At 41.3% G+C, this 71,746-nt stretch overlaps 5 protein-coding genes across 6 annotated transcripts in view; 2 read left to right on the plus strand and 3 right to left on the minus strand.

Annotated features, from left to right (window-relative positions):
* Positions 1-3,831: 3,831 nt before the first annotated feature.
* On the minus strand, positions 3,832-48,322 carry LOC106095467 (probable chitinase 10). Its single transcript, XM_059369872.1, has 19 exons — positions 48,195-48,322; positions 47,960-48,136; positions 47,634-47,901; positions 44,897-45,117; positions 44,200-44,610; positions 40,887-40,923; positions 37,034-37,254; positions 36,803-36,957; positions 20,838-20,871; positions 20,598-20,792; positions 20,291-20,534; positions 18,012-18,140; positions 16,194-16,429; positions 15,811-16,121; positions 9,116-9,209; positions 8,879-9,052; positions 8,551-8,803; positions 4,396-4,613; positions 3,832-4,319 (listed from the first exon to the last, which is right to left on the minus strand). Exons 1-19 carry the CDS (start codon positions 48,256-48,258, stop codon positions 3,871-3,873), a joined length of 3,891 nt encoding a protein of 1,296 aa, XP_059225855.1. The 5' UTR covers positions 48,259-48,322; the 3' UTR covers positions 3,832-3,870.
* Positions 15,679-20,947, minus strand: LOC106089504 (acidic mammalian chitinase). 2 transcript variants are annotated; one of them, XM_013255351.2, is made up of 5 exons: positions 20,842-20,947; positions 20,598-20,771; positions 20,291-20,534; positions 16,194-16,429; positions 15,679-16,121 (listed from the first exon to the last, which is right to left on the minus strand). In XM_013255351.2, exons 1-5 carry the CDS (start codon positions 20,930-20,932, stop codon positions 15,682-15,684), a joined length of 1,185 nt encoding a protein of 394 aa, XP_013110805.2. In that variant the 5' UTR covers positions 20,933-20,947; the 3' UTR covers positions 15,679-15,681. The 2 variants fall into 2 exon arrangements, with proteins under 2 accessions (XP_013110805.2, XP_013110812.2); XM_013255358.2 differs by having other exon boundaries at positions 20,838-20,947.
* Positions 36,500-41,260, minus strand: LOC131998030 (chitotriosidase-1-like). The gene is made up of 3 exons (XM_059369994.1): positions 41,161-41,260; positions 37,034-37,254; positions 36,500-36,957 (listed from the first exon to the last, which is right to left on the minus strand). The coding sequence occupies exons 2-3, from the start codon at positions 37,215-37,217 to the stop codon at positions 36,608-36,610; spliced, it is 534 nt and encodes a 177-aa protein (XP_059225977.1). The 5' UTR covers positions 37,218-37,254; positions 41,161-41,260; the 3' UTR covers positions 36,500-36,607.
* A 12,735-nt stretch (positions 48,323-61,057) lies between the features above and the next one.
* LOC106089301 (lipase 3) lies at positions 61,058-62,436 on the plus strand. Its single transcript, XM_013255124.2, has 3 exons — positions 61,058-61,164; positions 61,218-61,946; positions 62,002-62,436. Exons 1-3 carry the CDS (start codon positions 61,072-61,074, stop codon positions 62,434-62,436), a joined length of 1,257 nt encoding a protein of 418 aa, XP_013110578.2. The 5' UTR covers positions 61,058-61,071.
* Positions 62,437-68,148: 5,712 nt separating this feature from the next.
* LOC106089312 (lipase 3) overlaps positions 68,149-71,746 on the plus strand; it is a 3,684-nt gene continuing 86 nt past the window's right edge. Inside the window, exons 1-3 of the mRNA XM_059369990.1 lie at positions 68,149-68,466; positions 68,535-69,272; positions 71,410-71,746. The exon at positions 71,410-71,746 is cut by the window's right edge and continues 86 nt beyond it. Coding sequence (XP_059225973.1) covers positions 68,353-68,466; positions 68,535-69,272; positions 71,410-71,746 — 1,189 coding nt within the window. The 5' untranslated portion in view covers positions 68,149-68,352. The remainder of the gene's footprint in view (positions 68,467-68,534; positions 69,273-71,409) is intronic.

Raw genomic sequence — 71,746 nt, forward strand, 5'->3', positions numbered from 1 at the left:
CAGCTCACTTTTAAGAACCCAACTACTAGCGAATGTTCACATTCACTAAATCAGACAAGTTCTCGAAGAAATGAGAACCTAAAGTGGACTTTTGTTCTAGCCAGCAACAGCATAGCGGTAGACCTCTTCAAGTCTAGATACTTTTGAAGTGTTCAACCCCCTCTTTGTGACCATCTGTCATTCGCTGACCTTCGAACCTGATCGTGAAGACCTAACTTACATGTCGCCAGAGGCATACCCACAAATTCTAGTTCCTCTGGGATGTGCAACCTCATCTGCTCTAAAATTCCCAGGCATATATCTGTGGCCCGGCATCCAGAACACGTGAATTTTGTATTTTGCAGACATTTCGTTGAGAGATTTGCGACGTCCAAGAGTGGTTTTTGAATTCAGAAATATGTTATCCAGAGATTTAATGGCTGTCTGAGAAGATATTTATACCAATCTTTGTTATGACATTGTATCAAAACCATTCCATCTCTTCTTTAATTACAAGGATCTCCACTTTATACCCACCACAATGGTCGGGTAATCCTCTCGATATGATCTGTCATAGTCCTTCAAAGTACACCCGAAAGTCCACCGGCTGTTATGCGCAAACAAGCCAACCTTTGGATCAGGCTGAGTATTAAACAGTAGATGGACTTTTGAAGCGCCGTCCACCAGACCACAACACCATATAGCATTATAGATTTGAGAACTTCGGCATACAGTGCATACTATAGAGCCAGAGCATGGCACGCTGTCTAAACCCCCAACTTTTGACAATGGCTCTTTTGCAGAGGTATAGTGTAAGAGTTGCCATTCTTTCCATTTCCAAAATGTGGATTTGAAGTTCAATTTTCCGTTCAGCAAAACACCCAGGTATTTTCCGCTTTCGGTAAACGGAATATTCGCTCCTTCTAAGGAGATAGGTGCCACTGTAGGTAACTTTTATCTCACGGTGAAAAAAACTACTTCTGCCTTACACGGATTTACGACTAGACCACTTTCGGTAGCCCACTTCGCTATCGCACATAAAGCTTCCTGAAGTATATAAATCTCTAAGAGTGCTGGGAAACTTTCCCCTTATCGCAACAGCCACGTCATCAACATACACAATCTTTGCCTTAAGATCTTTAACATTCCACCTCTTCTTTAATTGCAAGGATCTCCGCTTGATACACACTACAATGGTCGAGTAATTCTCTAGATATGATTGGTCATAGTTCTTCAGAGTACACCCGAAAGCCCACCGGCTGTTATGCACAAACAAGCCATCTTTTTCATCCGGCTGAGTATTAAAGAGTAGGTGGACTTTAAAAACGCCGTCCACCAAACCGCAACACTATATAGCGTTATAGGTCTGACAACTGAGGTATTCAGTGTATAGTGTTGATGCCTAGAAACTCCAGCTCGTTTATGATTGACGTCGGCTTTACATTATTGAAATCAACTTCAATGTCATATTGAAATCAACTTCAATGTCATTAAATGCTACCTTTGTATATTTCTCTATGTAGGCAACCAATTCGAGAAGGATTGTTTTATTGAACTTGCCCTTACTATATGCATGGTGTTGCCGAGACAGGCATACTCCTGGAATCTTTGCCTTAAGACAAGTTTCTATCAACCTTTCTGAATCTTCAGCAGAAAGGATGACAGACTAATAGGACGAAAATCTTTCGCTTTCGTTTGGTATCCGGTTATCCTGCTTACAAAGTGAAAATGAACTTTGTGTCCCTCCATCCGGCAAGTATATACGACATGCTGATACAAGTAGAGTATATCTCGCTAAGCCAAGGAGCCAGTCTATAGCACATAGCTTGTAATTCAACCAGTGACAAATCATCATGGCCTGGCGATTTAAGAGAGTCAAAACTTTTGATCTCTCAAAAGATTTTCAACTCAGATGCAATTTCCCAATAACCTCCGACAAATGCATATCAATGACCTCTTCTACCGCCTCGTTGTCCGTTGAAGAGTTTCCCCGCGAAAAGTGTATCCAGAAATGCTTCTAGTGTTTCCTCACTTGACATTGTTTATATTTTCTCGGAATTCTGAATGTACCCAGCCCAAATAGGTTTGGAGGCTAGGATCTTTTGTAGCCTAGAGGCCTCAGATGCATCCTTCATGGAGTTCCGAATTTTTACCAGGATTTCTTTAGGTAATGTTTGGTTGAAAAGGGGGTGCGAATATAAATTCGCTCCATTACACTATAAAAATACACCTGTGTTGTTGTTTAGCCACTTTCTCAGGTGGCGATCCTCGTCAAGTTCATGTAGTTAAGCAAGTTCGGTCCGGTCCAAAATACCGATCGCCGCGGAAACAGGGTGGCCTTTGGTTTTTTGAAGACGCCAAAAACTCGCATTGTCATATCGAGCATCATTCGCACTCAGTATTTGTACAAGAGCCGGTGCCACCCGATTTCTCACTGGGACTCTCCGCTTGATACCGCTGATTGTCAGCGACTGCGGTTATAGCTACACCGTATGGAGCATTCCACTGTAGACGCGCCCAATAGCTCGCAGCTAAGCTTCTCGTGACAGCGATGAACACCGCATAGATCGGACCTCACGATTCCAGTCTGTATGATGCTGACTGCTCCCCCGTGCCTATGGCAGTGATGGGTTCATCATCTTTCCCACCTGCCCAACCCATCCTATCACTTGCCGCAGCTCTTTTATAGCTGCGTAGTCATTTGAGTCCTGTAGAGATACCAAAAGCTTTACAGAAGTCCTTCGTACTTCCTTTCAGTATTAGCCTCGTCTTCTCATGACTAAAATCTCCCCATAGGATTTTAGTCGTTATGCCGACTATTTCACATGATACTAAAGCCTTCGTCGCCCAAGCCCTTAACACGCACTGCGTCGCCCGGCAGGCGTTGAATTCACCATGTTTACAAATGACAGTCCGTAGCGCAGAGGTTAACATGTCCACCTATGACGCAGAACACCTGGGTTCGAATTCTGGCGAGAACATCATAAAAAATTTTCAGCGGGGTTATCCTTATTTTGGCGATATTTGTGAGGTACTTTGCCAGGTAAAGACTTCTCCCAAAAAAGGTCTCGCACTGCGGCACGCCGTTCGGACTCGGAGGAGTCCTCATCATTGAGCTTAAACTTAAATCGGTCAGCACTGATTGATATGTGAGAAGTTAGCCCCTTCACAATCAAATATCAAGCTCAATGATAAGTGGCCTCCTTTTTTGGAGAGAAGTTTTTCAAGGAATAGTACCTCACAAATGTTGCCAGCATTAGGAGGGGAACACCCCCTATGAAAATTTTTTCTGATGGTCTCGCCAGGATTCGAACCCAGGCGTTCAGCATCCTAGGCGGACATGCTAACCTCTGCGCTACGGGGACCTCCAATTTGCCCCTGTTCCTTAATGAAATTCTTATGGGCAAATTTGCATTGCACTAATGGCAGTCCTCTGGCCTTCACGGTCAAATCGCCTGCTCTCCAGTATTTGTTCTGAACCTTTTCCACCGAGAATTGTCCTTTGAAGCTGTTTCAACTCGCTGTTGTATTTTCGTAACTCAGCTTTATAGACGTCTCAATCGTGTGGTGGCCTTATGGCTTTCGCCCCATTCAAATGTTCTCTGCAACTCTTCCTTAGACCCACCAGTTCTGGGGTCCACCATGGAGTTAACTGATTGCCCCTTGATTTGGCTCTACAAAATGCAGACTTAAGCGATTCATTCAGAGGGTTTGTGATCCGCTTAACCATTTTACTAATGTTCACCTGTTTTTTCATTTCCTTTTCAGGTCTAGAGGGGTTAGCCAAGAATCTTACCAGAATCCCAAGAATAAAGTGGATATAAACCAACGAAAGGATTAATTCTTAAGATGTCACTTCAAGTTTTTGAATTTTATTGCATTCTATAGAAACTAATATTCCCTATAACAAGAGGCTCGTTTTTCACCATAGGTTTTGCATGAAAGACTTCCAGCTCTATAATACCATCTGTTAAAGTATCGCCGGATGAATTGCAGCAAGTGGAACTGCTCACCACATTGGGCCCTATAGTCATCGTTTTCCAAAGACCACACTGTAATGCCATTCAGCTGCTTCTCCATAATTAAATCCAATTTGAGGGCCAGACTTTGGGCATTCTCATAGGTCACCCAATTATCCTCCGAATAGGCATATGCAGCTCCAGCTGCCAAATCGAATTTTGTACTATAGGGCTGTACTTTCTTACAAATTTCATAATAGGGTGAATATCTATTGTCAGCACCTTTGCGTATGGCAGATCCAGGCTCTGTGGTTCTTTGGTCTGCCAATTTGAAACTGCGTCCAAGTAGGCCAACACCTAAATTCAATTTATAGTAATTGCCTAAATCATAATGAAATGGATGGATTAGTAAGGACATCATCCTTTAGTTACTTCTGAAAATGGGGGTGTTTTTTACCAGATTTCAGCCAGTAGTGTATATCAGTTTCAACATTATTGCCATCAGTTCCACTAAAGGGAGCCGTATGAGCTGCCTTTGTGCCATCTGTATAATTGTAGACCAAAACATTGACATAATTGACATATTTGAAAAGTCTGGGCACATCATGCCAAGCATTCGCTGTATTTACAGAACCACTTACAGAGACGCTAAGTTCCAGATTCTTTTGCTGCATTCTAAAGAGAAAAGTCGTCGTAGTCATTAGAATAGTCCACAACATTATAGATATGAGAATAACAAGTAGGCAAAAGTAGGGATGTGCCGACTATACAATACCCTACACTTTCCCTGTAAGTGATTTACATATCTTAATTTGAATTGTTTATGATAAAGTTCGCCTGTAATTTCGAGAGTCATAAGAGTGGCATTCATGCCAAATTTGATGAGAATCGGTTATCTAATGAATATATTATTGAAAAACAGTCCAAATCGGACGAGTATACTTATCGGAGCTATATCCACATCTGAACCAATTTTTTCCAATTTAAATAGGCATGGTCTCTAGGCAAAGAAAAATTTATGTGCCAAATTCGAAGGTGATCGCAAGAAAATTGCGGCCTGTACTATGTACACAAATTTACATGGACAGACAGACAGATGAACAGAGAGGCAGACATATAGACAGAAATAAAGACTGGCTTACAGACGAATCAGAAAGTGATTTCGAGCCGTATACCTATTTATGGATCCAATGTTTTTTCCTTCTGGGTGTTAAAAATTGAGCTTAAACTTGAATCGGACAGCACTCATTGATATGTGAGAAGTTTGCCACTGTTCATTTGCATTTGTATTTTGCTATTACACATTTCTACTCATAGCAGCAAGTAAAATGCACCAAACGGACATATAGACCGGTCAGGACAATATGGGACTCTAATTAAACGTACTTGGGAAGAAAATTAAAATTTGACATCAAAATTCGGGGTCGCTTCATCCCTCACATCGAACAAAGTAGTCCGAAAAGAAAGAATAGATAGAACAAGTAAAAATAGGGTAAGTTCAATAGAGTACTTAATTTTTTGATATCTGAAAGAGGGGGAAGGACGCTCCCCCTTTCCCTTAATTTTGCAAAAAGCCAGACCTCAGAGATGGCTTGGACAATTCAAGCGAAATTTTGTTTGCAATCTAGGAGTAATCTAAACTCATAAAAATGTTAACCAAATTTGGGTTGGGGTTCCTAGAGTGGCCGCCCCACCCTAATGCCCGCCAATTGTAGATTACTATAGGTTTCAAATGAAAGGTATTTGAGCATAGGAAAAGAATCCTATTGTATATCTGCTTTAAGGGCCAAGCGTCTGAGTGGCCATCCCACCCCCAAACCAAACACATTTACATTGGCAGCTATGTGGGTGTGAGCAACGAATGCCGCATTCACATTTAAGGCCGTGCCATCACCGATATTCCCCTAAACAAGACTAAATTGGTGACCATGCAATCCCATGGTAGCCGGATTGACCCGATGGAGTCCCTGCACGGGATAGCTGTGAGCGCAACACAGGCTGAAACATTGAGGTCCGATCTGTTTGGTGTTCATTGCTGTCACAAGAAGCTTAAAATTGCTGTCACAGTTGCAAATTGTAGAATGCTCCATACGGAGTGACTGCAACGGCAGTAGCGAACAATCAGCGCTATCTAGCGGAGAGCCTCAGTGGGACGCTGGGCGGCACCGGCTCTTGCATAAAAACTGAGTGCCTATGATGCTCGATATGACAAGGCGAGTTATTGGTGCCTTTAAATCCAATGGCCACCATGTTCCCGCGGTGATCGGTCCTTGTACCGGAGCGAGCTATAAGCTCACCTATAAGAGCTTGACGAGGTTCGCTGCCTCCACTTACAAATGTGGCTACAACAGCAACCCGATGGAGTCCTTCATCGGGAAGAGCTGCGGCCTCAAAGTACAACGCACTGATACAACAACAATAAACGACAATGTCAATATAGGCTTAAATAAAACGTTTTAGGGAGGGACAGAATTAGGAGGAGGGGATTACCACCGCCAGGATCCGAACGCAGGTTTTCAGGTTCGTTGAAACACATTTCCCGGGAAACTCTCCGACGGACAACATGGCACCAGAAGAGGTTGTCATTGATATGCATTAGGCGGAGGTTTTGTTGGGGAAAATGTGTCTGAATTAAAAAATCCTTTTGGTGATAAAGATTCGACCCCTTTAATTAGCCAAGCCTTTACAATGTATCACCGCTTAAATTGCAGGCAGTAGCCAGAAGACCGGATCCTTGGTTTAGGGAGATATGCTCTTCTTGCATCAGCGTGTCGTATACTCATCTAACTGTGGGATGGAGAGACAAAAAGGACATTTTCATTCCAAAACGAGTGTGTTTACGATTTGGGATCTGTATTGCCACTAGGTGACCAGTCCGGAACTGTTTGGAGTTCATCTGGAAGTAGTTGGACTACGTGCTCTGACCAGAGTCCTCAATCTGGTAACACGGGAGTCAGGAAACGGCACGGGATAGCTGTGTGCACCACACAAACTGGAACTTTGAGGTCCGATCTGTATGGTGTTCTTTGCTGTCACGAGAAGCTTAGCTGGAGCTACCGGAAGCATCCGCAGGTTGCGGATAGTGGAATGCTCCATACGGAATAGCAGCAACAGCCGTCGCGGACAATCAGCGGTATAGAGCGGAGAGTCTCAGTGAGAGGTCGAGTAGCATCAGCTCTTGCACAAATACGTAGTGCCTATGATGCTCGATATGATAAGGCGAATTATTGGCGCCTTTAAATAACCAATGGCCACTCTGTTCCCGTGGCGATCGGTCCTTTGGAACATAACGAGCTTGCTCACCTAGAGGAGCTTGACAAGGATCGCCACCTCCACATGAAAATGTGATTACACCAGCCTGAATAACCAATGGCCACACTGTTCCCGCGGCGATCGGTCCTTTGGACCGGAACGAGCTTGCTCACCTACTGGAGCTTGACGAGGATCGTCACCTCTACATGAATATGTGGCTACAACAACAACAATATCCCTGGTAAAAGAAGTTACATAGACTTCTTTACGGATGGGGTGTACTCCGAAGAACTAGGACTAGTCATATCGAGAAGGATATAGTAGAATGGCTAGCCATATAATGTCATAACGACGATTAACATTAATATCTTCTCATACAGCCAGCCATCAAATCGCTGAGAAACATATTTCTGAATTCAAAAACCGCCTTCGACTGTTACAGATCTCTAAACAAGATGGCTGAAGAGTTCAAAATTCGCCAATTCTGGGTGCCGGTTCACAGAGATATCCCAGGGAATTGCAGAGCAGATGATCTAACGAAACTAGGAACTATCCTACACATTCCAAGTGAGCTGGAATTTGTGGTTATGCTTTAGCGACATGTAAGCAAAGTCTATAGGTTGAGTTCCGAAGGGCAACAAATGACAGATGGTCACAAAGTGCGGGTTATGAACGCTCTAAAATTATGTGGCCAAATCTAGACTTGAAGAGATCTATCTCTTTGTTGTCGTTGGCTTGAACAGTGGTCTCAGTCATAGCATACGTGATAACAGGTTGCTGCCTGATTGGAAAAATCTCTAAAGGTAGGTAACGACTTCTGCAGAAACTGTGAGGACGTCTTGTTTCTGTGAAGACTTGTCTTAATTGGCAAATACAAACATTCCCCACCGAATGCAGAGGTTAGCATGTCCGCCTCTGACGTTGAACGCATGGGTTCGAATCCTGGCGAGAACATCAGAGAAAAAAAATGCTGACAACACTTTCTAAGTAATATGTCATGTAAAAGGTTCTTTCCAAAGAGGTATAGCACTACGACAGGCCGTTCGGACTCAGCTTAAACTTGAATCTGACATCATTCATTGATATGTGAGAAGTTTGCCCCAGTTCCTTAATGAAATGATTATGGGCTGATTTGCATTTGCAAGCATTCGAAAATTGTTAAGGGGGTTCATTTGTTTCCACAGTAAGAACTAGCAGACATATTTCTTTTCGTGTACCTGTGGTATCACAATGGACGAAAACGTCGAAGTAAACCCACTTGGCTTATATAGAAGTCTTATCTAACGTGTCCTTCGTCGACGGCCACTTTCTAATAGGAAAACATGATGCTAGAAAAAAGATTTGTCCAGACATAACTTACTGTTCCTGCAAATCCCTTAGTAAAACTACAAAATTGCGCTTCTCCACATGTGAGCTCTCGGTATCCGCATCTGGGTACACCCAATACAAATTTATGCCATCGAAGTTATGTTGGCTCATAAAAGACAAGACTGACTGCTTGAAATTGTTATGCTTTTGTGTATCAGCAAAAATTGTGGCATCACCTTGGATAACGGCAATGACCTTCATTTTGGGTTTAAGCTTCTTGAAGTCAACGGTTTGTTTTATCCAAGCTAAGTAATGAAGAGAATTTAGTTATACAAATAAACCATGACACGTTGGGATATTCGAGTGCGAGATATGCTTACCAAGCTCTTTGTCAGCTCTGTAGTTTTGAACATCTAAAACTCCTGCATCGGTTAGACCTATGAAGGCATAACTCAAATGAGTGCACAAACCCAATTTAATGGCTTCGGCATTTAAATTCTCATGAACAGGACGTTCAAATGACCATGAACCCAGGTAGCAGTTAACCATTTTCGCTATAGAACGAAATTTTTACGATTATTATTTTTATCATTTTAAAGCTATAAAAGCCATTTTACTATGTTCCACTGCTTGTGCTGAAATACAAAACAGCATAACTATTGGCAGCCAAGAATAATTTAACTTTTTCATTGTTAAGAAACTTATTACCACCTACGTGGTGGTTTGCAATGTATTCAAAGTTTGTGGAAAACTATCTCTTGCAGATTTGTTGTGCAAAGCTGGATAATTTATTTTCATTTTTCTCTGCCTTAAGTGATGTTTGGTTGGGAAATTAGCCAAGGCATTTCTAAATGCCATTAACATAAGCACGCACGCTTGAATGTGAATTTCGATAAATTTTACATTCCTTATTTCTTCATCACGTAAAAGTTCATGGAGAAGCATAAAAAATTTGTTAAGTATTGGCCTTCTTGGCAGATGGGCTCACAGTGGTACCAAATTGGTTAGAATTCAGACAAAAGTTTTATAATGAAGCGAAATGAACTAAATTTTTGATGTACTCATAAAACAGGACAACACCCAAAACGGTGGGATGGGAAATTCCAAGTAAGTGTTGTTGTTGTTAATGTTACAGCAGTGTGTTGTGTTCTTGTCGTCTCCCTGGTTCTGTTGAATACCCAGATCCAAGAACTCTGCGTCTAAGGTGGGGTGTCTCCGGAACTTGATCTGAGGCGAATGCGTCTGGCTGGAAAGTTAAACAGGTGATGTATGTCATGTGGTCCCAGGTCACAATAGGGACACACATCCTGCACATTGACAGGATGTGTGTCCCTATTGCTCTGTAGAAGTTGAGGCGACTGAATCTGCCGCATCGTAATTGAATCAGAACTACTCTGGTTCGCGGGGGGAGGCCAATTTCTTCAGGTGCAATGGGAGGCGGTCATATTCCAAGAACCACATTCACTATGCAGCTATTCATCGCATCTGCTACCGTGTCTGAAGGAATGTTGTCTAGACCTGCTTTATCTAGAGGTTCTCTCATGTAGTGCTGAATCTATCGCTCATGCAAATTTTGCCCATGAACATTCCACTTAGGAAGAGGGGCAAACTTCTCACATATCAATGAGTGCAGTCCGATTCAAGTTTAAGCTCAATAATAAGGGACCTCCTTTTTATAGCCGAGTCCGAACGGTGCGCCGCAGTGCGACACCTCTTTGGAGAGAAGTTTTACACGGCATAGTACCTCGCAAATGTGTGCCAGCATTAGGAGGGGAAAACCACCGCTGAAAATTTTCTCTCGCTCTAGATAATGAAATCCACCTTGAGGCTTCTGGGCGGTGGTTACTTATCCACAAGATGATGATATGGATGGTTTCTCGCTCTAGATGATGAAATCCACCTTGAGGCTTCGGTGGTTACTTATCCACAAGATGATGATATGGATGATTTCTGCGATAACAGCCCAGAATATACTGCTTGGACAGCATGCGTGTACATGTTTGTCCAAGTTAGGGTAATGGCGTTGGGTCAGTAGAGCGAACCCCCAAAAAGGGTTTGGAATTTTCATATCAAACTTCTTTACAGAAGGCTAAACGTATGAGGAAAGGATCCTCAAAGGCGAAAGGATCCTCAAAATTCTGCAATATATCCGAAATATATCAGCTGAAATCATAAAAATCAGATATTTACATTTGAGGGGGAGCGCCCCACCAAAAAACCTCTGAAACGGGCATATAGACCAATCGGTACAACATGGGCCTTAAATGAAAGGTATTTGGAAGTAGTATACGAATTTGAAATAAAAATTAGAGATTATGTGCCTGGTGGTCGGTCGAACTCCCAAAATCCCTCAAACGGTTATATACGCGGATAGCAGCAATATGCGTCTTTAAAGGTGTTTGCGGACCAAGTGCTAAGCTAGCCGCCCCAATCCCCCAAGGTAAAAAGTATTTTAGTGTAGAATACGAATCTGATATATATTTTCAGCTTCAAGTCACTGAATGGCCGCCCCATGAGTGGAGAGAGGAGCTCGATGATGATGGTTTCCCACTGACCCACTGAAAATTTCATTAAGAGCAAATACAAGATATTTGAGATTAAAAAACGAATTTGATATTCTATTTTGGGGTCAAGCGTTTAGGGGACGCCTCATCCCATAAACTCCTCTTCAACCAATGGCAATATGAGGTTTAAATATATGGTACTTAAGGTGCTGATATTTATTAAGCGCTTAGTGTTTGAGGACAACCCCACTCCCCAAAACACCTCTAAATCGTACATATTTACCTAAGAAGGCAATGTGGGGCTCAAATGAAACGTATTAGAGAGAAGAGCACGAAATTGATACCCACTTTCGGGACCAAGTCCATGGGGGTCTACCTCTTCCCCAAAACACACCAAGCTGATATTTATTCAGCGCTAAGTGTTTGAGGACTATCCCACTCCCCAAAACACCCCTAAATCGGACACATTTTCCTAAAATGGCAATGTGGGGCTCCAATGAAACGTATTAGAGAGAAGAGCACGAAATTGATATCCACTTTCGGGACCAAGTTTCTGGGGGTCTACCTCTCCCCCAAATACCCCACCAACAGGAATTATTTAGCATAAATCATTTATGCCATTCCAATATAGGGCTCAAATAAACGATATTTAGGAGAAGAATATGAGTCTGATAACTAAATGTCGAACCAAGTATTTGGTCAGTGCCCCAAATACTTGGGGCACCGAAGAGGACAATTTTACCGACCATGCTCATATTTGGCTCAAATTAAAGGTATTTGAGATTAGACAACAAATTAGATATCCAATTTTTGGACATCAAAGCATAATTTTTTTCATTATAATGTAAAAGAAGGCGCAGCGGAACGTGCCCGGTTCATCTAGTCTGATATAAAAACAGGAGCCAAGTGTCAGAGGGCTGTCCCAACTCCAAGAAACCGCCGAACGGGCAAACACCCAGAGAAAAATTGATACCAAACGTGATCATTTCAGTACCATACATACACCATATGGTACAAAAACAATACCGGATGGTATGGATGAAACATAAAATGATTAGTACCTTTTGGTACTAACCTTATTACTGCACTGATATTGGTTTTAATACCAATCTGTTATTGGTTTTAGCACCAGACCAATTTACGCCCACAACGCCTACGTTGTGGCGCTGAGTGAGTCATTCTCGGAATGTATGGGGGACGCATTCAAGTATGAAACAGCTGAAATAGAGCTTTAAAACGGGTTAAACCGCTTGGTAATAACCATATGAAATACTTTAACTTATTATCTACTCCTAAGTAACTCCATAACCACGGTAGGAAGGATGAAACAACCTGAAACACTTTTGGAGACGTAACAGTAATATCCAGCGAAATGCTCAAATACAAACGGCATGGCTATGTCGGGGAAAGGTCGATGGAGACAGCCCTGCACGAGGTTGTGCATAAAATAGAAGAATCCTTCGGTGCTAAGACGTACACATTGGCGGTATGCATTGACACGAAGAGGCTTTTAAGAATATGCGGACCGACACACTGATCCAATCCTTAGACCAGTACCAGGTAGACAGCGTCCTGGGATAAACCATATGCTAAGGAACAGGTGGATAAATTGTGTGTCCCATGGCATAATGGCGCTATGTAGCAGGGCGAAAAGGATCTTGCAAATGGCATACGACTGGCATAGACCGAGGGGTCCCAATGTCAACCAAGAAAATACTGAAATCTGCCTGCCCACGAGGAGGTCGAAGATGGGCCAATTTGATAGACCATGTTTCCGCAATCAAACGATTTCGATATTTGATAAGATTGAATTACTTAGCAGTGATCTTGGGCAGGAAACCGGAAGTTTCACATTCTTGCAAGTGTCACATTCAGGAGCGTACCGAGAAGGCTCACAGATGTTTGGCACTACGTAGACGGGCAGTGGGCTCGAAATGGGGCCTGAATCCAAGTATAGTCCACTAGCTCTACACGAGTGTTTTACTTGCGCCTCAGTAGTTTTGTGGACTGCGATGGAGAAAAAGTGCAACATAAGGACCATTAAACAGGTTCAGAGAACATGTTGTCTTGGCATAGGCGGAGCGATGAGGACCACGCTCTCTAGGGCACTGGAGACTATCTGACCCAAAGACATGCAGAGTAAGAGTAAGACAGCTACTGCGGCTATGAGACTTAACACGATAAGAGAATGGATAGAGGTTGGGAGCAGATATCATTGCGGTATAATCGAGGCAACGATAGAAAGCCTAGAAGAAATAGAAGTGGTTTCCGATCGGATTCCTGAAACGACACTTGAGGTCGAGTGTTAGACACTACCGCCAGAGGCACAGTCTTGGATTGCCATCTGGGAGATTACGCTATACAGATGGATCAAAGCAAGAGGACAGAGTGGACCTGGGGGTCAACAATGAGTACCCAGGGACTGTCTGAAAACAGATAGATCGATATGCGAAGGGTGGTGTTATGTGCTCGCGACCACGTCGAGTGTGAACATTTTTATGGACAGTAAACTGGCCATCAGGGCAATAACAACCAGCATGGTAAGGTCATAAACAGTCTTGGACTGTAAGAAGGAGATTAACGCCTTCTCGGAGGATGGCATGATCCTCATTGTTTGGTTGCCAGGTCATAGCGGAGTAAGGGGGAAAGAAAGAGCTGACGATTTGGCAGTAAAGGCCAGAGGACTGCCGTCAATAAACTTGGTTAACCCGAAAACTTCATACCAGACATGAACCAACTTAGGGGCGTGGCATGGACAACAGTTCAGGATTTTGTAAGTAGCACGGAATTCCTAACTTAGATTTTCTTTTTCGAGGTTACTTTTTTAGTATTCAGAACGCACAACAAGCCAATTACTGGTTTAGGTGTATGTCCTACACCTAAGGGGGCGGATTGATATTCGCATCCTCTTTTCAACCTAACCTTACCCGAAACCTTTCGGATCAACGCTGTTTGAGTTAATGTTGTGGTCGACGAAAGCGCATGTTACACTCTGGAACAGCGAAAGGGTCTGTTGGATGGCGAAAATTCTATGGGGTAATCCAGATTGTGAGAAGACGAGGCGTTTACTGAAATGAAGTAAGAAGGAAGTCAGTATAGCTTTCGGTATCATAACGGAACACTACGGGAACTACGAGCTCATGTATGCAAAATTGGTGCGGCATATGTGCAGCATGTGGGTAAGATGATGAGATGTTAGAGCATTTCCTATGTCATTGCCCGGCTTTCGCGGCTAACAGACACCGGCACTTAGGTAGCGACACAATGCCAGACTTGAATCGACTTAGGGGCATGGTATGGAAAACAATTAGGGATTTTGCAAGTAGCTCGGAATTCCTTACTTAGATTTTCTTTTTCGAGGTTACTTTTTAGTATTTAAAGCGCACAACAAGCCGATTACTGGCTTAGGTGTATGTCCATAGTGGCATGGGCGGATCAATAACCGCATCCTCTTTCCAACTTAACTGAATTACGCAATCCCATGACATCCGGTTGTACATACCGGATTGACCCGATGGAGTTCTTCATCGACAAGGACTGCCGCCTCAGTGTATAACATACTGCTACAACAACAACAACGCTACTTGGGAAAGATGTATGATTTTGATAGATTTTTAAAGTAAAGAAGAATCGTACAGATCGATCTTCCTTCGGTCGCCTTTGAAGAGGACATTTGAGATAGTACTCCCCATGAACTTTGTTGAAGAATTTTCAATTGATGAGATTTAGCATGAATAGCATAGAGCAACGACTGCTTTACAAGCCATTACCGCAAATACAGGGATTTTTTCAGGGACAATGCCAGAGTAGATCGATAGGGAATGCAAACGACGCCATATGACATTGACATTTCTCTTCAGTAAGGTTTGCCATTTCATGATGGAAAGATATACGAGCCAATAACGAGTTGAAATTATTACCGAAATTCGGAGTCAGTGGCCTCAATGCGCCCAATTTAGCGAAGACGCTCATTTCTGGCCAAATCGCTTCGTCAATAAGCAAAATATGCGTTATTGGTCAGACAGCAATCCACACGTATTCCATGAGTCACCATTGCATCCCGAACAAATTACGGTTACGGTTTCTAGGCTGGCGGTGTCATTGGGCCGTACTTCTTCTGTGCTGATTAAGAGCGGCACATTGCTGTGAATGGAAATCGCTAACGTTCAATGATAACAGAATATTTTTGGCCCCAATTGGGCTTGGAGGACATGTGGTTCCGACAGGACGGCGCCACAAGCCACACAGCGAATGCCACAATCAATTTATTGGATACCAAGTTTGAAGAAGGTGTTATCTTCCGAAATGGTCAAGTCAATTGGTCGCCTCGGTCGTGCGATTTGACGCCAATATACTTTTCCTGTGAGGCTGTGTCAAGTCTATGGTCTATGCCAACAAGCCAGCGACGCTTGAAGAACTTCGCAGGAATATGGAAATTGCAGCTAAATCGGCCGATTTAGCTTGAAAATTGGTTTCAACGTCTGTATTTCCAAAAGGGGGCCCGCGATGGCTATGCAAAACAAATCGAGTTCCATACATAATAATTTGAGGACTTCGACAATGGATCCCTCAAACCGAACCTTAAACCTTGAATCGAGAAAAATAATTTTTATTAACACATATTACATCTTTGATATCAAAATTTTTGTTAGCTACAAAAAATCTGTGATTGCCTATTTCTAAAATTCTCTGTAACAGCGATTTTCAAATGTTTTTCCCTTAGGACAGGATATTCCATTGATGGTCTCGTATTTGCCTAGAATTTTTCGCCTGGCGAATTGCAACAGATGATAACGTTCACCACAAACGCCATGGAAATCATCATCGCCTATGTCTCTTATCATAATGCCATTTAAATCGTACTGAGTGACTAAATTCAGCTTCAAATCCAGGCTTTGGGCATTCTCATACGAAATCCAATGTGTTACATTTCTCATGTATGGTACACCTTGAACACTGTCGAATGCCTCTTCGAAATTCTTTCTAATTGCACAGATTTCATTGTACAGCAATACCTTGACAAGTTTACCTGGTTTTCGAAGCTCTTTGGGTGTGACATACGTTAGGTAGGCCATACCGCGAATACTTAAACCCAAGTTCAATTTGTAGGCTGGAGCACCTAAAGAAAGAGAAAGGGAACATCATGGCATAAAGAAAGTATCTTTCTCGAACTTCATATTTGTTAACATACCAAGCTTCAACCAATAGCTGATGCAAGATTCAACATCAAATATACCATCGGCACCACCGACCATACCATTCGATGATTGCAAAGGAGCATCATAGTCTAATACTGACTCGCTGCCATATCCATATGCCATAATGTTAATGAAAATAACATATGCGGAAATATGGGGGACAAATGCTCGAGGATATTCCACAAGACCACTCACGGTTATACCAAACTCTAAATTACGGACACTTAATCTAAATACAATAAAAAAAACTTGAGTGTAAATATCATCATGGGGTAAACTAAAAATACAAATCTCATAATTAAAATGGGGTCAAGTATCCAAATCTCCTAATCGGCTCTAGAACGTAATGTTCGTAGGCACTGCGCATTGTGGCCCAGCTTTTCTGTCCTCAGACCAGCTGTGATATAGAGACAAGCCAATCCGGATTCGGCCATGCATTCAACAATAAGAGGATTTTTGATGGGTTGTCCACCTGATCACAACACCGTATAGGATAATGAGTCTGAAAACTGCTGAATACAGTCAGTGCAATAAGTTCGACTGCTTAATGTCGCTTTTCGCCCTATCCAAAATGCTGCATTTGGAGTTCATTTTCCAGTCTATTAATACCTCTCTCCTCCCACGGAAACTGGTGCCATCGTGGGTGCCTTGTATCTCCTGCTGAAAAGAATAATTTCTGTTTTAGACAGATGTACACCTAGACCACTTTCTGAGTTCGCCTCGTTGTCGTACGTAGAGCTTTCTGAAGAATGCTTCTAAAAATGCCGGAAGTTGTGCGTTTTCAGGGCACCTATTCTGGATACCAAGTAACAGGAAACTGAAGTGGAGGAGAAACGTCCAGAAGAAGAGTCTGAGTGAGCATTGTTCCTGTCGCAACACGGTAGGTAGGAGTTGAGAGCCCGGGACGTTGCATTGGATGTTTACGGCGGTGGTTTAGCCGATTTTCACCCATGGTATCGAGCTCTGAGCAGTTGTCTCTCTGCAGAAGGGAGAAGATATGTGGTACCGTAGCAATTTTGAACCCTGGAGCAAAGAGTAGTGCTAGGAGAAAGGCAAGGAGGGAGAAGAGAAGATACAGGGTACTAAGACAAAATTGATTCCTGGAGGAGTGCCACGAGAGACGCGCTGAAAGGCATAATTGATTGTATGCTTTAGCACCTTAAGTTGGGTGAACGGCAATGAAGATCGCCTTCAGACTGAAGGAGTCATGAACATGGCGATTCTCAAAGCATGGACAATCTTGTGCTATGCAGGAGGCTGGTGATGCCGCTTTGCGGGAGTAAATCCTTTTTATACGGACTGTAACTGATTTCCCGGAAAGGAATCATCGCTGGGAGTATCCCGCCATTCCCAGAAACCACAGATAGGTTTTACTGAAAGAGGGGGATTGGGTTCCCAGGCAAAAAGGGGTTATATGGCTTCGATACGGGCTGGAAACGATTTCTCAAAATGATGTGTCCGGGCTGGCGTACCCCACCTGTCCCAAGAACTTTTTTAATTCACGGATAGGTCTAAACTGTATGGGGGAGATTGCGTTCCCTGGAAAAAAGGGGTTATATAGGCTTTGAGAAGGAAAAAAAAGCTTTCAGGAAGAGGACTTTGCGGACTCCTGCAGCTCCAAAAGAACGAATTGTGATCTAAGTGCGGCAGAGGCTCATTATGGATGTCTCTTCGGGCATCAGTAGGATGAACAAGATTATACAGGGTGCCATGGAGGAAAGAGGAGTACTTCGAGAGAAGCGCTGAATGCCAAGATTGATGCTTTGAAGATCGCCCTTCAACTAAGGAGTAAGAATTCTGAAGTTCCTCACACTTTGGATATTCTACTGCTATGCTTAAGGCTGGCAATGCCTTTCTTTTTGACGGGCTGGACGTTGTTTTCCCTAAGCTGACGGTAACTCGACTTTTCCAGAAAATTTTGTCTAAACTGATTGGGAGTTCTGGTGCAGGTATATACATTAAATTCCTTGAAATTAGTGAGCCATAAAGGCTTCAATACGAATGCAGTGTCATTCAGGAGGATTTATTCGCGATGCTGTAGGCTCTAGAGTTGACTTCAGCAGTTGCGTGATCGGTCTTTCTTCAGCGACGCTTAAGACCCTACTGCCGGATCATTTGAGGCCGATAATGGTTCGGAGATGCAACGAATTGCTTGGTCGAGTCCCAGAAAAGAGTCAAGGAAAGGATCATAAGGGGACTGAATGCGATCTACTCCTGGCACAACTCGATAGAAAGGAATTGTGGGCTTAGGTTCGGCCGATTCCCCTCGGGATGTCTGGTGTAACATATTTCTCTGGACAGCTACCCCTCTAATGGATGACCAAGAAAGTACAGAGTGCCTCTGGAGCAAAGATGAGTGCATCGAGAAAAGCGCTGAATGCCGTGCTAAAAATCTTACCACCATAAAGTCTTGGGAAAATGGGCGGTATAGTCCAGAGAAAACGACATACAGCCCATCCAATGTCAGTAGCCTGGCATTCTCAGAACTATGGGAACACTTTTATTGTACTGAAGGTAAAGGTAAAGGTAAAGGTAAAAGTAAAGGTAAAGGTAAAGGTAAAGGTAAAGGTAAAGGTAAAGGTAAAGGTAAATGTAAAGGTAAAGGTAAAGGTAAAGGTAAAGGTAAAGGTAAAGGTAAAGGTAAAGGTAAAGGTAAAGGTAAAGGTAAAGGTAAAGGTAAAGGCAAAGGTAAAGGTAAAGGTAAAGGTAAAGGTAAAGGTAAAGGTAAAGGTAAAGGTAAAGGTAAAGGTAAAGGTAAAGGTAAAGGTAAAGGTAAAGGTAAAGGTAAAGGTAAAGGTAAAGGTAAAGGTAAAGGTAAAGGTAAAGGTAAAGGTAAAGGTAAAGGTAAAGGTAAAGGTAAAGGTAAAGGTAAAGGTAAAGGTAAAGGTAAAGGTAAAGGTAAAGGTAAAGGTAAAGGTAAAGGTAAAGGTAAAGGTAAAGGTAAAGGTAAAGGTAAAGGTAAAGGTAAAGGTAAAGGTAAAGGTAAAGGTAAAGGTAAAGGTAAAGGTAAAGGTAAAGGTAAAGGTAAAGGTAAAGGTAAAGGTAAAGGTAAAGGTAAAGGTAAAGGTAAAGGTAAAGGTAAAGGTAAAGGTAAAGGTAAAGGTAAAGGTAAAGGTAAAGGTAAAGGTAAAGGTAAAGGTAAAGGTAAAGGTAAAGGTGAAGGTAAAGGTAAAGGTAAAGGTAAAGGTAAAGGTAAAGGTAAAGGTAAAGGTAAAGGTAAAGGTAAAGGTAAAGATAAAGGTAAAGGTAAAGGTAAAGGTAAAAGGTAAAGGTAAAGGTAAAGGTGAAGGTGAAGGTCCCAACCCAATCCCAACCGACGGACGGACTTAATGCATAATTTCGATTTTGCTTTTAAACACACTTCTTGGGCAATTATTCCTAGAATTTGTCGCAATTTTCGATTATGGAAAACCTTTGTCGATTAAAAAATTGATCTACCCTTTTAGAAATTCCATGACAGCGAGGGTCATGTAGTCTGAAGGACTAGCAATTTCAGTAGACTTGCACATGATATAATCGTGGTATTCTCGAGACAGGCAATTCTCAGGAATATTTACCCAGCGACATAAAGTATGAGAAAGTATTCTTTCGCGTGGTACAGTTTTTTTACTTTGAAAACCAAAATGTCCTTGGTCTTCCCCCATGCTGCTGGTATCCTAAGCTAGCAAGCCACTGTATCGAACACGGCTTGTAGTTTAAAATGTACACAGCCTGGCGATTTAAAAAAGTTGACACCTTTAATCGTCCAAAGGATTCTTGACACAGAAACAACATTCGTGACGAATGTAAAAAAGTGACAACCCTTTTTCGACTCCAATTGTTTTGTTGGGGAGTTTTTTGGTAAATTTGTGTCCAAGAGAAAAGTCGTCTAGGTAGCGTGCTCCAATTACCAGTGGGAGGCCGTAATTTCAATTACCACCAGAGGTCTGGTCTGTGGCTACTGTGGAATCACAATGGACTAAAATTGTGTAAGTGGATCTGGCCACCCTAACCTAACCTTTACAAGTGCAGATTGTCTTCTATAGACATTACCTTCACTAAACATATGAACTGATTTTAATGTTCATCAGCTTTTGAACCATAAACTTACGCCACATGCAATTCCTGCAACAACGTTTCATAGACATTTCGATGATCACCCAAGTTCACTTCTCTGGGGTATAAGAAATTCAAGTCTAGACCATCAAAACCATTTTGCTCCATAAAATGTACCGATGTATCGATAAAGTTCTGACGTTTTTGAATGTCAAACTCATCGAAACTGCCTCTTACAACAGCTAAAACTTTCAAGGCTGGATTTTTCTGTTTCAAGGCTATAGTGTTTTTTATCAAACCTAGCCAAAGAAATTAAATGAAGTTTCAAACATTTGATAACGCTAAAGTTACTCCAATCATACCCAATTGCTGGTCCATAAAATAATGGTCTATCTTAATTGCCCCAGTATCCTCTATGCCAAAGGTGCCAAAACCCAAATATGAGCATAAGTTGGGATCAATATTCTCCGGTTCAAATTTATACGGAAATTTGCGATAATACGCCTGGGCACTGTAGCGACAATGGATTTTCTTATCTAGGGCGACACAAAATTTTTCTTAAAAATATTAAAAAAAAAATGATTTAAAAAATAATTTTTTACCTGCCTTTAACAAACTCATAAATAGAGCCATTAACTGTGCATACAAGTATAGTTTCATATTTTAAATTGCTACTTTTCCAAACGATGCTCTGCATTGAATTGCTTGCTCGTTTCAAGGGGTATTCTGCATTTTATGGTTTCATTTGACAATGTGAAGAGACACTCGAAAAATTCTTGAAAATCGTATAAGCATTCATTGCATGCTCTTGATGTGATATAGCGATGCCATAACAGCATCTGTAGCAAGCATAAGGTATACTTTATGCTACAGGTTAGCTGATACGAAGTGTTACCAATTCAACAGTGATATATCAGTCCAACTAGAAATGAAGTGAGGTAAGGTAAGGTTGAATAAGGGTGGGAATATAAATCCCCCCATACCACTATGTACATATACCCAAGACAGTCATTGGCTTGTTGTACGCTCTGAATTCCAAAAAGTAACCTCGAAAAAGAAAATCGAACAAAACAAAATCATAACAAAATCCCTAAATGTTTTCTTTATCAAGCCTCTTAGCCGGTTCATCACCGGTTTTGTGTCCTCACCCAAGTGCCGGTGACTGTTATCCGCGAAAACCCGCCAATAACATACGAAATGGTCCAACATCTCATCATCTTCCCCGCATGCCCTACACATGCTGACGCACCTACTTTGCATAAGTGGGCTCGATGTCCTAAGTGTCCCGTTATGAAACCGAAGCTATTCTGACTTTCTTCTTACTTTCTTTCCGTAACAGCCTCGTCTTCTCATGATCTGGAAGTCCCAAAAAGATTTACGTCGTCTTACCGACCTTTTCGCTTTTCCACAATGTTATATTCCCACGCCCTTAACACGGACTGCGTCGTCCCGAAAGGTTTCTGTTAAACCATGTTTATTATTTGATCTTTCGTTCCCCCTTACTCCGCTATGGCTCGGTACCCAACCGAAGCGGGTCGTGCCATTCTCAGAGAAGGCATTAATCTCCTTCTTATATTCCAAGACTGTTCATGACCTTACCGTCTTGGTTGTTATTGCTGTGACGGCCAGTTTACTGTCCGTAAAGATGTTCACTCTCGACGTCCTCGAGTTAATCTCACGCGTACCGTAATCGCCCGAATCTCCGTACCGTATTATGGTCAGGCAGTCGGAAACAGGTTTCAGTTCCTGGGTTCTCAATGTAAACCCCAGGCCCGCTCTGTCCTCTAGCTTTGATCCATCCGTGGCAAAACCAGAGTTCCGTTAATCCAATACCGTTCCCCAAGCAACAATGCCTCGCACTCGACCTCAAGTGTCGTCTCAGTTATCCGAAAGTTATTCGTGGTGGAGTTCAGAGTGATTGGGTCGTAGTGTGATTGATTGAAAACAATTTCTGCGGAGGTTATCCCCTCCTAATGGTGGCGACATTTGTAAGGCACTATGCCATGTAAAAACTTCTCCCCAAAGAGGTATCGCACTGCGGCACGCCGTTTGGACTCGGCTATAAAAAATAAGCTGTCTTACCATTGAGCTTTTACTTGAATCGAACAGCATTCAATGATATGTAAGAAGTTTGCCCCTGTTCTTAAATGAAAGGGATCATAGGCAAATTTGCATTTCCTTTACTATTGTTGGCGAACTCAAACACCTCAATGTGGACAAAGTGTTTGTGTGAGTTGCCAAACGCCATGGCAGGTGTTATCAAAAAAATTTTAATTTTTCCTCTTTCCTGGACAAAATGTTTGGGTCATGAATGTGTAAAAGCAAAAATAAGGAAAAATAGGAATTTTCTGATAATGAAAATTCAAATTGAAAAATTTATAGAAGAAAAAAAACGAATAAAGATATCTGAATAACTCTTTTTTAAATTTTGCAGATAAAAGTGTCCTTAAAACACAAAAAATAAATACTACCCGAATTTTTTCACAAAAATATCCATTTCGGGCAAAGAAGTTTTCCAAATCGACATTTTTTTGGATGAATTTTATGAGAAGGCTACATAGATCGTTTGGTGCAAAAACCTGTTGGCACAGGTTGTTTAGAGGCCATATGAAGTAAAAACAAGTGAAAGCGTGCTATGTACCATTGTTAACTCAGTTAATGCGCCCCAGTAGCATGCATGGATTGCCAGAGCGGGGGTCGCTAGTTCGATTCCAAACAGAAGCTTGGCCTGTCGCTTGTAGTATCACATTGGACTTATAATTGTCTAAGTGAGTCTGTAAGGGACATGCACTCTTACCTTACCTAATCAAACTCAGTTTGTATTTTAATTGTATTGCAACAAACAATTCGGGTATTTACTGAGACTTTTATGGTCTCAAGATCGGTTGTTAAGAGGCCTATATCTGTTTACGAACTAAGCGGTGTGGGTTTTGTTGTGAGTATTGGGGGACACAAGTATCAACTATCAAATTTTAGCCAAATCGGGCAAAAACTAAGGCCGCTAGTAGTCAAATGCGCAGATCGGTATATTTGAGGTCTATACATATTTATAAGCCTGTCTGGTTGGAATTTGGCTTGAGAGTGGAAGAGTATAAGTGCACTTCATGCACCAAATTTTAACCAAATTGGGTGAAAGCTAAGGCTTCGAGGGGATCAAGAAGTCAAATCCGAGGATCGATTTATATGGAGGCTATATCAATTTGTAGACCGATTAGGAGCACACTTGGCACGGATGTTGGAAGTCATAACAGAAGTCTTTACATCAAATTAGCTAAACCAGGGGCTCAAGATGTCAAAACCAGATATCGGTGTATACGGGGTCTATATCAGTTTGTAGACTGATTCGGAGCGCACTTGACACATATGTTGGAAGCCATAACAAAAGACCTTCTGCCAAATTTCAGCCAAATCGGATGAAAATTAAAGCTTCTAGGGTCTCAAGGAATCGGTTTATATGGGAGCGGCCCAACCTAACTGACGGCTCCAAATTTTAGTGAAATTGGCTTATAAATGCGCTTTTAGGCACTTAAGACCCTAAATCGGCAGATCGATCTCTATGGCAGCTATATTCAAATGTGGTCTGATGGGGACCATACTCGGTTCGGATATCGAGTGGCCTTGTCTAGGTCACTTTTCGAAATTGCAGAGAAATCGTGTGAAAGTCCCAGAATCCGTAGATCCTGTCTATATGGCAGCTATATCCAAATATGGTCCGAACTCGACGATTATTAGTTCGAATACCGGGTATCTTGCTGCAATTCATTGTTCCGAGTTGCAGTCAAATTTTTGGGGATGGGCTAAGCACTCTTTCTACGCTTATGATGACTGCTATATGTAAATATGGTCCGATATGGACCATATTCGGTTTGGATATCGGAAGCTCTAGTACTACTCACTAATCAGAACATTGGTCCATATGGAAGATATATTTAAATATGGTCCGATGTAGGTCATATTCTGCTCGTATATCGTGGGCTCTAGCATAACTCACTGTTCCGAGTTTTAGCCAAATCGGGTAATAACTGCGCCTGTTATGGGCTTAAGACCCTTAATAGGCCGGATCGGTCTATATGGCAGCAACATGTAAATATGGCACGATATAGACAATATTCGGGTCAAATGTCGGAAGCATTAGTATAATCCTTTGTTCCAAATTTCAGCGAAATCGGACACTTAATTCAGTTTTAATGGCCTTAAGACCCTTAATAGGCCGATCGGTCTAAGTGGCAGCTACATATATCCAAATATGGCCCGATATAGACCATATTCGGGTCGGATATCGACGGTCCTAATAAAACTCGCTGTACCAAATGACAGCGAAATCGGCAAGCCCATGGCAGCCGGTTGTACGCACCGGATTGACCCGATGGAATCTTCATCGGCAAGGGCTGCCGCCTCAGTGTACGTGTTCGTCTTTTTTCGTCATGGGAGATGCACATCCCGGAGTGCCTTCTCCGTATGCTTCTGGTCCGTTCCGGGATTGAAAAGAACCCCGGACCCTGGTTCTGTTCCGTTTTCCAGAACCGCCTTCATCATCGGTCAGTGTCGGTGAGGTGTAACCGGTGCTTGGAGTGGGTACATTTCCGTTCTTGCTCTGGCCTAACTTCGCTGCGGGAGTATAGTCATACTGGCTATGTCGCTAGGTGCTGTGCGAACATAGCCAGTAGTGGGTCACAAGCGTCGCTGTCGTCGCCTTCGGCGTCCTCGTCGTCGGACTATGTGACCCCCCCGACCTCTCCCGTACGGCAATTTATGCAGACAGCCATTGCCAGGCCAGTGTCGGGAAATGTATCGTTCTTGCAGTTAAACTGCAATGGACTGCGAGGCAAGATTGATGAGATTGTAGATTTTATGAGTCGGAAGAGCATATCGGTCGCAGCGATCCAGGAGACAAAGCTGACTAACACCTGCAGCCTGCACAGTTGTCACGGCTACAATGTGCTACGTAAGGATCGCTCAAGGAATGAAGGTGGGGGATTGGCCTTCGTTATACACCATTCCGTGCAGTATAGACCTATCTCGCCTGCGCTTGACGCTAGTGACATGGAATGTATGGGGGTAGCAGTCAGGTCTGGTACTGCCGAGATAGAGATATACAACGTGTATATACCGCCGGTTGGTAGCTGTGTCCCGATTAATGGCCAGGCCTACAGCCCCGACATAAGTGGGTTGCTATCTGGCCATAGTCGTCTGGTTCTGGGGGATTTTAATGCACATCACTCGTCATGGCATTCTCCCCTAGGTAACGACCAGCGTGGCATAGCTTTGGCGGAGCAGATAGATAGCTCCACGTTTTGCACGGTGAATGAGGATGCCCCCACTAGGATTACGAGGAGGTGCAGCAGCTCGCCAGACATCTCAATCGCATCCCCTGATCTGCTGAGTGACGTATCCTGGCAAGCCGTCATCTCTTTGGGGTCAGACCACCTCCCCATAATCCTCACCATCGACCGACCACCCGACTTCATAACCTCTGAGCGCCGGACGTTCATCAATTACAAGAAGGCCAATTAGACTGGCTTCAGAGAGTATACCAATCGCCGCTTCAATGAACTGCCACCCCCCTCTGATGTGCTTGTGGCCGAGAGGAAATTCCGAGACATCATCAACGCAGCAGCCGCTCGCTTTATACCAGCCGGTCGAATACCGCAAGTGCGACCCAATTTCCCGGCGCAAGCAGTGGTACTCGCAGACGAGCGTGATGGGATTCGTGCTATGGACCCCGCTAACCCCAGAATCAGCGAGCTGAATCTGGAAATAAACAGGGTAGTCAACGAACATAAGCGGAATTTGTGGCTGGAACACTTGGAGCAATGTAACTTAGGCACCGGTGCAGGCAAATTGTGGGCCACTGTTAAGTCTCTCTCGAACCCCGGTAGACGGGACGACAGGACCTCAGTCACTTTTGGCGAGTTAACCGTGACTGATCCGAAGAGATGCGCCAGGTTGTTCAACCGTCAATTTATTGTGCATCCCGAGAGAGACAGGGCAAGGAGGAGAGCCATTCGCCGTATTCGTGGTCTCCGAGCCGATGAACAGCCACCACAATTTACCGTGGGCGAAGTTACGAATGTCATCCGTGGCGCCAAACCTTCCAAGGCGTTGGGCCCCGACGGAATCTCTACATTGATGCTGAAGAATCTGGATTTACCTGGAGTTGAGTACCTTACCACTGTCCTTAGCCTGTCATTGAACACTCTTATAGTTCCCGATGTCTGGAAAATGGGCAGAGTGATCCCGCTACTGAAGCCTGGTAAAGACCCGAGTTTGGGGGAGTCGTACAGACCGATCTCCCTTCTCTCACCAGTGGCTAAGACGCTTGAGGCATTACTCCTCCCGAGCCTCGTAGGAGAATTTCCATTCGCCGAGCATCAACACGGATTTCGGAGACTGCACAGCACAACAACAGCTTTGCATGCCATCACCACACACATTTGCCGTGGCTTCAATCAACCCAGGCCATGTGATAGGACGGTCCTCGTGGCACTGGACCTATCGAAGGCATTCGACAGCCATGCCAAATTATTTGAGGACATCGCCAACACGTCCCTCCAGCCAGGCCTGAAACGTTGGGTCGCGAATTATCTGTGTGGCCGCCAGTCATTTGTGGAATTTAGGGATAAGAAGTCAAAACACCGTAGAGTGAAACAGGGAGTTCCCCAAGGTGGGGTGATATCTCCGGCTCTGTTTAACCTCTACCTATCCTCCATCCCACCTCCTCCAGACGGCATAGAGATCGTATCATATGCGGACGACTGTACGATCATGGCATCAGGCCCCCCACCCATTGATGACATCTGCGATAGGTTGAACGTCTACCTCAACGAGCTTGCCTCATATTTCGCTGCAAGAAATCTGAAGATATCCGCCACCAAATCTTCAGCCACACTGTTCACTACAAATACGCGTGAGGTGAATTCTGAGCTGTCTGTGATGGTCGATGGAGAAATGATTCCGACCATCAAGTGTCCCAAAATACTTGGCGTCACATTTGACAGCTACTACACTTTCTCCCCACATGCCACAGCAATCTGCAATAAAGTCAAAAGTAGAAACAAGGTCCTCAAGTCACCCGCTGGCAGCACTTGGGGTGCAGACAAAGAAACCTTGTTGACCACGTACAAAGCAATTGGCCGGTCTGTGGTAAGTTATGCAGCGCCAGTGTGGTCACGTCAACTTTGTGACACGCAGTGGAATAACATTCAGATCTGTCAGAATGCCGCCCTCCGAACTGCGACGGGCTGCCTCCTTAGTTCTCATGTGGACCACCTCCATCAGGAGACAAAGATCCTACCAGTGCGAAGACATAACTAAATGCTGTCTAAGCAATACCTTTTGGGCTGTTATCGCAGAAATCATCCAAATCATCATCTTGTGGATAGATACCCACCGCCCAGAAGCCTTAAGGTTGATCTACACGATCTAGAGCGTGAGGTCCAGCGCTACAAGAGAGAACCTCTAGATCAAGCGGCATATCAAGCGGGTCTGAACAACATTCACGCAGACACGGTAGCAGACGCGTTAATTGGCTACCGGGTGAATGTAGTCCTTGGAGAACGACCGCTACCCATTGCACTTGAAGAAATCGACCTCCCTCGGCAAACCAGGGTCGGATGTCGGGAGGCTTCATACAACTCACTGTTTCACATTTTGTAGTGAAATTCGATAATAAAAGCGCCTTTTACGTGCTGTAGACCCTATATCGGCAGATTGATCCATATAGCAGCTATACATATATATATCGAAATATGGTCCGATGTGGGCCATCCCCGTTTCGAACAACTTGAGGCCTAGATCAACTCACTGTTCTAAATTTTAGCGAAATCGGGTAATAAATTAAGCTTTTATAGACTGAAGATCCTATATGGGCAGATTGATTTATATGGCAGCTATGTCTAAGTCCGATCTGAACATTATTTTTGAAGGATGGCGGGAGTGTTAAAACAACTCACATTCTGAAAATTCAGCGAAATCAGATAATATTGGGTTGCCCAAAAAGTAATTGCGGATTTTTCTATAGTCGGCGTTGACAAATTTTTTCACAGCTTGAGACTCTGTAATTGCATTCTTTCTTCCGTCAGTTATCAGCTGTTACTTTTAGCATGCTTTAGAAAAAAGGTGTAAAAAAGTATTGGGTTGCCCAAAAAGGAATTGCGGATTTTTTAAAAGAAAGTAAATGCATTTTTAATAAAACTTAGAATGAACTTTAATCAAATATACTTTTTTACACTTTTTTTCTAAAGCAAGCTAAAAGTAACAGCTGATAACTGACAGAAGAAAGAATGCAATTACAGAGTCACAAGCTGTGAAAAAATTTGTCAACGCCGAGTATATGAAAAATCCGCAATTACTTTTTGGGCAACCCAATATATTTGATTAAAGTTCATTCTAAGTTTTATTAAAAATGCATTTACTTTCTTTTAAAAAATCCGCAATTACTTTTTGGGCAACCCAATATATGCGGCTTTTATGGGCTTAAGACCCTATATCGGCAAATCCATTCATATGGCAACTACCATATATCTAAATATGGTCCGATCAAGCTCATATTCAGGTCAGATGCTGGGAGTTTTAACATATCTTTCTGTTTTAAATTTTAGAGAAATCGGATAAGAAATGTGCCGGTTGTGGGCTTAACATCCTATATCGGCAGATCGGTGTATATGGGAGCTATATGCAAATATAGTCCAATTTGGCCCGTTTGAAAACTTAACCTGCGTATGGTAAAAATCTGTGCCAAATTTAAGCTCAAAACTTTTTTTAGGGTGTGATTACATCAGACAGACGGACAGACACAAGGACATCGTTACATCATCTTGGAATTTTTCGGCAATCTCCAAATATATATATTATTGTATTTGTAGGGTCGAAAATAAAATTTCGATGAGTTGTGGTAGTGTGGTAGGCATCAGCGTAGAAAGGCATATGGGAGGTGGGCTAAACACCCCCAAAAAAATGTTAACCCCCCTCCAGAATTTAAAAATTTTTATTGTTTTCCATAAAATTTGCTAATATTATTGTTGTTCAAAGGGCTTAAGCCCCCCCAGAAGGCTAGGCTGGCTTCGCTAATGGTGGTAAGTATAAAAATATGCTCGTTGGAATTGTGTCGGCTACCCTGTACATACTAAATTTTGGCTAGGGCCAACTTTACATCGCGTAGTGATCCTGAAATGCAAATCTTTGGCCTAAAATCATAACTTTGATATCCAGTTGAAATACTTTATCTCGTTAAATGACATAGTGAAATAATTTGAAGTATTTCTTCCAGTGCATGCTCTGAGATCTAATTGTTTGTTGAATTTGTTTCATGAGATTGCTTAACTATCGAAATAACTCCAATAGCATGCACTTTAATTTCAACAACATGTTAGAGTTCGTGACTTTGCTTATGAATTTTTTAATTAATAATCATTATTGATACTTTGAATATGGTGGCGAATCTACAGATATTCATTTCCACATCATCCTTTTATTGCAGGTCGTTATTTGGTGCCTGGGTTTGCATGTTCGCCTAGCTCGAAGAAATCCCAAGCTTCTACTCAGACAAGTCAATCAAAATATTTCATTAGTGGCTCATCCACTAACTTCCTGCCTGGTTGGTTTTCTACTCAATCTACTGATACTTACAATAGCACAAACCGAATCGCTAAATGGCAATTAACAGGAAATACACACCTGCAAAGAAAAAAAAGAAAATAGTTTATAAGAAAAAATTATTATTTAAATCGTATAAACATATATTGGGTTGCCCAAAAAGTTGACAAATTTTTTCACAGCTTGTGACTCTGTAATTGCATTCTTCTTCTGTCAGTTATCAGCTGTTACTTTTAGCTTCCTTTAGAAATAAAACTGTAAAAAAAAGTGTATTTGATTAAAGTTCATTCTAAGTTTTATTAAAAATGCATTTACTTTCTTTTAAAAAATCCGCAATTACTTTTTGGGCAACCCAATATATATACACATTCTTAAGAAAATCACAAGTTAGAAGTGTTTCAATGCTATACACCAAATTGCAATATGTTTTCTCTCTAGACCAATAAATTCATTTGTGCCAAATTTTAATATTACAGTCGAAACCGCATAACTGCAATACGCTTAAGTGCAAAATCTCGCATAAAGGAAATTTGGTGGAAAAAACTATTAATTTTTGTTGTGTTATCATACTTTCCAACATAGGATAGGGGGTATACTAACTTCGTCATTGCACTTGTAACACCTCGAAATATGCGTCTAAGACCCCATAAAGTATATATATTCTTGATCGTTGTGCCATTTTAAGTCGATCTAGCCATGTCCTTCCGTCTGTCTGTCGAAAGCACGCTAACTTTCGAAGGAGTAAAGCTAGACGCTTGAAATTTTGCACAAATATATCTTATTAGTGTAGATCGGTTGGGATTTTAAATGGGCGAAATCGGTCCATGTTTTGATATAGCTCCCATATAAACCCAACATGGGTCTTGACTTCTTGAGCATCTAGAGGGCGCAATTCTTATCCGATTTGGCTGAAATTTTGCACATGGTGTTTTGGTATCACCTTTCACAACTGTGCTAAGTATGATTCAAATCGGTTCATAACCTGTTATAGCTGTCATATGAACTAATCTTGGGTCTTGATTTCTTGAGCCTCTGGAGGGCGCAGTTCTTATCCGATTGGAATGAAATTTTGCATGACGTGTTTCGCTATGACTTCCAACAACTGGGCTAAGTTAGGTTCAAAACGGTATATAACCTGATATAGCTGCCATATAAACCGATCTTGAATCTTGATTTCTTGACCCACTAGAGGGCGCAATTCTTATCCGATTATGTTATGATATCCAACAACTGTGCCAAGTATAGCTAAATTGGTTCATAACCTAATATACATAGCTGTCATATAAACCTATCTGGGGACTTGACTTCTTGAGCTTCTAGAGGGCGCAATTCTTATCCGATTTGGCTGAAATTTTGCATGACGTATTTTATTATGACTTACAACTGATATAGCAGCCATATAAACCGATCTGGGATCTTGACTTCTTGAGTCTCTAGAAGTCGTAATTATTATCCGATTTGCCTGAAATTTTGTACGACGGATCCTCTCATGACCATCAACATACGTGTTTATTATGGTCTGAATCGGTCTATAGCCCGATACAGCTCTCATATAAATCGATCTCTCTATTTTACTTCTTGACCCAAAGTGCGCAATTCTTATTCGTTTTTGCTTACATTTCACACAGATCTCCAACATATAATTTAATTGTGGTCCAAACCGAACCATATCTTGATATCGTTCTAATAGCAGAGCAAATCTTTTCTTATATCCTTTTTTTGCCTAAGAAGAGATGCCGCGAAAAGAACTCGACAAATGCGATCCATGGTGGAGGGTATACAAGATTCGGCCCGGCCGAACTTAGCACGCTTTTACTTGTTTCAAGTTAATACATACCTCTCTCAATTAAAGCCACACATTTTTGTTAAAATTTTTGATATTTACGATTCGGAATCAGACAGCGGCAGTGTTGATGAAACGGTCATCGCAAACGAATCGAGAGATGAGGCCAGCGGTATGTCGGCAGTAGTGAGCGAGGAAGACCGAGTAAGCAATCCGGGGCACGACGAAAGAGACTGAGGATTATACACAGCATTCGATCAAAAGAGCGGGATGCTGACATTTCAAACACTTCTATGGAAGCTGGAAAGAGAATCACATCTCCCGAAGAGTATAACACTGCTAAGATGCTGAAGAAGAAAAAGAACTCCCCACTTTCAAGTACTCTGAGAAGACCAAGCCAGCCCTTCCACAATGAGACCCCAGACAATGTCCTGCAGAGGGAGACAAAGTCGAAAGAGGAATGCAGGAGGCGTCCACGGCCCCTGAGCGTCAATTAAGGACTGTGACTTCCAAATCGACGACAAAGCCGAACATTGAGTTTAACGTCTGGACTTCTGCATGCGTGCCCGTGGTGGTCAGGCAAAAGAAATCGAGTTCCATGGTATCGAATGTACTTTCACAGGAATAAAGAATTTCATTGAAATCCAAAACCATTTTTGTTTTAGTTGAAACTTTTTTTTTTCATTTTAAACTTTTGTAGCGCTCTATAGTTTCTAGTCTTGTAAGATCGTCAGCTCTACAATTCCCTGGGATATCTCTGTGGCCCGGCAACCAAGAGAGGTGAATTTTAAACTATTCAGCTGAGAGATTTGCAACAATCGAGGGCGGTTATTTAATTCCAAGTACGTTCTCCATGGATTTAATGACTGTCTGGTTGTCTGAGAAGATATTTATGCCAATCGTCGTTATGCCATTACATCTTAGCCACTCCAAGACTTTTTTAATTGCGAAGATCTTTGCATAATACATCTAGTCATCTAGTTTGGAACCATCCGTTGTATGTAATTCTATGTACCTTTAGCAGGGATATTTTAGTTCCAATCAGTTCTATCAGGAATAGTGGCACATTACTTTTTATCAAAAAAGTAGGTCGACTTTTGAAGCGACGCCCACCAACCCACAAAACCATGTAGCATTTAAAGTCTGATAACTGGAGTTTAAACCCCCAACTTTTGCCAATAGCTCTCTTGCAGGTTTATAGGGCAAGATTTGCCTTTCATGCCCTTTTCAAAAGGTTGGATTTGAAGTTCAGATGCCTGCCCATCAAAACACCCAGATATTTTGTGCTTCTATTAAATGGAACATTCTCTCAAGGAGACAAGTCATAGTGGTGTTTTGTGCAGGTATCTTAACTCCGGCTCTTACCAACGCCCCCATAAATGACCAAAGCCAGCATAAGTACCCCCCTTGGTTAGGAACGAAGCACTATCTAGAACTTCTTCCGATTTATTTGCCTAGGCAACACACCGAGCATTAAAATGCTCTTCTTGCGATTTCAAGTGTAAACCAAAGCCAACACATTGCTCCCAACTGGGGCCTCATGATGCATCCTCATGATGGGATGATGCAAGCACCACTCCGTTGCAACTCGTCATTCAGAAATCAGGTAGCATAACCAAAAATTACTCAGCACAAGACTGAGCCAAAAAGAGGAATGCCGCCGAAAACATTCACACACGGTATACATTCTGCGATTCGCATGGAATAGCAGCGACACCGTGTGGAAAACATTCAAACCACCAGAAATTCTACACTTACACCCACTCGATCAGCTACGAATAATTCAACTGTACAGCAACCTTAAACTCACCGACCATGTCGATGCAGTATACTAACCACTCATCCATCCTTCGTCCCTTCGCTTTAACCATCCATCACCACCTTCCCATCCATCCTACCGTCTACTTTTTTACTCCGAGTGATAAACCAGCATTTTCCCAGCACTGTGAACATCACACAGGTTGGAACATTGATGTGTGTCAATGCTTTCATAGATTGCGGATAGTGGAATACTCCATACGGAGTAGCTGCAACGGCAGTCGCGGACAATCAGCGGTATCGAGCGGAGAGTCTCAGTGAGAGGACGGGCGCCACCGGCTCTTGCACAATTTCTGAGTGCGTATGATTCTCTATATGACACGGCGAGCTATTGGCGCCTTTAAATAACCAATGGCCCTGTTCTCGCGGCGATCGGTCCGTTGGACCGGGACGAGCTTGCTCACCTACAAGAGCTTGAAGAGGATCTCCACCTCCACAAGAAAATGTTGCTACAACAACAACCAGCGCTTCCTTTTATTCAACATTTACACAGCACTGTCGTACTCAGGGGATGAATTGTTAGGGATTTCGCAAACCAACAGTATACCCGGGTAGCATTAATTTGCCACTTCGGACCGCGTTGAAGATCTATTACATACTCTTCATACCTAAAGGGTCCACCTTGGGGGAACCTCTCAAAAATACAGGCATTACTGTAGGCAACATGAATCTCCTGCTGAAAAGAACTACTTCTATCTTGGATGGATTTAGGACCTGACCACTATCGATAGCCTACCTCGCTGTAGCACGTAGATCATTCTAAGGTAGATCTCTAAAAGTGCTGGGAAACTTTCCGCTAAACGCACCAGCCATGTCATCAACATACTCAACCACTTTTACTCCGTTGTCTTCCATTAACAATAATATATTGTGAATAGCAATATTCCAAAGTATAGGAGACTGTATACCTCCCACAGCTGACCCATATTTTGAGATCTACAGATCCCAAGCCTGTCGTAATGCATCTTTTAGTAACTAAGTTATTTATAAACATTCTTACGTTAGTATTCATGCCTAGAAACTCAAGCTGCCTCATGACTGACGTCGGATTTACATTATTAAATGTATTGCTTGACAACGAGAGACCTTAAATCGAAAACACGCTAGATTTCGAATGAGTAAAGCTTGCATAAATACTTCTTATTGATAAAGGTCGCTAGGGATAAGTACAATAAATGGGGTATATCAGTCCATCTCATACAGCTTTCAAGAGAATCAATGCAAAGAAATTGACAAACGTGGTGCATGGTGGAGAGTTTAGGCACTGAACACTTTATACTTGCTATAGTTCAAGAACTTTAACATTTCTGGTTTTCGCCGTCATTTTAGGCCACTACCCTTCGAGGATGTTTAAGCCAGCTACCTCAGGTAATGGTATTTTCGTCCTATAGATATGAAAGAATTCTGAAAGATGCCTCAACTGCATGGCGTGTGGGTTCTTATTTTTAGACCACTAAAACATTCCTTCCGGTGAATAGCTCAGATCGATCTTGTCGATCTTGCCGATCTGAGAACACTATTCTGCCTATAAAGATTTAAAACAAGTAAAAGCGTGCTAACTTCGGCCGGGCCAAATCTTATATACCCTCCACCATGGATCGCATTTGTCGAGTTCTTTTCCCGGCATCTTTTCATAGGCAAAAAAAGAATATAAGAAAAGATTTGCTCTGCTATTAGAGCGATATCAAGATATGGTCCGGTTCGGAACACAATTAAATTGTATGTTGGAGACCTGCGTAAAACGTCCGCCAATTCCAATAAGAATTGGGGCCTTTGGGGGGTCAAGAAGTAAAACAGAAAGATCGATTTATATGGGAGCTGTAACAGTCTATAGAACGATTCAGACCATAATAAACACGTATGTTGATGGTCATGAGAGAATCCGTCGTACAAAATTTCAGGCAAATCGGATAATAATTACGACTTCTAAAGGCTCAAGAAGTCAAGATCCCAGATCGGTTTATATAGAAGCTTTATCAGTTGAAAGTCATAATAAAATACGTCATGCAAAATTTCAGCCAAATCGGACGCCCTCTAGAAGCTCAAAAAGTCAAGTCCCCAGATCGGTTTATATGATAGCTATATCAGGTTATGAGCCGATTTGAACTATACTTGGCACATGAATGTTGAATATCATAACATAATCGGATAAGAATTGAGTCCTCTAGTGGCTCAAGAAATAAAGATTCAAGATCGGTTTATATGGCAGCTATATCAGGTTATGAACCGATTTGAACCTTACGTAACACAGTTGTTGGAAGTCATAGCGAAACACGTCATGCAAAATTTCATTCCAATTGGATAAGAACTGCGCCATCCAGCTGCTCAAGAAGTTAAGACCCAAGATCGGTTTATATGGCAGCTATTGGGTTGCCCAAAAAGTAATTGCGGATTTTTTAAAAGAAAGTAAATGCATTTTTAATAAAACTTAGAATGAACTTTAATCAAATATACTTTTTTACACTTTTTTTCTAAAGCAAGCTAAAAGTAACAGCTGATAACTGACAGAAGAAAGAATGCAATTACAGAGTCACAAGCTGTGAAAAAATTTGTCAACGCCGACTATATGAAAAATCCGCAATTACCTTTTTGGCAACCCAATATATCAGGTTATGAACCGATTTGAACCATACTTGGTACAGCTATTGTCATAACAACGTCGTGCAAAATTTCATTCCAATCGGATAAGGATTGCGCACTCTAGAGGCTCAAATAAAGATCGGTTTAAATGGCAGCTGTATCAAAACATGGACCGATATGGCCCATTTACAATCCCAACCGACCCACACTAATAAGAAGTATTTGTGCAAAATTTCAAGCGGCTAGCTTTACTCCTTCGGAAGTTAGCGTGATTTCCACAGACGGAAGGATGGACGGACATGACTAGATCGACATAAAATATCACGACGATCAAGATTATATATACTTTATGGGGTCTCAGGCTCATATTTCCAGTAGTTACCAACAGAATGACGAAATCAGTATACCCCCATCCTATGGTGGAGGGTAAACAAATTTTATTTTTTGAAGTAGATTCTTAATTTTAATATTTGATATTATTATTATATGAATTCGTACACAATATGCCATTTTAAATGTTCTTCAATATCTGTTCTTCATGTAAAATGGCCAACAATTTTTAGGTTGAATAGCTAAGCAACATTTGCTCTGATCACATTAAAATCCCTTGTCAAACATTCGAAATATAAGTGAAAACAAAGGATAAAAGGGTTTAAAACTAATATCGTTATCTAGCGTCCAAATCATGACACCCCCCAACTCTTTCTGCTTGGCAAAATCCACTTTCATTTGAACTCCTTGTTCAGATTCATAAAAGGCCTTATACTCATCTGGAAAAAACACTTGGCTTGCCCCCAAGTCAGTGTTGAATGTATATTTGCCATCATGTTTTCCAAGATTTTCCACCACCCGTAAGTACACAAATGTTTCATGGCGTGGAGGTCCTATTTTGGTAAAAATGCGTCCAATTAAGGCTATGCCTAAGTTCAGTTTTTCAGCTGGAGCACCTAAATCAAGAGACATTCGGTATTAGTAGACGACAAATTACAATACATCAGTCCATAATATAAACACTTCACTTACCACTATAAAGCCAATATTCAATAGTTGATTTCACTTTATTTATGGGAGCATGGAATTTCCTTTCATAGCTGTCCACAAATTCAATTTCAGCGCTATAATTATAGGCCATGATGTTGATGAACTTCACATAATGCACAATTTGAGGAATATGGTACCAATGACGGACGTATTCAACATCACCCATCACAGATATACCAAACTCATAGCCTAAGATTCTAAATCTATGACGAAGATAATAAAAAGGTGATATTTAGTGAACTATTAAACGGTTATAGGTTTTACAAACACAAATTTGTGGAACCGATTTGGTACAAAAGCTGTATGGATTTTAATAAAATTTGTACAAAAAAAGATGTTTTTCTCAGAGATGTACAGTATAGGGGTATACTTTGACAAAGTATACTTACTTTAATTGGCTATGACCGAATATTTCTTCCACTAGCCGAACGTAGAATAGTTCCAAGCGCCTCGATTTTCTGCGCTCTTTCTAAAATCTCTGACACCAAGTTTCGAGGTGTCTCCCACAAAGTATACCCTAAGCAAAATGACAAATCAACTAGCACGACTAAGAAACAAAGCAGATTGTTGTTGCTTTTCACTGCGTAATTGTTTGTATCAACTCAATACCACCATATTAAAATATGCAGCCCATGAGTGTGTGTATGAGAGATAACAGTTGGAAGAGTATGAGTGATAACAGTTGGGAGAGATAACAGTTAACAGTTGTGTGAGAGAAAAATAATGCTAGGAATGTTAGTTTGCTATCTCAGTAAGTTTGGTGGACTGCTATGGAGAAAAAGTGCAAAGTGCCCATACAACAGGTTCAGAGAACATGTTGTCTTGGCATAGGTGAAGCGATGAGGACCACTCCCACTAGGGCACTGGAGACTATTCTAGATATCCGACCCATTGACATACAGATTAAGTGTGAGGCAGCCACTACGGCTTTGAGACTTAAGGCGATGGGAGAATGGATTGAGGATGGGAGCAGCTCATACCATCGCGGTATAATCGAGGCGACGATAAAAAACCTGCAAGGAAGGGAAGAGTTTTCCGATCGGATACCTGAGATGAACCTTGAAGTCGAGTGCGAGGCACTGCTGTCATCGGTACAGTCTTGGATTGACGGAACCCTAGTATTGCCATCTCGAAGATCATGTTACACGGATGGATCAAAGCTAGAGGACAGAATGGGCCTGGGGTTAACATTGAAAACCCAGGGAAGGAACGGAAGAGGTTTCCGATTGGATACCTAAGATGAACCTTGAAGTCGAGTGCGAGGCACTGCTGTCATCGGTACAGTCTAGGATTGACGGAACCCTAGTATTGCCATCTCGAAGATCATGTTACACGGATGGATCAAAGCTAGAGGACAGAGTGGGCCTGGGGGTTTACATTGACATCTGTTTTAGACTGCCTGACCATAATACGGTCCTGCAGGCGGAGATCCGGGCGATCACGGAATGCGTCAAGTGGTGTGGTGCTAACGCGAGGACGTCAAGTGTGAACTTCTTTACCGACGGTAAAATTGCCATAAGGGCAATAACAACCAGGACTGTAAGGTCAGGAACAGTCTTACAGTGTAAGAAGGAGATGAAGGCCTTCTCTGAGGATGGCAAAATCCGCATCGTTTGTGTGCCGAGCCATAACGGAGTAAGGGGAAATGAAAGGGCAGACGATTTGGCGGTGAAGGGCAGAGGACTGCCTTCAATAAACTTGATTAACCCGAAGACTTTCGGGTCGACGCAGTCAGAGTTAAGGCAGTGGGCGACGAATGCGCATGTAACATTGTGGAACAGCGAAACGGTCGGTAAAACAGCGAAAGTCCTATGGGGGGATCCAGATCGTGAGAAGACGATGCTATTACTGAAAGGAAGCAAGAAGGAGGTCAGTACAGCTATTGGTATCATAACTGGACACATAGGACTACGAGCTCACTTATGTAAAATCGATGTGGCAAGTTATAGCATGTGTAGGGCATGCGGGGAAGATGATGAGACGCTGGAGCATTTCCTTTGTCATTGCCCGGCTTTCGCGTACAACAGATACAGGTACTTGGGTGGAGACACAATATCATACATGAACCAACTTAGGGGAGTGGTTTTGATTCGGTCATTGTCTATGTTGCCGTTTTTGGTAGTTTCCTACCAAAATGGATAGGTTTTTATTCTCTCAACCTATGGTGGGCTGACCTCAAATTTTGGTAGGTTTTTCCAGCATACCAAGTACTTAATGGAAAAATCGCCGGGGATAACTCAAAATTTATTCTCTTCTTGTCGTTTCTATGCATTTTTTAAGAGTGCAGACCAAAACCATGGATGTCGAGGGGCCAAATACTATTACAAGTGGCCCCACTACTTCAAGCTTCAGTAAAAAAAGGCTAAGTCCTGATATTGACTGTAACTTGTATGAGTTTAAAGGGATCTCTTACAAATTTCGCAAATTCTGGGTAGAAAAAGCAGCTTTTGTGCCTTCCATCGGAAAGCAGGCCTTTGTGGCAGCTGCATATCAATATAGTCAGATCTGGCCCATACTCAGATGTTGAGAGGTCCATGCAATTCACTGCAACGGAAAAATGGGTAGTTAAAGCGCATTCCAGTCGGGAGATCGCTTCATTCAAACTGAGGACGCTTGTTCATTGAAATCAGAGCACAAATATTACTTTATGAACCCAAGATTTCTTATTGGGAGATCGGTATAAAGGGTGCTATATCAAGATATAGGCCATCTTTAAATGTAAGGCTGTAGAGTGATATCAACAAACAGATTGACGGATATGAAAAACGACGCTCGAGTACTTTGTAGCGTTGAAAATGTGTAATATGATGTGTTACGAATAGAATAGCAAAGTAAGTTTTGGTGGTGGATATAAAATCATGCAACGCAGTTTTGGCTTGTAGAAAATTTGGTAGGTTTTGGTAGAATTTTTCTAAAATTTTGGTAGGAAATAATTTTCTTGGTTGTTTTTCCTTATTGTTTTGACATCTCAAAAGTTTGAAGGGGAACTAAACACTAGAGACAGTTATGAAAGAGTCCTGCTAGTCATGGTAACCAAATGTATGATTATAATAGGCACGAATCTCGAAGTCCGCACTAAAAAAGACTAAAGCCGTTGGGACTGAAGAAACCATATCCTATGGAACAGGTGGATAAATTTAGGGTCCTATGACATTAAGATAAGGGAGAAAGTTGTACAGGGGCGCATTTCATCGCCACTCCTAAGGATGACTACTATAACGGATTCTGAATGTAAAGGGGTTTAAACCCCTCTGCTATGCAGGCGAAATTATAACACTTCTAAGAGGCAAGGAACCAAATCAGCTATGCAAAAGCACCGAAATGGTGGCGTCTTCAAATTAGCCCAGAGAAAAATCTGCCTGTTTACGAGGAAGGCGAAGTGAGCCAGTTTGATGCACCACGTTTTCTCAACAGAACGATTGCGATTTTTGTCATAACGCCAATTACTTGGAAGTGAGCTTGGACAAGAAACTGAACTGGTAGTATCATATTCGGGAGCGTACCGATAAGACAGCCACATGTAGGGTACAATGTAGACGGGCCGTAAGCTCGAAATAGGGCCAGAATCCCTGGATAGTCCACTGGCTAAACAGATGTGTGATTAGACAAATGCTAATATTCTAATAAATGGTGGTTTTTTAAGAGCTATAGGAAAGCTTTTCAAAAAAATAAACATAAAATTCAGAAAAATGCATGAAATCTTTATTTGAATCGATAGTACGTTGCATTTTATTTAATGTTTGAAGATTATTTCATGCAAATGTTGATCGTAACTGCGCCATCCGCTTAGTCCAATTTTGGCATAATCTTTCTAACATTTCGGCCGGTATCTCACGAATAAATTGAAGCTGGCTTATTTGTATAGACATGAGCTTTAACATAGACACACAAAAAATAGTCGAAAAGAGTTAAATCGCTCGATCTAGGCGCCCAATTGACCGGTGCGGAAAGTGAAATAAAATGTTCACCGAACTCGCCTTTCAATAAGTCCATGGTCACGCGCGATGTATGGCATGTGGCACCGTCTTGTTGAAAGCACATGTCATGCAAGTAAAGCTCCTGCATTTTGGGCAAAAAATAGTTGGATATCATCTTACGATAGCGCTTACCATTCACAGTTACGTTACGATTCGCATCATCTTTGAAGAAGTACGGTCCAATGATGTCGCTAGCCCATAAACCGCACCAAACTGTGACCTTTTCTGGATGCATTGGTAGCTCTTGCAATGCTTCTGGCTTTTTCACTCCAAAATCAACAGTTCTGCCTATTTACGTACCCATTGAGCCCAAAATGAGCTTCGTCCATAAAATGGAAGAAGCGCGCGATGAACTTTCTTAACAGAGAACGAATTTTGATAATGAAATTCAATAATTTGCAAGCGTTTTCGATTCGCATCATCTGTGAGGAAGTACGGTCCAATGATGTCGCCAGCCCATAAACCGCACCAAACTGTGACCTTTTCTGGATGCATTGGTAGCTCTTGCAAGGCTTCTGGCTGATTTTCACTCCAAAATCGTACCCATTGAGCCCAAAACGTACCAATTGAGCTCAACATGAGCTTCGTCCATAAAATGGAAGAAGCGCGCGATGAACTTTCTTAACAGAGAACGAATTTTGATAATGAAATTCAATAATTTGCAAGCGTTTTAGTTTCGATTCGCATCATCTGTGAAGAAGTACGGTCCAATGATGTCGCCAACCCATAAACTGCACCAAACTGTCACTTTTCATGATGCATTGGTAGCTCTTGAATTCCTTTTGGCTGATTTTCACTCCAAAATAGTACCCATTGAGCCCAAAACGTACCAATTGAGCCCAAAATGTGCTTCGTCCATAAAATAGAAGAAGCGCGCGATGAACTTTCTTAACAGAGAACGACTTTTGATAAGAAAATTCAATAATTTGCAAGTGTTGTGGTTTGTACGCTGGTGGAATCATTGGACCGTATTTTTTCAAAGATGCTGTTGGACGCAACGTTACGGTGAATGAACACATTTCGAACCGAACACTGATTTTGGTAATAAAATTCAATGATTTGCAAGCGTTGCTCGTTAGTAAGTCTATTCATGATGAAATGTCAAAGCATACTGAGCATCTTTCTCTTTGACACCATGTCTGAAATCCCACGTGATCTGTCAAATACTAATGCATGAAAATCCTAACCTCAAAAAAATCACCCTTTAGAACGATTCATGGTTAAATTATAGACCAAACTGAAGATGTTTGACCGTTGAAACAAAACACGAAACGTGCGTGAGCTGTTAAAACCAGTGTTGACAAAAAGATAATAGCTAAAAAATTTCCCTTTATAATATAAAAGGAGTATTGCCATGGAGAAAGAGTGCAACGCAAGGATCCCTACGGGAAATGTACCAAATATACCGGTGCTAAACTGGAGAATTAGTTACCTGTCACAGGGCATATCTTACAGAGAATGAAAAGTTTCAATGGTCATAACTTATGATTTTGAAATATTTTTTAAAAAGTCGATTAATTATTGTTAAAAAAAAGTGCTTATCCGTTAAAAATATGTTCTTACTAATGTTATCATCACTAAAAATACTTGCAAAGTATATTCGTTCTTTTCAAACTGGCCCAGGACCTATCCTACGGTGTTAGAATGGTGGCAATTCGTCACCTCGAGCGACAAACCCTTATAAAAGAGAAAGTTTCTTTTCCATATAAGAGGGACCAGTCCCTATCACCAGAGGACCTATCCCTAGACAGGTTTGGGACCTGTCCCATTTCCTGTAGGGATACTACAACAGTTTCAGAGAACATGTTATTAAGGCATAGGCGGGCACTGTACACTTCTAGATATCCGAATCATAGAAATAGAGAATAAGTGTTAGCCAGTTACTGCGACTATAAGGCTTAAGACGTTGTTCGAATGGATAGAGGATAGGAGCAGTTCACACCAGAAAATTAGAAAGAAATAGAAGAGGTTTCGAATCGGATACCTGAGACGTAACTTGCGGTGGGGTGCGATGCACTGCTGCCAACGGTGTAGTTTTGGATTGATGAAATGACAGAGTGTGCCTGGGGTTCTATATTGAGAACCCAGGGACTGAGATCTGTATTTGATTGCCTGATCACACTACGGTCCTGCAGGCGGAGATCTTGGCGAACACGGAATGCGTGAGTGCTACTTTTCTTTCGTTTCTTAAGCGTATTTGGCATTTTCTGGTTAGGATAAGAAAATGGGGCAAATTAGTCCACCTAATATAGGTTGGCGGAATGCGCGAGTGCTCCGTTTCTTTCCTTTCTTAAGCGTATTTAGCATTTTCTGGTTAGGATAAGAAAATGGGGCAAATTCGTCCACCTAATATAGGTTCCCTATATACCTATATCCCTATTTTATTGCAAATTCAAATTTGCCCATGAACAGTCCACTAAGGAACAGGGGCAAACTAGTCACATACCAACGAGTGCTTTCTTATTCAAGTTTAAGCTCAATGATAAGGGACCACCTGTGCAGTGCGACACCTCTTTAGGGAGAAGTTTTTACACGGCATACTACCTCATACCCATAAAGAGCGAATAACTATTGCTGAAAAAATTTTTTGTGTTTTCGCCAGGACTCAAACTCAAGCATTCAGCTTCATAGGCGCATATGATAACCTCTGAGCTACGGTAGCCTCCATCCCTATTTTACTATGCTTATAAAAAGAAACCATGCAAAGAAATTGAGGAACGCGATCTATGGTGGGATGTATTAAGATTTGGTCCAGCAGGACTTTACACGCTTCCACTTGCAATAGTTCAAGAACTTAAACATTTCTGGATTTCGGCGTAATTTTAGGCCACTACCTTTGGAGAATGTTTAAGGCAGCTACCTCAGATAACGGAATTTTGTCTTATAGATAAGAAATAATTCTGAACGATTTCTCAACAGCGTGGCGTATGGGTTCTGATTTTTATACCACTAAATATTCCTCTTCTGATGGATAGCTCGGATGGAGTTCTGCACAATCTGAGAACGGCGTGTAAGTTTTGTTTTTGTCTTCTTTTTCCTCATAAAAAAAAACAATGTCCTGCTTAAAAAGATTTCAAAAAGATTTATTTTTTGAAGTAGATTCCTAATTTTAATATTTGATTATTATATGAATTCGTACACAATATGTCATGTTAAATGTTCTTCAATAACGGTTCTCCATGTAAAATGGCCAACAGTTTTTAGATTGATTAGCTAAGCAACATTTGCTCCTTTGACATTCAAAGCCTTTGTCCGACATTCGAAATATAAGCGAGAGCAAAGGATAAAAGGGTTCAAAAGCCATATCGCTATCTAACGTCCAAATCATTACACCTCCCAAGTCTTTCTGCTTGGCAAACTCCATTTTCATTTGAATGCCTTGTTCAGACTCATAATAGGCCTTGTATCCTTTTGGAAAAAACAGTTGGCTTGCACCTAAATCGGTGTTGAATGTGTATTTTCCCTTATGTATCTTTTCCAACACTCGGAAAAATAAAAATGTTTCATTCATTGGATGCTCTGGATCCGTAAAAAAACGTCCTATTAAGGCTATGCCTAAGTTCAGTTTTTTAGCTGGCGCACCTAAATATAGAGAATATGGTATGAGGTATTAATAGGGTATAATGTCACATCCAGGGCTGCGGAGTCGACCGGAGCTGAGTTTTTGAGGCCGGAGTCGAAGTCGGAGTCAAACTATGGAGCCAGAGTCAGACATTGGTTCGGAGTTGAGCACGATAGCGCCGACTCCGAACCGCTCCCCGACTCCGGCTTAATACTCCGACTCCGACTTAGACTACGACCCGGGGTCGGAGTCGAGTGCTAGACTCCGCAGCCCTGGTCACATCCATAACACAAACTCTCAACTTACCACTTTCAAGCCAATAGTCAATAGTTGACATCACTCTCCTTATGGGAGCGTGAAATTTCCATGCATAGTTGCCAATATAAAAAACGGCACCGGTATAATTGTAGGTCAAGATGTTGATGAACTTTACATGCTTCACAATTTGGGGAATATGGTACCAATCACGTATGTAGTCAGCATCACCTGTCACAGATATACCGAACTCATAGTCTTGGATTCGAAATCTATGACGAAGATAACATGAAGATGATATTTTTAATGTTCTATTATTAAGAAGCCAAAGTTATCAATAAAGGCGAAATTGCCGAACCGATTACGGCCTAACGGCTGAATGAATTTTAATGCAATTGATATCAATCCAAAGATATTTTTGATCAAAGATATGCAGAATAAATATATATTAAAATCATCTTTGACAAAGTATAAGCAGTCGATGCAGTCGATAAGTTAGTGTATTGGAACTATATCAAGTTATGGTCTGATTCGGATCATAAATGAATTAAATGCTGAACATTGTAGAAGCCATTATGTGATAATTCAGTCCATTCAGATAAGAATCGCAACTTGTAGGGGTTTAACAAGCAAAATTGGGAGATCGTTTTATATGGGAGCTGTATCGAACTATAGATCGATTCAGACCATATTGAACACGTATGTTGAAGGTCATGGGAGAAGTCGTTGTACAAAGTTTCTGCCAAATCTGATGAGAATTGTGAGCCTCTGTAGGGGCTCAAGAAGTCAAGACCCAGGATCGGTTTATATAGCAGCTGTATCAGATTATGGACCGATTCGGACCATAGTTCGCATAAATGATGGAAGTGATACCAAAACACCACGTGCAAAATTTCAGTCAAATTGGATGAGAATTGCGCCCTCTAGAGGCTCAAGAAGTCAAGACCCAAGATCGGTTTATATAGCAGCTATATCAGATTATGAACCGATTTGGACCATACTTCGCATAAATGTTGGAAGTGATACCAAAACACCACGTGTAAAATTTCAGTCAAATTGGATAAGAATCGCGCCCTCTAAATGCTGAAGAAGTCAAGACCCAAGATCGGTTTATATGGCACCTATATCAAGTTATGCACCGATTTAAACCATACTTAGCACAGTTTTTGGAAGTGATATCAAAACACTATGTGCAAAATTTCATTGAAATCGGATAAAAATTCCGCCTTCTAAAAGCTCAAGGAATCAAGACCCATGATCGGTTTATATGGCAGCTGTATCAAGGTATGGACCGATTTGGACCCTAGTTCGCATAAATGTTGGAAGTGATACCAAAACACCAAGTGCCAAATTACAGCCAAATCGGATAGGAATTGCGCCTTCTAAAAGTTCAAGAAATCAAGATCCCAGATCGGTTTATATAGCAGCTATATCAGATTATGGACCGATTTGAACCATACTTAGTACAATTGTTAGAAGTGATACCAAAACACCACGTGCAAAATTTCAGTCAAATTGGATAAGAATTGCGCCCTCCAGAGGCTCAAGAAGTCAAGACCCAAGATCGGTTTATATAGCAGCTATATCAGATTATGAACCGATTGAAACCATACTTAGCACAGTTGTTGGAGGTGATATCAAAACACTATGTGCAAAATTACATTCAAATCGGATAAAAATTCCGCCTTCTAAATGCTGAAGAATTCAAGACCCATGATCGGTTTATATGGCAGCTATATCAAGTTATGGACCGATTTGAACCATAGTTCGCATAAATGTTGGAAGTGATACCAAAACACCACGTGCAAAATTACAGCCAAATCGGATAAGAATTCCGTCTTCTAAAAGCTCCAGAAGTCAAGACCCAAGATCGGTTTATATGGCACCTATATCAAGTTATGCACCGATTTCAACAACACTTAGTACAGTTGTTGGAAGTGATACCAAAACACCACGTGCGAAATTTCAGTCAAATCGGACGATAATTGCGCGCACTAGAGGCTCAAGAAGTCAAGACCTAAGATCGGTTTATATGGCAGCTATTTCAAGCGGCTAGCTCTATTCCTTCAAAAGTTAGAGTGCTTTCGACAGACAGACGAACGGACATGGCTACATCCACATAAAATGTCACGACGATCAAGAATATATATACTTTATGGGGTCTTAGACGGATATATCGAGGTGTTACAAACAGAATGACGAAATTAGTATACCCCCGTCCTATGGTGGAAGGTATAACAGAATGACGAAGTTAGTATACCCCCATCCTATGATGGAGGGTATAAAAACAATCTATTGGGTTGCCCAAAGAGTAATTGCGGATTTTTCATATGGTCGGCGTTGACAAATTTTTTCACAGCTTGTGACTCTGTAATTGCATTCTTTCTTCTGTCAGTTATCAGCTGTTACTTTTAGCTTGCTTTAGTAAAAAAGTGTAAAAAAAGTATATTTGATTAAAGTTCATTCTAAGTTTTACTAAAAATGCATTTACATTCTTTTAAAAAATCCGCAATTACTTTTTGGGCAACCCAATATTTTCAAAAAGACATCTTGGGTTGTAGGGAAGCACACCGGGTCAGGTAAAGGGCCAATGTGAACCACACCTTAAAGTAATTTTTTTTTTTTCAGAAATTCTTTCGGCACTAATCAACTGCTGACTAACTCAATTTGAACTTTCGGAATGTAGACAATCAAGCAACAACAATCAAAATCAACAACGGCCCTTAAACTTTAACCGATCTTTATATAACGATCGGCCCAGCCGAACTTTAAGTACTTTCTCTGTTACCTTTCTGCAATTTCTTGTAAGAGAGTGAGAAAATTCACCCTGTCATCGCGTACTCCAGTGCTGCCGGGAGACAACCATTGCAAATCCAAACCATCCAGTTGATTTTCCTCCAGATACTCCAATGTCGACTCTATGAATTTTGTACGTGAGCTCTTGCTAGCAGCCATTCTAGAGAAACGAGCAGAACTATGATCCCGGCCACCAACAACGGCTAGAACCTTCAATCTAGAGTTATCCCATTTCAAATCGACTATTCGTTTTATCCAATCTAAAGAACATCAAAATTTACAATGAGTATTTGCTTGCACTGCACATGAGCATCTTACCATTGTGAGGGCCCATATAAGTGTGAGACGCATCGAATGTTCCATCCTCTTTGATGCCAAAGAAGGCATAACTTATATGCGTGCACAAATGTGGCTGAATTAGCTCCGGTTCGAATTTGGGACTTGACCAACGATTGTCATTGGCCCAAGAGGCCAAATAACAGTTGATCATTTTGTCTTAGGAAGATGATATAGTTTGAATTTTTTCTATAGTCCAACTAAGAAACTGCCTTACCGGTATTTACAGCTCCCACACTGGCGCTCAGAGCCATTAACAAGAAAAAGCTTAAATTCTGCATTCTTTCAAACTGATGAACATGCCTCAAAGAAACTCAGTTCTAGGTTTCAATGACTAAACCTTTCAGTTACTATATCGATAACTGTCAATTTTAACTTTTGGAATTAGCAAATTTTTAGTATTGCCGGAATTTATGAGGCTGTAAGAAATGTATTTTGGGAGTTTTTGTTCTACATCACGTAAATGCTCGTGTAAACTCATATATGGTAGATATTTAAGTGCCTTGTTATTATAAATTATAAATACATGCAAATGCATTCAGCTAAGAACCGAGTAATATAATCTCCCATAATTCTACAAAATGTCGAAGACGTGTAGCTAAAGGTAGCCTTTATGAATGTCGAGGCGGCTACGTAGGCATAGGATTCTTCGAATTTTAATAGAAAGTATTGGGTTGCCCAAAAAGTAATTGCGGATTTTTCATATAGTCGGCGTTGACAAATTTTTTCACAGCTTGTGACTCTGTAATTGCATTCTTTCTTCTGTCAGTTATCAGCTATTACTTTTAGCTTGCTTTAGAAAAAAAGTGTAAAAAAAAGTATATTTGATTAAAGTTCATTCTAAGTTTTATTAAAAATGCATTTACTTTCTTTTAAAAAATCCGCAATTACTTTTTGGGCAACCCAATATTAGTCGAGATGTCTCTTCTGGATATCGAGGGGACTTTAACCCACTTGGGCATAAGATCGGAACATAGTCGGAGTACTGGACCGCAAGGAAATCCACCTGAAGTATTGTATTGGACCGGATTATCAACGCGGACTTGCGAGAAAGTGTGGTCAATAGGCGGCTGACAAGGGAAACGCCCTCTCCCGCTGCTCTGGAATCTCAAATAAACGAAATGCTATTGGATCACAACCAGGATGGCGTCGATTCTGGTTTGAGCCGTTGAGTGGAGCGGACGTTTTGTTATTTCGCTCCGCAAGAATTTTCCCGTAACTCGTAATAGGTCATTATTTTTGATAGAACAATTTAAGTCACTTAAGGATGATCTGCGTCTGTTTCCAGAGGAGCGACAGATCCAGAGCCCAGGAGTAGGCTAAGAATCGACTCCAAAGACCCAACAGCTGTGGTGGTGTCTGCTACTGAAACCTCGACTGGTGAAGCGGCTGCTCCAGACTCCATTAGGGGATAGACGACTGGTCAGCAGGGTCTTTTGACAAAGACACCTGATTCGAGTTTTAAGGACAAGGCCCAACTTATTCTTTCTTCGCATGCCTATGACTAGCCTAGGCCATCGACCTTTCCCGGCAAACCAACACGCTCTTTAAGAGGTTGCAATAATAGAAGGTGCATCGCTCTCCGGTTTATTGAGAGGCTTGGTGCGAATGATCCTACTCTCACTAATAGGGAGAGAGACTACCCCAAAAGCTACACGTCTAGATTCGGAAAATGCATCGCAGTCAGCCAATGGCGAACTATAGTAAGATAGATCCAAGAACCATTGCTAATGTCGATAGAGACAGTTTGGTGATGGCAGTTGTCGACAAGGGAGAAGAACAGGGCTATTGGGTTGCCCAAAAAGTAATTGCGGATTTTTCATATAGTCGGCGTTGACAAATTTTTTCACAGCTTGTGACTCTGTAATTGCATTCTTTCTTCTGTCAATTATCAGGTGTTACTTTTGGCTTGCTTTAGAAAAAAAGTGTAAAAAGAGTATATTTGATTAACGTTCATTCCAAGTTTTATTAAAAATGCATTTACTTTCTTTTAAAAAATCCGCAATAACTTTTTGGGCAACCCTACATACCTATAAAGTAATTGGAGTGGGATAGTCAATGGACTGCCATCAGTATACTCCGATGTCCTTGCGGGACATCCTGGGTCTCCTCCAGTTTCTGACGATTCAGGCTGGTATCAGGGCCGATACAAGCTAAACGCCTTCAGGGATCAACGTTCTATTGAAATGTATCGTTGTGCGCTAAAAAAGATTGGTGAGATCTGGCGAGGTGCAGCACTAGATTTAATCAAGAAGGAAGATATTCCTTCTTGACCAATGACGCATGCTTGGATACCAATCATTTCCTCAGATACTGAATCGATACTTAGAAGACTAAGAGAATGTAATCCCAATCTTTCAACCACCGACTGGAAGATTGGTAGATTGGGTGAGGCTGATGGTGATCGGAGACATGCAGTATTCGTAATAAACTCCGGATGATGTCTCGCAGACCCCGACAAGTCGGAAGGGGTTGTATCCTACGGATTCAACAAGTTGGAACTGACGGTCTATAGAAGCGGTGTTGTTAAACACTTGCCTGAGGAACTATCGACCATATCGCTAAAGTCTGGCGGATTGCAGAAAAATAAAAATCCCCCTGCCACAATTGTATGTAGTCGCGTATGCTAATGACGTGGCAATTGCGGTTAGGTGAAAGTTTCCCAGCAATCTAAGAGATATACTTCAGGAAGCTCTACGTGCAACAGCAAAGTGGGCTACCGAAAGTGGTCTAGGTATAAATCCGTGCAAGACAAATGTAGTTCTTTTTAGCAGGAGATACAAGTTGCCTACAGTGCAACCTGTCTCCTTGGGTGGAGAGAATGTTCCATTTACAGAAAACGCAAAATACCTGGATGTTTTGCTTGACAGGAAATTAAACTTTAAATCCAACTTTTTGGAAAAGGGCAAGAAAGGCAACTCTTGCCCTATACGCCTGCAAGAAAGCCATTGACAAAATTTGGGGTTTAGACCGCGTGTCATGCATTGGGTATATACAGCAGTTGTCAGATTTATAATGCTATATGGTGTTGTGGTCTGGTGGACTGCGCTTCAAAAGTCCACTTGCTGCTCAATACTTAACCGGATCCAAAGGATGGCTTGTTTGTGCATCACAGCCGCACTGAGGACGACACCATCTGATGCACTGAATGTAATCCTATATCCAATGCCTCTGGACATTATGGCTACGCAAATTGCAGCGATCACTGCCGTGAGGTTAAAGGAGCTTTCTCATTGGTCATGTGGCGGCTACGGACACTGCTTTATCCTTGATACAATATCCGATGATTCAGGCAGTGTGGATTATACCCTACCTGAGACGCTTTTTGATAAAAATTACTGTACCACTATTCCTGATAGAACTGATTGGAACTACGATATCCCAGTTAACAGTTAAAGTTATATAGACTTCTATACGGATGGTTCCAAATAAACGACCAGGTGGGCTTTGGGGTGTACTCTAATGATCTAGAACTGGTCATATTGAATAGGTTACCCGACCACTGCAGTGTGTATCAAGCGGGGATCCTTGCAATTAAGGAAGTGGTGGAATGGCTAAGATATAATGTCATTACGACGATTGCCATAAATATCTTCTCAGACAGCCCGGCAGCCATTAAATCCCTGGAGAACGTATTTCTGAACACAAAAACCGCCCTCGACTGTCGCAGATCTCTCAACGAGATGGCTGAACAGTTCAAAATTCACCTGTTCTGGGTGCCGGCCCACAGAGATATCCCAGGGAATTGTAAAGCGGACGAGCTTGCGCGACTAGGAACTATCCTACACATTCCAGCGATACTGGAATCTGTGGGTATGCCACTAGCGGCATGTAAGCTAAGTTTTCATGACCAGGATCAGACCCGAAGGACAACGAATGATAGATGGTCACAAAGAGGGGGCTGTGAGCATTCCAAAAACTATGTGGACTAATCTAGAAGAGAACTACCGCTAAAACAGATGTCTCAGTCATTGTGTCCCTCATGACAGGTCACTGTCTAATCGGAAAACATGCTGACAGACTGAAGATTGCCAGTAACGACTTCTGCAGAAGTTGTGAGGACATCGAGGAAGAAGAGACTATAGAACACCTTCTGTGAGTGTGACCCGCACTAGCGTCAGAAGGAGTTCTACTTTCGGTTTTCATTTCTTTGAGAACCTGTCTGATTTAGTGAATGTGAACATTCGCAATTTACTGGACTTTTGAAAGCGATCTGGATGGTTCAACGGTAGGAACTAGGAGGCATCTTCCTTCTTCTGTTCCTGTGGTATCACAATGGACGAAAACGTCAAAGTGAGTCTCATGGCAAAATGCCACTTAAACCTAACCTATGGTCTTAATTAGTCCATAGCCTGAAGTAATCTCCCGATCATACTTCTTGGGCTTCTAGAAGGCGCAATTCCTATCCAATATGGTTGAAATTTTGCATATGTCGTTTTGTTATGACTTCCAACAACTGTTCCAAGTACGGTCTAAATCGGTGTATAAACTAATATAGCTGTCATATAAACCGATCTTCCAGTTTGACTTTTTGAGCCTCTGGAGGGCGCTTTTATTACTCGACTTGCCTAAAATTTTTCAGGTGGTGCTTTTCTATGATTCCTAACAGCCGTGGCAAGTACGGCCCATATCGGTCAATAACTTGGTAAAACTCACATGTATTGGAAAAAGTCATTCAAAGAACTTGAAAATGCGATCCATGGTGTAGGGTTTATAAGATTCGACCCGGCCGAACCTAGCACACTTTTACTTGTTTTATTTTACTTTCCTTCTAACAACCCCCTGATATATTGGGTTGTAGACGTTTTGAACAAATAACAGACTTTAGCAGGAAGGCTACTGTTCTTAAATTGCAAACATTTTGCTAGAACAGCAGAACTTGATCTGCAATATAAGCAAAATTAGCTACTAACAGCCAGCAGAGGAGGATCAGGTCGGTTTTTCTTCGATCTGGGTGAACTTGCTGTTCTATTTCTTCAGATACATGTGCCAAAATTGATTTCGAGTAAACGAACCCTTGTGGCTGGCTATCCATGGAAATTTTATCCAAACCTAGGTTTTTGATAACTACTTTCATACGTTCTACCTGGATCGCAGACACTCCAAAGTGTTGTTGGCTTCCAAATTAGAAGCAAAATCGGGAAATCGGTTTATATGGGAGCTGTATTAAGCTACAGATCGATTCAGACCATGTTGGACACACATCCTGTTCTTTCAAATATGATGAGAATTGCGCTCTCTAGAGGCTCAAGAAGACAAGTTCCAAGATCGGTTTATATGGCAGCTATATCAGGTTATGTACCGATTTGCGCCATACTTAGCACAGTTGTTGAAGTCATAAAAAAACACCTAATGCAAAATTTCAGTCAAATCGGATGAGAGTTGCGCCCTCTAACGGCTCAAGAAGTCAAGATCCAAGATCGGTTTATATGACAGCTATATCAGGTTATGAACCGATTTGTACCAAACTTCGCACAGTTGTTGGATGTGATACAAAAACACCACGTGCTAAATTACAGCTGAATCGGATATGAATTGCGCTCTCTAAAAGCTCAAGAAAAAAATACCAAGCTATATCAGGTTATAAACTGATTTGAACCATACTTAGCACAGTTATTGGAAGTCATACTAAAACACCACGTGCCAAATTTCAGTCGAATCTGATAAGAATTGCGCCCTGTAGAGGCTTAAGAAATCAAGACACAAGATCGGTTTTTTATGGCAGCTATATCAAAACATGGACCGATTTGGCCCATTTACAATCCCAACTGACCTACGCTAATAAAAAGTATTTGTGCAAAATTTCAAGCGCCTAGCTTTACTCTTTCAACAGAATTTTAAGCTTTGGACAGACAGACGGACAGACGGACATGGCTAGATCGTCTTAAAATGTCATGAGGACCAAGAATATATACATTTTATGGGGTCTTAGACGTGTATGTCGAGGTGTTACAAAAATAATAACGAAATTAGTATACCCCTATCCTATCGTGGAGGGTATAAAAACTTGGGCAAGAGCTATGATGAATACTGCCTCAGCGTAGAAGACATGGATAGCAATGTACGACTGCATTGATGACGTCTTTTGCAGAAAATTGTCTGCTTTGAGAATGTTAATCAGTCTCACAGAATCCATGGATAATTGGGTGGAATCCCAACATTGGACTATACTTCCGTACACTTTGTAATGGAGCACTTCGCACAGTGTTGCCTTTTTACACAACCGTTGACCACAAAAAACACAAAACCACAATTGAAATTATTGATGTTCAATGTTTGTTTATTTAAATGTAAAATCAAACTAAATTCTATTTCTAAACATGTTAAGACACTAAAAATATAAGAAACCGGCAAATTGCTGAGTCAACAAATTGCAACATATGTGCGAAAATGTTATCAGTGATTTGTAGGAAAGCTGACATGGTCAAATGTTTGATGCATACATTGTCAGTGTTTCCATGTCCATAGACAAATATATACGAGGGGTAAACGTATAATTCGTTACCATATAAACAGATATGCAAATTTGATAATGAAAATTTCATTAAGGACCACCGGGGTTATTTCTTTTTGCTATCCCATTAAAGTTTAAGCAAATTAACAAGGAACCTTATTTTGATTGTCATATACTCTCTCAACCTATAGAAAGCGTTTATTTCCACATACAACTTTAGTCCCAAGCGTGTGTGGTACTAATTTCTGACGTTTTTGTTAGGTTAGGTTACTCGTCATTTGGGTTGGTGTATAGGGCCTCAAGATGGCGCTTAATAGATTTTAAATATTTCCCATATACCAATCGATTTAAGATATTTAAAAAAGTTCTGTCCAGAAATTAGAACCAAGAGTTCTTAATTCAGAAAGTTCTATGAATTGCAAAGGTCCATTCTAATTTCTGGTTTGTTTTTAAGAGAGCTCGAAATTCCGAGAGTCTACTGTACTTGGTTTTCACTTATTGATATAACTCCGATAAATATTAAATACGAACCTGAAACGAACTATACACACATTAGACAACATACCTGTAATGAGAAAAACAAGAAATATATTAGTTATGCTAGGTGCGATAAGATAATTAAATAATTGTTAAGTCTAAGAATTGTTAGATACTATTGGGTTGCCCAAAAAGTAATTGCGGATTTTTTAAAAGAAAGTAAATGCATTTTTAATAAAACTTAGAATGAACTTTAATCAAATATACTTTTTTTACACTTTTTTTCTAAAGCAAGCTAAAAGTAACAGCTGATAACTGACAGAAGAAAGAATGCAATTACAGAGTCACAAGCTGTGAAAAAATTTGTCAACGCTGACTATAAGAAAAATCCGCAATTACTTTTTGGGCAACCCAATATTATTTTGTAATTAGATTTGTAGTTAGATAAAAAATGTAAAAACCATAAAACATTGTTCAAAAATAACATTATAAAAACCTTTGAATAAATTTATTAAAGAACTAAAAAAAAATCTTAATTACTTTAATTTCCAAAACATCTCAAAAAGCGTGAACGATTGAGATGTTTTTCAAAACGACTCAATGTAGACATAGCATTAGACTAGTGTGTTATAAATACTTGTTTCTATTTTAAAACAAAACAACAACATCACTTTAAAGAGTCTCAGCACTTGTGGTGTGTTAAATGTATTAGGGGCGGGCTGCAATGATCATGATTTCAGCCTTTGTCAGAGGCCTCATCAGACTGCCATGCCACCAGAAGATAACATGCTTCCGTCTACTCACTTATTAGAGAGTAGTACAATGATAGAAGCATGTCATTTTAATGAAACACGTTGGGTCTTGTTATTCAACCTTTTCTCATACAGTTTGAGAAAAAAACAAGTAAAAGCGTGCTAAGTTCGGCCGGGCCGAATCTTATATACCCTCCACCATGGATCGAATTTGTCGAGTTCTTTTCACGTCATCTCTTCTTAGGCAAAAAAGGATATAAGAAAAGAGTTGCTCTGCTTTTAAAACGATATCAAGATATGGTCCGGTTCGGACCACAACTAAATTATATGTTGGAGACCTGTGTAAAATTTCAGCCAAATCGTATAAGAATTGCGCCCATTGGGGCTCACGAAGTAAAATAGATTTATCGGGCTATAGACCGATTCAGACCATAATAAACACGTTTGTTGATGGTCATGAGAGGATCCGTCGTACAAAATTTCAGGCATATTGGATAATAATTGCGACCTCTACAGGCTCAAGAAGTTAAGATCCCAGATCGGTTTATATGGCAGCTATATCAGGTTATGAACCGATTTGAACCTTATTTGACACAGTTGTTGAAAGTAAAAATAAAATACGTCATGCAAAATTTCAGCCAAATCGGATAGGAATTGCGCCCTCTAGAAGCTCAAGAAGCCAAATCCCCAGATCTGTTTATATGACAGCTATATCAGGTTATAAACCGATTTCAACCATACTTGGCACAGTTGTTGGATATCATAACGAAATACTTCGTGCAGAATTTCATTTCAATCGGATAAGAATTGCGCACTCTAGAGGCTCAAGAAGTCAAGACCCAAGATCGGTTTATATGGCAGCTATATCAGGTTATGGACCGATTTAAACCATACTTGGCACAGTTGTTGGATATCATAACAAAACACGTCGTGCGAAATTCCATTCCAATCGGATATGAATTGCGCCCTCTAGAGTCTCAAGAAGTCAAGACCCAAGATCGGTTTATATGGCAGCTATATCAGGTTATGGACCGATTTGAACCATACTTGGCACAGTTGTTGGATATAAAAACAAAACACGTCGTGCAAAATTTTATTTCAATCGGATAAGAATTGAATAACAAAACACGTCGTGCAAAATTTCATTCTGATCGGATAAGAATTGCGCACGCTAGAGGCTCAAGAAGTCAAGACCCAAGATCGGTTTATATGGCAGCTATATCAGGTTATGGACCGATTTGAACTATACTTGGCACAGTTGTTGGAAATTATAGCAAAACACGTCGTGCAAAATTTCATTCCAATCGGATAAGAATTGCGCACTCTAGAGGCTCAAGAAGTCAAGACCCAAGATCGGTTTATATGGCAGCTATATCAAAACATGGACCGATATGGCCCATTTACAATACCAACCGACCTACACTAATAAGAAGTATTTGAGCAAAATTTCAAGCGGCTAGCTGTACTCCTTCGGAAGTTAGCGTGCTTACGACAGACAGACGGACGGACAGACGGACGGACATGGCTAGATCGACATAAAATGTCGCGACGATCAAGAATATATATACTTTATGGGGTCTCAGACGAATATTTCGAGTAGTTACAAACAGAATGACAAAATTAGTATACCCCCCATCTTATGGTGGAGGGTATAATAAAATCTAACAGCCAACTTATCTTCAAGAAGAAATCTAATATCAACATCAACAACACACGCAAAGCTAAAGACTCCACACAAACTTCGCTTGTCATAGAATAACTTTTTAATATGAGCATAAGTAAAGGGTGATTTTGTAGCTAGTAACTTTTTGGCAACTCTGGTTTAAACAGCTCGCGCACGATTTGTGTTTTGTTTCACTGTTAAACATCTTCAGTTTGGTCTATAATTTAACCACGAATCGTCTTACAAACAACAACAACAATTGCAAATTATTGAATGAATTGAATTGAATTAACATTGAAGCATTTATTCGTTAGATACCAGCCGAAATGTTGGAAACAGTATGCCAAAATTGGACTAGGTTAGGTTGAAAAGAGGGTGCAGATATTAATCCGCCCCATGCCACTATGACATACATCTAAGCCAGTAATCGGTATGTTGTGCGCTCTAAATACAAAAAAAGTAACCTCGAAAAAGAAAATCTAAATTTTGAATTCCGGGCTACTTACAACATCCTTAATTGTTTTCCATGCCACTCCCCTAAGTTGGTTCATGTCTGGCAAAGTGTCCGCACCTATGTGCCGGTACCTGTTAGAGGCAAAAGCCGGGCAATGACAAAGGCAATGCTCCAACGTCTCATCATCTTCCCCGCATGCCCCCCCTGCACATGCTATCACTTGCTGCACCGATTTCACATAAGCGAGCTCGTAGTCCTATGTGTCCCGTTATGATACCAATAGCTATACTGACCTCCTTCTTACTTCCTTTCAGAAATAACTTCGTCTTCTCACGATCTGGATCCCCCCATAGGATTTTCGCCGTCCTACCGACCGTTTCCCTGTTCCACAATGTTGCATGCGCATTCGTCGCCCACTCCCTTAACTCGAACTGCATCCACCCGAAAGGATTCGGGTAAACCAAGTTTATTGACGGCAGTCCTCTGGCCTTCACCGCCAAATCATCTGCCCTTTCATTCCCCCTACTCCGTTACGGCCCGACATCCAAACGATGCGGATTTTGCCATCCTCAGAGAAGGCGTTAATCTCCTTACACTGCAAGACTGTTCGTGACCTTACCGTCCCGGTTGTTATTGCCTTTATGGCAATTTTACTGTCGGTAAAGATGTTCACACCCGACGTTCTCGCGTTAGCACCACACCACTTCACGCATTCCGAGATTGCCCGGATCTCCGCTTGCAGGATCGTATTATGGTCAGGCAGTCTAAAACAGACTTCAGTACCTGGGTTCTCAATGTAGACCCCCAGGCCCACTCTGTCATCTAGCTTTGATCCATCCGTGTAACATGATCTTCCAGATGGCAATACTAGGGTTCCGTCAAGCCAAGACTGTGCCTCTGGCAGCAGTGTCTCGCACTCGACTTCAAGGTTCATCTCAGGTATTCGATCGGAAACCTCTTCCCTTCCTTTCAGGTTTCCCATCGTCGCCTCGATTATACCGCGATGGTATGAGCTGCTCCCATTCTCAATCCATTCTCCCATCGTGAGGCAGCCACTGCAGTCTCATAGCCGCAGTGGCTGCCTTACACTTAATCTGTATGTCAATGGGTCAGATATCTAGAATCATCTCCAGTGCCCTATTGGGCGTGGTCCTCATCGCTATCCGCCTATGCCAAGACAACATGTTCTCTGAACCTGTTGTATGGTCCTTATGTTGCACTTTTTCTCCATAGCAGTCCACCAAACTACTGAGGCGTAAGTAAGTATTGGTCTAATCACCCTTCTGTAGAGCCAGTGGACTATCTTAGGATTCAGGCCCCATTTCGAGCCTACGGCCCGTCTACATAATGCCCAACATCTGTGAGCCTTCTCAGTACGCTCCTGAATGTGACACTTCCTATTCTGTTTCCTGTCCAAGATCACACCTAAGTATTTGACTTTGTCAGATATCGAAATCGTCTTATTGAGGAAACGTGGTGCGTTAAATTGGCCACCTTCGTCTTCCTTGTGAACAGGCATATTTCAGTCTTCTCTGGGTTAACATTGAGACCTCTGGGTTTAGCCCAGTCATATGCCATATGCGAGACCCTTTCGGGCCTTCTGTATAGCTCGGTCGGATCCTTACCCCTTAGAAGTATTATAGCATCAAATCCCTCCTTAGCCAGCATCCGTAATAGGTCATTTATGGTGGTCACCCATAGGAGTGGCGATAAAATGCCCCCCTGTGGCATGTCTTGTGCCACTTTCTCCCTTATATTTATGCCATGGAGAACACAAATTATCCACCTGTTCCTTAGCATATGGTTTATCCAGCCTTTAAGGACCAGGTCCACCCGGTAATTGCTCTAAAAGCCCCCTCCATTTTCGCCAGTGTATACGTTTTGGCATCGAACGATTCTTCTATTTTATGCACAACCTCGTGCAGGGCAGTCTGCACCAACCTTCCCTTGACATAGGCATGCTGTTTGTATTTGAGCAGTTGGCTAGATGTCCTTCTCTTCTTCATGGTGTCCACAATGCGTTGCATGGTTTTGAGCAGAAAGGACGTAAGGCTTATGGGTCTGTAGGCCTTTGGTGTCGCATAACTTCCCTTGCTAGGATTGGGTATACATACCACCATTGCCTCCTGCCAGGCTTTCGGGGTATATGCAAGTCCCAGGCACGCTGTGAAAATAGTTGCCAGTAACGCCGTAAATATTTCATCGGGTCCGGATGACTTAAATGGTTTAAAGCTCCTCAAGGATTCCTTACCACAAATTCCGTAATTATAAACCGATCAAAGTCATTATTCCAAGATTCCGGTGTCTCCATGGACTAAGCGGATGGGCCATTTGTGGCCTTTTGTCGGCTTTTTCATTTTTTTTACTGCACATAAGAAAAGATTGACTAATAAGAATCAACGATTCATTCGAAGGGCATGAGCCTACTATTGCACGGCTCACTAATTAGTGAGTAGGTAGAAGCATGTAATCTTTTGGTGGCATAGCAACCTGATGAGCCCTCTGGCAAAGGGCGAAATCGCGTTTATGCAGTCCGCCTCCAATACACCTCACACCTTTCTGGCCATGAAGCTACCATAGCGCAGAAGTTTGCATGTCCGCCTATGACGCTGAACGCCTGGGTTAGAATCCTGGTGAGCATTAGGACATTTTTCAGCGGTGGTTATCTCCTTCTAATGCTGGCGACATTTGTTAGGAAAACATCTCACCGACCGCTGATGGAAATGGATCTGGCAAACCGAACAGAACCAGGGTCCGGGGTTCTTTTCAATCCCGCCACGGATCAGAAGCATGCGGAGAAGGCACTCCGGGATGTGACGAAAAAGGGACGAACACGAACATTTTTTTTAATTGTGGTCGCCCGCTGTGAGGCTTTATCCTGTCACCAGTATGATTCGATGTCATAACAATATATGTAAGTCTTTGCAACATTATGGGGCTACACTAGGGATGACATTTACTTAGATAATACCCCAATGTTGGATCAATGTGCTGTACTTATCCAGAATGAAATCTGCTGCTGCCTCCAAGTCCAATATGGTAATTTTAATGACAATTATTACGGGATTTTTGTAATGCCGTAATAATTTCATTAACTCACAACCAATTAAATGGATACAACTGGCTCAGACGTTTGATTTTAACAGTAATCTATGCGAGCGCTTTTTTCTAAGCCATATTGACTTTGCACCCTAAACTTTGTAGAACCTCTATGACAAGTTAAGAATCCGGAAGAGCTAGTATCAGAATCAAGCTACAGATCAATGCGAGTAGACATCAGCGGTTGTCTGAATAATGGAAACATTTCTAACCATAAGTCTATTGCTAATACCAATTGGTTTAATAACGTTGAGACAACAACATGAGGAAATCAAAACAACAACAATGGTGGGTAACAGTTGTGGCATGGCCAAAACAGTTTATATTTCCTATGTTTATAGGTAGAGCGAGTCCAAAGAGCAGGTTATGAGTGTGAAACTTATGACACCTTTACAGACGATGGCTATGGTTTGAGATTATTTCGTCTAAGAAACTCCACATCATTTAACGTACCAGAACCAACAACTCCACCTCGACCTGTGGTGTTTCTTATGCATGGCATAGCAAGCTCCTCCGAGAGCTGGGTCCTTGAGAGTCTATCAAATCCCTTGGCATATGAGTTGTTGAAACAAGGCTTTGATGTTTGGTTGGGTAACAATCGTGGCAGCACCTATGGCAAATCTCATCGCAATTTGTCCGCAAGTCAAAGTCAATTCTGGAGATTTTCTTTTCATGAGATTGGCACCATCGACTTGCCTCATATGGTGGACTTTATATTGGGTAAAACCCAACAATCCTCTTTACACTATGTGGGCTATTCGCAGGGCACCACAGTTGCTTTTGTTCTACTCTCCATGCGACCCGAATACAATGGGAAATTCAAAACCCTCAGCATGCTGGCCCCCGTCGCATATTTGAACCATTGCCGTTCAATTCTGCGACATCTAGCGGGCTTTCTGGGTATTTATACTCCAGTACATTCTTGGCTAGGTGATAGAGCCCTGTGGCCGCCTTGGTTTCTTCGTAGACTTTTGGGCTTAGAGGCATGTGGCCGAGCAGGTACAAACCCTAAGTTGTGCACTTTTCTGATGTTCAAATTATTCGGGGGCTATTCAGCTTATCTCGAGGAGGCAAGAAGTTTAGAATTCAGATATATAATCTATTTACATCATCTTTTATTCTTAGACGCTTTTGCCGGAGATATTTCAAAGCCATCCAGCAACTTTATCCATGCATCAATTACTGCATTTCATGCAGTTGACATATTCCCAAAAATTTCGTCAATACGATTTTGGCCCTGATGGCAACCTCCAGCGCTACAATCAATCAACACCGCCCGAGTACAATTTGTCGAATATAAGACCCACATTGCCGCTGCACTTGTTCTACAGCGATTACGATGAGATTGTATCGAAAACAGATGTGGAAATGTTGGCTGAGAAATTGGGGAATCATAGTGTTAGCCATTTTATAGATTTACCATATTTTGCCCATATCGATTTTGTATGGGGTTCAAATATTGAAGACGTCATTAATCGACCTATTGTGGAAATAATGAATAATGCGGAAAAATTATTGCAAACAAATCCTAGGTCTCAGAGAGATTTAGAGAGTGGGTAATAAGACTCACTTTAGTTAATCGTAAGTGATTTGTAGATGTTCCTCAGCTCCAGTTAACGGCTCCAAAGATTAGGGTCTCGTTAAGGTAGCAATTTTTTTTTTTTAATTTTTAAAAACAAATCATGTATGAAGAAACATATGTTGAATATTTTCTTAAATTAAGAGAAAACATTTAAATAAAATTTAAAATTTTACCAACATTTTGGGTTTCGACGAAGTTGGTCCTCTGGTGGAAGACATTTTACATACACATGAATAATCTTAACCGAAGACCAGGGATATCCAAATTTTGCCATATATCCGAGATATATCAGAAATGGATGGAGCGATTTATGCAAACTTGTTGTTAGTACCTTAAAAGTTACCTAAAAACAGAAATCAGATATAAAAATTTGGGGTCAAGCCCCAAACCCTCTAAAAAATCACAAATCAGATATAACTAGTAAAAGCGTGATAAGTTCGACTGGGTCGAATCTTATATACCTTCCACCATGGATCGCATTTTTCAAATTCTTTGCCCGCGATCTCTTTTTAAGCGAACAAAGGATATTGGATATGAATTGCAATGCTACTGCAGTTATATCAGGTTATGAGCCGATTCCGACCATACTTGGTTTGGATGTTGGAGACCATGATAAAAGTCATTGTGCAAATTTAAGCTAAATCGGAAAAGAATTACACCCTATAGGGGCTCAAGAAATAAAATCGCGAGATTGGTTTATATGGGAGCTATATCAGGTTATGGATCGTATATTTAAGATAATGGAAGAAGTCGTTGTACGAAATTTCAGCCAAATCGGATAAGAACAGCGCCCTCTAGAGGCTCAAGAAGTATCATCGGGAGATGGGTTTATATGGGAAATGTGTCGCGTTATGAACCAATTCAAACTGTACTTGGCAAAGTTATTGGAAGTCATAATAAAACACATTATGCAAAATTTCAGACAAATTGGATAAGAATTGCGCCCTCTAGAGGCTCAAGAAGTCAAGATCGAAGATCGGTTTATATGGCAGCTTTATCATAACATGGACCGATATGGCCTATTCACAATCCCAACTGAAGTCATAAGAAAAAACCTCATCATGCTAAATTTCAGACAAATAGGATAAGAATAGCGCCCTCTAGGGGCTCAAGAAGTATAATCGGGAGATGGGTTTTTATGGGAGCTGTATAAGGTTATGAACCGATTCAGACTATATTTGGCACAGTTGTTGAAAGTCATAATAAAAAAAATCATGCAAAATTTCAGACAATTCTGATCTTGACTTCTTGATCTAGAGGATCAAGGAGTCACGATCATGTCGGTTAATATTGGAGCTATATCATGTTATGAAACGATTGTGACCATACTTAGCACAGTTGTTGAAAGGCATAATAAAACTATTCATACAAAATCGGATAAGAATAGCGTCCTCTAGAGGCTAAAGAGGTATAATCGTGAGGTTGGTTTACATGGGAGATGTATTAGGTTATCAGTTGTTGGAAGTCATAATAAAAAACATCATGCAAAATTTCAGACAAATCGGATAAGAACACCGTCCTCTAGAGGCTTAAGAAATCAAGATCGGTTTATATGGCAGCTTTATCAAAACATGGACCGATATGGCCCATTTACATTCCCAAACAACCTACACTAATAGTATTTGTGCAAAATTTTAAGCGCCTAGCTTTACTCCTTCGAAAGTTAGCGGGCTTTCCACAGACAGACAGACAGACGGACGGAAGTTTATAGATCGGCTTAAAATGTCATGGCGATCAAGAATATATATATACTTTATGCGGTCTTTAACCAATATTTCGATGTGTTACAAACGACATGGCGGAGTTAGTATACCCCCATCCTATGGTGGAGGGTATAAAAATGGAGGATATGCGTTTCCCTATTTGAAAAAAAAAAACAGCCTAATGGGTATAAAAAGAAGGTAAGGGGAAACCAACGCATACGACAAAAAAGAACCAGGCGGACCAAAAAGGAGCCCTCAAAGCAGGAAGCCTCATCTAGTCAGTCACTTCTGAGGATCTTGTGAGCACTGGTGTTGTTGTCTCTGGAACACTATATCATCGCGTACATGTACCACAAGGACTCGAAACGAAAAGAGATAGGTTGAGATAACCCGGAACATGAAAATCCTGTGGATTAGAAACCTCATGAACTCGAGTGCCTCAAAGAGCTAGAATATGAGGCCTATGGAGGTGAATGGGGGATTAAAGCGTAAAAAAATGTTACCTTAAACCATGAATGTTGGCGAAATGTGTTTTAAACTTACCCACCATTAAGTCTACCAGAAAAAAAAACAAAAACATATATGAGCGTAATATGAGTGAGTGACATCTCCATGAGGACGATATGGAGATTCCAGGCAGTTAAAGAGGTGTTCACCCATAATGCGAAACCTTCTTTCCAAAATAACATGGCAGTGACTCATAAGATGCTCCACCACTTATAACTTCTCCTCGTCATAACAACACCCTACAAAAGTAAGCCTCCTCTTGTGTACAGCGCAACTTCAAAGACCTGACATTGCATGACCAGTTCGTACTAAAATCCGCAGTCTGACGTTATGCTTCCTCAGCCTTGGGATAAATGATGTACTATTCCGCGAAACACTTGGCTACAGGGCCTTGCAACCTATGGTGTCAGCCCACACCCTGATATAGCTACCATATAATCCTATCTACCGATTTGACTTCTTGAGCCCCTAGAAGCCAAAGTTATTGTCCGATCGAGGTGAAATTTTGCACGTAGCGTTCTGTTACGACTTCCAAAAATCGCGCCAAATATGGTCCGAATCGGTCTATAACCTAGTAAAACCGATTACCCGATTTAACATCCTAAGCCCCTGGAAGCCGCACTTTTTATCTGGTTGGGCTGAAATTTTGCATGATTATTCGTTTTGACTTCCAAAAATCGTATCAAGTATGGTCTAAATCGCTTTATAATCTCTATTTTTGCCTGATGTGGTTGAAATTTGTTATGTTGATATTTTTATTAGAATCCATGGTGGTGGGTTCCAAATATTCAGGCCGGCCAAACGTAGCTCGTTTTTCCCTGTTAATCAGTAATTCTGTCCTTCTTAAGGCCTTAATGCGTGGCCACGCATTTACCATGAAAGGCTATGTACTAACCTGGCAATGTCACTCAATGTTAAAAATATATAAACATGGAATTCGGAGACCAGGCCTCGCGGATCCAAAACAAGGAATGATATCAGGCCTCGAATTCGATGACTTTTCCCGCTGGGTTATTAACAAGATATGCCACCTGGAAATTGTTATAAAAGTGTATACCAACCTCGCTACGGTGATTTAGCACAGAATAAGTGCTTATTGGCTTCCGTTTTAATAATTTGTTAATTTATATATCCTACACCACTACTACGTGGAACACTTTGTTATAAGTTGATGTAACACCCAGAACAAAGAGAGATAGACGCATTGATTAGCATACGGGTCAATTAAGAATAATTTTCTGATTCGATTAAGCTATGTCCGTCTCTCTGTGAGTCTGACTGTAAGAATTGGTGAACAAATGTTTCAGCTGTTACTTTTAGCTTGCTTTAGAAAAAAAGTGTAAAAAAAGTATATTTGATTAAAGTTCATTCTAAGTTTAATTAAAAATGCATTTACTTTCTTTTAAAAAATCCGCAATTACTTTTTGGGCAACCCAATACATAAGTGAGCTCGTAGTCCTATGTGTCCCGTTATGATATCAATAGCTATACTGACCTCTTTCTTGCTTCCTTTCGGTAATAGCTTCGTCTTCTCACGATCTGGATCCCCCCATAGGATTTTCGCCGTCCTACCGACCGTTTCGCTGTTCCACAATGTTGCATGCGCATTCGTCGCCCACTCCCTTAACTCGGACTGCCTCGACCCGAAAGGCTTCGATAAGATTCGTGTTCTTTGAGTGGTATAATGGAGGTGGGGTGGCGCCATAGACACTTTTCCTGAATATTGATATCACATTCGTGCTTTACTCCCAAAGACCTTTCATTTGAGCCCCATATTGCTTTGGTCGTAAATTTGTCCTCTTTGGGGGGTATTTTTGGGAAAGGGCGGCCCCTCAAACACTTGGTCCCACATTTAGATATCGCAGTCGTATACTACACTCAAATACCTTTTATTTGATCCCCATATTGCCATGGTCAGTAAATAAGTCCTGTTTGGGGCGTGTTTTGGAGAAGAGGTGGACTCCAGAATTTTGGTTCCACATTTGGAAGTCAGATTGGTATTCTACTCGGAAATGCATTTCATTTGAGTTCCATATTGCCATGGTCGGTAAATATGTCCGATTTAGGGGTGTTTTGGGGGTTGGGGTGGTCCCCCAGAAACTTGGATTCACATTTGGGTTTCAGATTGGCATTCTACTCGCAAATGCATTTCATTTGAGTTCCGTATTGCCATGGTCGGTAAATAAGTCCTGGTTGGGGGTGTTTTGGAAAGGGGTGGACTCCAGAATTTTGGTTCCACATTTGGATGTCAGATTGGTATTCTACTCACAAATACCTTTCGTGTGAATTCCATATTGCCATGGTCGGCAAATATGTCCGATTTAGGGGTGTTTTGGGGGTTGGAGTGGTCTCCCAAATACTTGGTTCCACGTTTGGGTGTCAGATTAGTATTCTACTTGCAATTACCTTTCATTTGAGTTCCATATTGCCATGGTCGGAAAATATGTCCGATTTAGGGGTGTTTTGGGGGTTGGGGTGGTCCCCCAAATACATGGTCCGAAAATTGGATATCAGATATGATTTCTAATTTCAAATACCTTTCATTTGAGTCCCATATTGTGAATGGTCTATATATATATATATATATATATATTTGGTAGGCTTTGGTGGTGGGGGGTCCCCCCCCCCTAGGTATCCCATCGGGAATTTGGATAGCAAATTTTTGTTTTTAGATTACTATAAGAGATCACACAAAAATCGCACCACTCATCTCCGAGATCTAGTGTTTTTGAAAAAAAGGGTAAGGGGGAGGGTCCGCCCCCCCTTCAGATTTCAAATTTCAAGAAAATCGGTTCAGTTGATTTTGAGTCTATACGAAACAGACAAACAAACAAACCCACAAACAAACAAAAATGTTTTTTATATATAGAAGAAAAAGAAGAAGATTTGAACACCTCTTACAAAGTCTACCAAAATCTGTTCAGAATAAGATAAAGCGTCCATGTAGTGGAGGCCACCATAGCGTAGAGGTTAGCATGTCCGTCTATGACGCTGAACGCGTGGGTTCCAAGGAGAGGTAGAGGCAACCGTAGCGCAGAGGTTAGCATGTACGCCTATGATGTTGAACGCCTGGGTTTGAATCCTGGCGAGACATTCAGAAAAAATGTTCAGTGGTAGTTTTCCCCTCCTAATGCTGGCAACATTTGTGAGGTACTATGCCATGTAAAATTTCTCTCCAAAGAGGTGTCGCACTGCTGTACGCCGTTCGGGCTCGGCTATAAAAGGGAGGACGCTTATCATTGAGCTTAAAAATTGAATCGGACAGCACTCATTGATATGTGAGAAATTTGCCCCTGTTCCTTAGTGGAATGTTCATGGGAAAATTTTGCATTTTGTCCATGTAGTGGCATTGCCCCATTTCAACTTTAAGAGTTAAAGGGGGTTATTATGTAGTCGACTTTTGCCTTTCCTTCTATACTCATTTGCCTACAAATATCACTTTCCTTTTCAACACAATTGCCATTGCCCTGGCGTCCATAAGTCAAACGGTGGGAAACAAGAAATTGAGAGATTTCTTTCAACTCTCCCATATTCTGAAGTATTTTATTGTAAGGTTTGCCTTATTTACTTATCAGTATAATGGTGGACTTTAGGCTCTAAGTTGTCTACTAACTTTAACGGCTGGGGTAACAAACTTCAACAATCACAATTTAAAAATCATTTCCAATAATCGTTTCGAGCTGAATGCAAGCCTTTTCAATAATGAAAGCAATTTTTGCATTTAGTCTTTTAATAATTTCCATAGTGTTGTTAACGTTACCACAGCAGCATGAGGAGGAGAAAGAGAAAATAACCACGGTAAGTAAAAAGAAGTTGGCCCATGAGAAAAACATACAACAAATTTCTACAATTCAATTCAATTACAGCTGGAACGAGTTCAAAAGGCTGGCTACTCCTGTGAAGTCCATGATACCATAACCAAAGATGGCTATGTCATTAGGGTGTTTCGAGTAAAAAATGCAACTTCATCCACCACAAATGATGAGGATACCTCCAAAACTGTCCCGCCTCCTGCTGTACTCCTTAACCATGGCCTTACAAGTACCTCAGACTCTTGGGCCATTGAGGGCCTCTCAAATTCATTGGCCTTTGAGTTGGTCGATAAGGGCTACGATGTTTGGCTGGGCAATACTCGAGGCAACCGATATGGCATAAACCATTTGAATATGTCCTCAAATGATGCAGAGTTTTGGAATTACTCGGTGGATGAAATTGCCACAATAGATTTGCCTCGAATCATTGATTTTATTTTGGCTCACACAAAACACTCATCGCTACATTATGTGGGCTATTCCCAGGGAGGTACATTGGGCTTTATTTTACTCTCCATGCTGCCAGAATATAATCAAAAATTTACATCCATTACCATGCTGGCGCCCATTGTATTTACAAAAGATTCGAGTGCTCCACTTTGGTATCTATCGAGTCTACTGGGTTTCCATACACCCCTGCATTCTGCCATTGGAACCATAGCACTTTTTCGACCAGCGATTGTACGCCAACTGCTGGGCTTTGACTTGTGCCGAAAAGGTCATGTTAGTAAGAAATATTGTTCTTTCGTTATATTTCGAGCACTTGGAGGATATTCTGCTTATTTTGATGAGGTAAGTTAAAGAGATAAGAAAATTAAAAAAAATTGCAAAATGGATGGGCAATTTTGAATTGACCCACATGAGTGCGGATAAGCATGAGTGTTTGTACCGGACTTCAGAGTTGTATGGCTTGTGAACGAACTAAGTTAGGTTATGTTGAAAAGAGGATGCGGATATTAATCCTTCCCATGCCACTACGGACATACACATGTGTTAATAATCGTCAGAAATGTGATAGACAGGCCGTTGTTAAAAGTCATAACATAACACACCGTGAAAAAATGTCAGCTTAAGATGCCAAATCGGATAACAACTGCAGCTTAAGGTGCCAAATCTGTAGACTGATTTACATGGGTGCCAAATCTGTAGACTGGTTTGTTGGAAGTCATAACAAAACACTTCCTTTCAGTCAAATAGGATAATAATTGCAGCTCCCAGGGGCTCAGGGTGTCAAATCGCCAGATCGGTTTATATGGGAGACCAGCCGAACCGGGCCCGCTCCGCTGCGCCTTCTTTAACTCTCTAATATCTTTTTAGGGTGGGGACACTTCGCGCTGAATGCTGATATCGAATTTGTGTCATTGTAGCCCCTGACGCTGAACGCGTTCGAATCCTGGCGAGAATATCGGACAAGGCGGTGGTTATCCCCTCGCAATGTTGGCAACATTTGCGAACTACAATGCCATGCATGGTAATTTAAAAAATGTTCCCCAAAAAGGAGTTGGCTATTAAAAAAAAGTTTAAACTTCAATCGGAAAGCACTCATTGATGTGTGAGAAGTTTTCCCCTTCTCGGTTCCTGGTGTTTTTGAAAATTATGTTTCCATATAGCTGTCAATAAACCGATCTTGGGTTTTGACTTCTTGAGCCTCTAGAGGGCGCAATACTCATCCGATTTGCATGAAATTTTGCACGTGGTGTTTCGATATCACTTCCAACAAATGTGCTAAGTATGATTCAAATCGGTACATAACCTGATATAGCTGCCATATAAACCGATCTTGGGTCTTGACTTTTTGAGCCTCTAGAGGGCGCAATACTCATCCGATTTGACTGAAATTTTGCACGTGGTGTTTTGGTATCACTTTCAACAACTGCGCTAAGTATGGTTCAAATTGGTTTATAATCTGGTATAGCTGTCATATAAACCGATCTTGGATCTTGACTTTTTGAGCCTCTAGAGGGCGCAATTCTCATCCAATTTGGAAGAAATTTTGTACAACGGCTACTCTCATGACCTTCAATATAAGTGTCTAATATGGTCTGAATCGAACAATAGCTTGATACAGCTCCCATATAAACCGATCTCCCGATTTTGCTTCTTGAGCCCCTACAAGGCGCAATTCTTATGCGAATGAACTGAAATATTGCACAATGACTTCTACGATGTTTAGCATTTATTTATGGTCCGAATCGGACTATAACTTGTTTTGCCCGTTGGGATGAGGACTATTTATTTAATAATGTTTTATTCTTGCAGCCTCCCTTGCAAATAATTTTGTCAAAAACATCCCGTGTTCTGTGTTGTTGCAACTTGCTTCTAAAGTGTAAACAAATTCCGATGTCAATAAGTCCTGGTATTTTTGTTGTTTGCTCACCAACCGTTGAGAAGGAAACAGACTTAAATGCAATTGTTTGTCAATAAGAACAATGGACTAAGTCAACTTTCGATCAATTCACAATTTAATTTATTATTTCCCTAAAACTATGTTGATAAACTTTAAAATTCCATGCAATTCATTGATCTTAACCTAAGGTGTGGGCGAAAAAGAAGATTGCTGACTTTCGTCGTCACAATGTAAACACTGAAAACGTAACACATGAGTACTGAAGAAACTTAGGGTTCTAACAAGTTTGGATCTGATTCCAGAGCAGAATAGTGTAGTTCGCAAATGAACTAGTTCAGTCACTAAAATGAACGAACTGAACTAGTCCCCTCAGTCGAAGTTCACCTGCTCTTTCCGCTCAGCAAAGAGAAACCCTACAGTGTTTTTTACTCCCCCCAGCAAGTGTTACCATATCAACTGTGACAATAATGCAATTGTGACACTGTAGACATTCCAATGATTTGTAATCAACCTAAATATTTTTGAATTTTTTTCTGTACTACAACAATGGCATTAAACAAAAATTCAATTTCTTATTTCCAGGCCATTTTGCAAGATGTCTACAGCTCCCATCCATCAACGTGTTCAATGCATCAGGTTATGCATTTTATGCAAATGCATTACACCAACAAATTTTGTCAATACAACTTTGGACCAGAAGGCAACCAATTGCGCTATAATCGAACAACACCACCTGAATACAACTTAACAAATATCAAACCAAAATTTCCCATTCATATTTTCTACAGTGATTATGATGAGCATTTATCGAAAACAGACGCCGAAGGATTGATTGGAATAATGGGAAATCGCAGTGTTGGTCATTTTATTGATGTGGAACATTTTTCCCACATCGATTTTATATGGGGTTCCAAAACAA

Source organism: Stomoxys calcitrans, chromosome 5 (genome assembly GCF_963082655.1).
Source record: "Stomoxys calcitrans chromosome 5, idStoCalc2.1, whole genome shotgun sequence".
Lineage (NCBI taxonomy): Eukaryota > Metazoa > Arthropoda > Insecta > Diptera > Muscidae > Stomoxys > Stomoxys calcitrans.

Bases quoted from the DNA above. Each gene is read 5' to 3' on its own strand.
- LOC106089504 (XM_013255351.2), bottom strand. From the start codon at position 20,932: ATGCAGAGCATCGTTTGGAAAAGTAGCAATTTAAAATATGAAACTATA. The intron at 20,535-20,597 runs GTATGATTGGAG...TTCTTTGGCTAG, and splicing joins TTTTATGGACCAGCAATTGG to GTTTGATAAAAAACACTATA. The intron at 16,122-16,193 runs GTATGTTAACAA...CTCTTTCTTTAG, and splicing joins CAGCTATTGGTTGAAGCTTG to GTGCTCCAGCCTACAAATTG.
- LOC131998030 (XM_059369994.1), bottom strand. From the start codon at position 37,217: ATGGGTGATGTTGAATACGTCCGTCATTGGTACCATATTCCTCAAATT. The intron at 36,958-37,033 runs GTAAGTGAAGTG...CTCTTGATTTAG, and splicing joins TGAATATTGGCTTTATAGTG to GTGCTCCAGCTGAAAAACTG.
- LOC106095467 (XM_059369872.1), bottom strand. From the start codon at position 48,258: ATGCAGAATTTAAGCTTTTTCTTGTTAATGGCTCTGAGCGCCAGTGTG. The intron at 47,902-47,959 runs GTAAGATGCTCA...GATGTTCTTTAG, and splicing joins TTATATGGGCCCTCACAATG to ATTGGATAAAACGAATAGTC. The intron at 40,924-44,199 runs GTTATTGAAGAA...TCTATGTTAAAG, and splicing joins GCCATTTTACATGGAGAACC to CTCATGTCTATACAAATAAG.
- LOC106089301 (XM_013255124.2), top strand. From the start codon at position 61,072: ATGGAAACATTTCTAACCATAAGTCTATTGCTAATACCAATTGGTTTA. The intron at 61,165-61,217 runs GTGGGTAACAGT...CTATGTTTATAG, and splicing joins AAATCAAAACAACAACAATG to GTAGAGCGAGTCCAAAGAGC. The intron at 61,947-62,001 runs GCAAGAAGTTTA...TTTTATTCTTAG, and splicing joins ATTCAGCTTATCTCGAGGAG to ACGCTTTTGCCGGAGATATT.